This window comes from Vipera berus (genome assembly GCF_964194415.1).
Source record: "Vipera berus genome assembly, chromosome: 13".
In the NCBI taxonomy this organism is placed as follows: Eukaryota; Metazoa; Chordata; class Lepidosauria; order Squamata; family Viperidae; genus Vipera; species Vipera berus.
The window spans coordinates 2,073,737-2,145,825 of NC_138216.1; the positions used below are offsets into that span (position 1 = coordinate 2,073,737).

Below are 72,089 nucleotides of genomic sequence, written 5' to 3' on the forward strand. Positions count from 1 at the left end.
TTCTTCGAACACCAGATGCAAAGCAAGGGGTGTCTTGAAAGTATAACTCTACATCTGGACTAGTGATATTTATTATTTATTAAACCGGTTTATATAGCCAACCATCTCACCAACAAGCGTCTCAAGGCAGTGTACGACAGATCTAAAAACAGTTAATCTAGAATAGTTTTCAAAGTCTTGCCAACAAAACTGCCCTGGAGGCAACTGGTTCATCATTTCATAATGATCTGTTGACTTATTTAAAGTCTTTTAGGGCACCTTGAAGTTCAACTAAAAGTCAGACATATACATGCAAGGGGAAAAACCAGAATAATAAAACCACCAAATGAATTAAAAGAACCAAGCTGCAATTGAAATTCTGGATTAGTTTCTAAAATTGGGCACATTCATCATGAAAGCCAGAAGAGAACAACAAAATCAGATGGAGGGAATATGGGAGAATAGGTGCAATTCGTTGGCTAGAGCTTTTCCAGAGGTTTTACTATTAGTGTACAAGGGCCTGGTTGACCTTGAAGGGCCTAGAGTTATATCGTTTGACCTTCATGGATCCTTTGACAGTGAGCTAGTTTTTCCATCTGGATTCCTGTCATTCACTCATGGTTTTATTTCATTTTTCAACAACTGGAGACAGAATTTCCAGGGAGCTGTAACATACCTGGAGAACTCAAGATATGGTAAATGTTCTGCTAATAGAATAGATTTCACCAACACATAGTCTACAACAGGCTACAACTTCCTTAACATGCAGAGGAAAGAGGAGTTAAAAAATGTTTTTCCAAAAGTGTGATTTCAAGTTACAATGTTGGTGATTTTAAAGGTGGGATTGCAAACATTTATCTGTTGATAAATGATTGGAAGCCAGAAAGCCTGACCTACTGTGGTTCATCTAGAGTTCTTCAGCAGATTCTCATCTTGCTTGCTCATGATCTTCAACACATGGGCAACAAGGATAATTTCTGGGGAGCTTAGAAAGGAACAAGGGCAAGATCTAATCTAGCTTCCCAGAGTGCGCAACGCTCCATAAGATATTCATCTGGCAGTCACAACTGCCCAAATATTGGCAACCTGGTCATAAGACCTTCAAAAAGCCAACCTGGGTCATTCTTCAAGAGGTATTATGAACCACGCTGAGATGTAGAGCATCTCTACTTGATTGAAAATGAACAGGATCTGTATACTAGATGGGGGTTGAAGGTCTGAAGAGGCCAGCAACCAGTCTAGTCAATTTAATTGCAGAGAATTTAGGAAGGGAGTGAAGAGTGGAAAATTGCCTTCTCAATCCTCGCAGGCAATGAGTTTGTTTCTTGAAGAGCATTTCTCATGATTTTAAAGATGCAAGATAGCAAATGTGGTTAATGGTCATCCTTACCCTTTCCTTATTTAAATGCAGCTTCTGTCTATATCAAATTTACTTATTAGGTAGTGTTGGAAGACCAGACAAGGTTGGAGACTTCAAAGGTAAACGAAGCAAGTGGAGCCCGGGGGCCGAGAGACAGATGGATCGACACTGCAACCCAACCAGAGAGAAGGAAAACAAAGACCAAGAAAAAGTCAATTATTCCTTCAAGCAGAACTCTCAAAAGCGAAGCTTAGAGGCCTGGAACAATAACAAGTGTAACTACATTAATGGGCTCTCCTTGGGCAGCAGAACATCTGAACTTCTTCTGTAATGGAGAGACTCAGAAGACTTTGATTTAGTTCTTTTTCCTTTACCCAGAGACACCATCTTCCTTTTTCTTTCAAGTTAGAACGTTGGTCCTGTAAAACCCCATAGAGTCAAGCTATCATGATTACCTGCTGGGAGAGAAACTTGTCAGAAATGTCTTGGGGAAACTCACAAGTTATGTGTCCATCATGTCACTAGGGCTTCTCGCCGTCACGGTGGGGAGAGGTTGTGATGAGAAAGTATTCTTCTACATCTTTTTTTTTCCCTGAATCACCGGCGGGACCCATGTCACTTTGTTTCCTGGCAAGGTCAGATTAGCTTAGAGACAAGTTCTTTTATTCCAAGCTGACTGAGTTTGTTGGACATCTCCCCACTCTCATTGTTTGAGGAAAACGTGAAAAAGAGGTGCATGATCAGATACTCTAGATGAAGAGGGGGGAAAAAGAGAGCTCCACCACCATCTCCCTGGATTTCCTTTCCCTCTTTTGAGGATCCATTTGATCACGAATCCAACCTCTGGAAAGCCAATGGAAGGAAGGCCCTTTATCAAATTCTGAGACAACTTGTGCCCGTTCCTTCCCCTACGCCTCTGTTTTGCCAAGATAATAAACTATTAATTACTTCATCTCTCCTGGAAGATGGCAGTGAATTGTTGTTGTGGGTGGTTTGTTTTTTCTAACGCAGGCAGTTGTGGCTTTTTCCATTGGGCCAATTGAGGAACCCGGGACTGACGTCACAATTCATTTTCTCCATGACTGATGAAGGCGGCCCTCCACGCCAGCCGGTGCATACAAATCAGGACAGGCGATCCATCTTCAGGCCAAGCTCCTGAGCAGCAGAGAGAGAGAGAAAAGGGGGGGAGAGAGAGAAAAAAGAGAAAGAATGAGAGAAAGAAAGACAGGGAGAGTAAGAAAAAGAGAAAAAGAAAAAGAGAGGGAAAGAAAGAGAGAGGAAGCGGGAAAGAAAGAGCAAGGGAGAGAGGGAGAGGAAGAAAAAGCAAGAGAGAAAGAAATGAAAGAAAAAGAGACAGAGAAAGGAAGGAAGGAAGGAAGCAAGGAAGGAAGGAAGGAAGGAAGGAAGGAGGGAGGGAGGGAGGGAGGGAAGGAAGGAAGGAAGGAAGGAAGGAAGGAAGGAAGGAAGGAGGGAGGGAGGGAGGGAAGGAAGGAAGGAAGAGAAGGAGAGGGAGGGTGAGAAAGAGAGAGAAGGAGAGAGGGAGAAGGAAACTCGGCTCTTAGCAACTATTTCAAACCAACTGCGTTAATGGCTCAAGCCAAAGGTTGCCTCTGAGGGCCACTGTCGTTGTGTCACATTTTCACAAGAAGATGTTGAAACTCTTCTCTCTCTTCTTCCTCCAAAGAAAAAGAGGCCGCCCAAGTCCTGTTTCCAGGACGGTCCACTCAGAAAAACGTTTTCCCCTCAAGAGCCCAGCTGCCCACTGTATCTGCCGGTTCCCACACCGGAAACTGCCGCTACAGTTCAGGAATAAAAAGCGCACAGCACAGCAACACACAAATCAAATTTTATTTGCCAGATATACCTCGATCCATTCATACACAGGTTGCCGCTTCCAAGCTTAAAAGCGCTTCTTGCCTCGGCTTCCCCAAACGGAAGAAGGAACATTAAACAGAAGGAGGAGCAGATCAAACTGGCTTCACAGGCGAGGGGCTAGTTCCTCTCTCTCCATGGCTGCTCGGTTCTCCGGATGGCATGGCTGCCATCTGGGCAGATACGCAGAAAATGTCAGAATCATATAAAAAAAGGGGAGAAGAAACCTGGACAGGATAACATGCGAAAGATCAGAGAAATACGTGCATATATAATGCTTCCTTTTTGAACAGCTGTAGAGGAAGGAAGGAAGGAAGGAAGGAAGGAAGGAAGGAAGGAAGGAAGGAAGGATGGAAGGAAGGAAGGAAGGAAGGAGAGTAAATGGAGTGAGAAAAGAAAGTAGAGAGGGAGGGAGGGAGGAAGGAAGGAAGGAGAGTAAATGGAGTGAGAAAAGAAAGGAGAGAGGGAGGAAGGAAGGAAGGAAGGAAGGAAGGAGAGTAAATGGAGTGAGAAAAGAAGGGAGAGAGGAAGGAAGGAAGGAAGGAAGGAAGGAGAGGGATAGGAGGAAAGGAGGAAGGAAAGGATGGAAAGAAGGGTTAGAAAGGAGGGAGGGAGGAAGGAAAGAGGGATAGAAGAAAAGGAGGGAAAGAAGGGGTAGAAAGGAGGAAGGGAGGAAGAAAGAAAAGGAGGGAAGGAAGGAAGGAAGGAAGGAAGGAAGGAAGGAAGGAAGGAAGGAAGGAAGGAAGGAAGGAAGGTAGGTTTTTAGGTTACTTCTTCAGAAAATAGGAAAAACATTGAAGGATCGCTATGGGGCCCTGAAATATCCAGATAGTAAGTGAAGTAGAGAAAAGGTCCGGTTCATCTCAACGGATCGGTGCCTCAGCAGAGGCCCTGCGAGTCTTCTCCATCTGCAAGCCAGGAGCAGCTGATGCAAGGACTACATGGCCCATCCGACGCGGCTAAGCCACGGTCTGGCGACTGAAGAGTTCAAGGGTGACCGCGCTGAGGAATGCAGGGATGCTGTCCTGCTGCAGAAGGTGGAGGTCTATCAAGTCGTGGATGGTCTGTGAAAAATCGTTTTCCAGCAGCTGCATCTTCGCCCCCGAATTTCTGGAGGTCTACATGGGGGGGGGGGGGAAAACAAAAACGAAAAACAGAGAGAAGAAAGGAGAAAGGAAAGGAAAACCATTATTTACCTACTGAGGCCATTCTCTCCCCCCCCAAAAAAAACCATATTTATGTTGTGGCATGTTTGCTGTTGCTATCCGATTCCAATCAAGGTAATGTTATCTACTGCTGGGCAGGTGTTCAACACACAATTTAATTGGACCATTATTAAGCTTCTGCATCTCCACAGTCTCCAAACAATACCCTGCGCGCCAGCCTCAGATGAATAATGAATTACCCAGCGATGGAAGAAGGCGGAAAACATTTTGAAAACTAACTTGAAAGGAGCCATCGAGCAGAGTGTGGAGAACAGAGCGCAGCAGAAGGCAATCTATCAAGGATGCCGATTCCCCAGGGGTAAAGCAATATGCAAACATCTTTCCCCAGTCCCATAAAAGATTGATTGCCTTAACCTATCAATGGCCTCCTCCTCCTCTTCCTCGCCATACTTCTTCCTGGTTTGCCCTCATTTGGGAAGATCTGATAATCCAACTGGAGGGGTCTACGACAACTCGCCACCGGCAACTCACCATGGGATATTGTTATTGGTACTTTGTTTGTAGTTATGTTAAAGGGGAGTTAAAGCACATTATGAATTTGGTTAATTGTATATTATGCATAATTTTTATTTAGAATATGATTATTGTAACTATAATCCTGTATTTAGCTCTGGGAAGTGGGGGGGAAGTGGGTGGGTTTGGGGTGGGAGGGATTTGGGGATATATTGTAAAATTTTGTTTTTGTAAAACTCTTTAATAAAAAAAAAAGTGTCACACTAATATTGAACAGCGCAATAGACTCGTTAAAGAAAGGAGGCAAAGGAGGGACAAAATAAGACGGGAATGACAAAAATTAAAATGAAATTGAATTGTCCGACAGCAAGATGTCCTGCGGCGAGTTGGCCATGGCAAATGGGCCATGTGGCGAGCGGACTGCGGCCAGTTGCCCATTCCACAACCGGAGACCTCCCTTTCATTAGATTTCGAAACGACTCAGCTCCAATCCCAAGACATTCTTTTAATCAGGGAAGACATCTGTTCCAGAGGAGCCTCAGAGAGTCTTCCGACCTCGAAAGCTACGTGGCATCAGCCTGGGAAAATGGCGGGAAGTCTGTGTCAGGCTTCCGACAGACAGAGGCAAATAAAGCAGAACTCCGAGGCTTGCAATGCATGCCTCAAAGATCATGTTTGTGGATACAGAGTATTGGCACGTCAAAAGTGAAACCAAGACTGAAGAGATGCATTAAAAAAAAATCCCCAATGCAAAGTTAAGAAATCTCACCCACCCACCCCAAAACTATGCAAGCAACTACGTATCCCCACTCAGCTTGTTGGCGGGTTTTTCATGAAACGCCCAGCCCGCAGTCTCGGGAGCAGCTGATGACCCACGAGAGAAAGTTTTAGAGAGATAGTCTGTTTTGTTTAGCACAGGGGTAGGCAACCTTGGCTCTTTTATGACTCGTGGACTTCAACTCCCATGCTGGCTCAGGAATTCTGGGAGTTGAAGTCCATATTTGTGTAATGCAATTAGATAATTCGATTACAGCATCAAGCTATACTTCAATTAGAACTCAGTAATCAGCTTGAGTTATTTGTAAACAGCCATAAAGGCAGGATAGAAATCAAATCAATAGATAATAAATAAATAAATAAAAAACTTTTGCCCGGGCAGCAGAGTTTGTGATTGAATGGGCATTTCCCATAACTGGGTTTTGCTTGTGAATTAATTGGAATGAAAAAAAAATGCATTGAATGCAGGTGATAAGGCTTAATTAGTAGATATTTAAATTAAAAAGATGTGGAGGGTTTGAGGGAGGTGGTACATTCTTGGCTTGTAGACGTCCTACACACCTTCCAAGCTTGGTCCTTCTCAATCCAAAATTTGGCTAAAAATTCTGACCTGCCCAGAGTCATTGATTGAGATGGGTGGCTACAGAAATGGAATGAATCTAGAAATGAGAAATTTCCCGACAGTGAGAACAATTCCTCGATGGAACCGTTTCCCCTCCAGAGGTTGCGGAGTTTTTCAATGGAGGTTTTCAAGAAGAGACTGGACAACCAGTCTGGAATGATAATAGGAATTTCTTGAGCAGGGGGTTGGGCTAGAAGACCTCCAAGGTGCCACCCAACTCTCTTATTCTGTTATTGTGGGTGCTGGAGGTTTTCAAGAAGAGACTGGACAGCCATTTGTCTGGAATGGTATAGGACAGTGATGGCGAACCTTTTAGAGACCGAGGGCCCAAACTGCAACTCAAAACCCACTTATCTATTGTCGGGTGCCGGGTAGGCGTGGCCCATTGGGTGGGCGTGGCTGCGGTGGTAACGGCAGACTGGGTGGGACTAAAAAGTTCAATCAATTCCAACTTTGCGAGATCTTTTTTTCCTGAGAGAAGTTGAAATTGATTGATTGATTGAACCTTTTTTTTTTTGCACACGGCGGTGGAGGGCTAAAGCAAAAAGGTTTTATAAAACCCAGCTGAAGGCCTAGGACTGGGGCGACAGTGCGCGTGCTCACAGAGAGGGCTCTGCGTGCCACCTGTGGCACGCGTGCCATAGGTTCGCCACCAGAGATATAAGATCTCCTGCTTGAGCAGGGGGCTTGACTAGAAGACCTCCAAGGTCCCTTCCAACTCTGTTGAACGAACGAACGAACAAAAATGCTCAGAATAAAAACTTAAAAGCTTTTAGAGGCAATAGATTCTTTGCTGCTGATTTGCCTTCGTCCCCTCCAATGCAAAATCTATTTCTAATCCCGTCAGCACTTCTTGAGAGCATCTTTTCTAGTGCACCGGCCATGAATGCACAATTGGCTGGCTGCCTGCGACAAGGTGGGCTTCCGATTTTGCCGCGCCGACTCTTGGCATCCTTTGGAGCAGCCTTTAGCACAACTGCCTTCCTGCTTAAGACAAGACTCACCCTCCATGGGGAGAAGAGTGCCTCATCTATCTTCCTTTTAACACTAGAAACTGGTAAATTATTCAGGGCTTTCCATATAAAAGCCAGCTGGGGAATTCTGGGAGTTGAAGTCCACGTTATCTTAAAGTGGCTGAGGTCGAGGAACGCTGTCCGAGGTGAGACATAAATGCAAAGATGAATGTTTGAAAATGCACTTGCAACTCGGCTCAGATCCTAACCCTGGTTCAAGTTGTCGTCTTCAACCTGTTGGGTACTTGGCTTCTTGTACCGGCAGGCGTTTCAGGACCAGGCTAGGTAACACCATCAGGGCAGAGCTGTGCTGGTTATTCATTCTGTCGTTTGCGGTTCCTTCCTTGCAAGTTCACTTGTTTTTCTTCGCGCTGATCCGGTTGCCTCCCTGGAATGAAAGTGATGAGGCCTCTGAGCTGGTCATTCTGAGCTTGTCACTCTGGGCCAGCTTTTCACTGAAAAGGAGGCTGGTTGGTGGTGGACGGAGAGGACCTCCACGGCAATCATGTCACTTGCAAGATTCAATTCTATTCCTGTAACCGTGCCATCGAGATAGTCTTAGGACTCATGGCTGGTGCTTCTTCTCCGCCTTACCTTGAAGGGCTGGCATCCATCTTGCAAAGACCCTTCCCCCTCTCTACTTCTTCTTTTCAGGAAACCATTCCTTTTTCTTCTGTTGGCCTAGAAACCTTTTTCTTGACCATGATCCAGCCTGAAGCTCTTCCTCCTGACTAACGGAACAACAGAGTTGGAAGGGGCCTTGGAGGTCATCTAGTCCAACCCCTGCCCAGGCAGGAAGCCCTATATCATTTCAGACAAGTGGCTGTCCATTTTCTTCTTAAAAACCTCCCGTGATGGAGCACCCACAAACTTTTGGAGGTGGGTTGTTCCACTGGTCAATCGTTCTCACTGCCAGGAAATTTCTCCTCAGTTCTAGGTTGTTTCTCTCCTTGGTGAGTTTCCATCCGTTGCTTCTTGTTCCACCTTCAGGTGCTTTGGAGAAGAGGTGGACTCCCTCCCAAGATCATTACCCCCAGACCCCACGTCAAGCGGGTGAAACCATTTGGCACAACTCTAGTCAAAGGCACGATTTATTTTTATTTATTTATTTTTTAAATGCCAGGCTTTGAGACTCTTCCATTTCTGCCTTAAATACCCCTAAGCTGTTTTAATGGCTCTCATGAGTTTTCATGCAGTTGCCACAAAAGATGCATCGTGTCATCTGGGAGGACCTTCTCCAACACCTCCAGAAGGTCATGCCCAGAGGTCTCTTCCAGTTAGTGAAGTTGCTGGAGAATCCCACAGTGACATGAAAAGACCTCAAAAAAAAAAAAAAAAAGCAAGCTCTTTTTCTTACACCCGGCGAGCCAAATAGCATTGCCAGTTCAAATCAAAGCACGTAGACCTTCACTTCGCACAGACCCCGGGGCCAAATTCACAGGGTTAAATCATGTCTTGCTAATTTTTTAACACATCTGCTCTCCTTCTGGAAGGTCAATCTCTGGAAATTTCCTTCCATCCAATTCTCGTACGGCAACACTTTGCTCGCTGCTGTCCAGCTCCGTTTCCAAGTTTGGTCTCTTATTTACTAATCCCCGGCTTAGATCCTTGTTGCAGACCACAAAACCAATGTTAAAGCAATATTTTCTTTCTTTTCGTTTTACATCCCCCCCTTCCACCCTTGACCTTTTCGCTGGAAAATCCTTTTTTTTTTCTTTTCTTCCCCTCTTGCTTAAGATTCGGAGATTTTTCTAAATGTCAGCAAGCTCACTGTCCATGCACAGCAGTCGTCTCTGGAAACACAAGACTGCTTCCTCAGACAAGCCGCTGCTGGAATCTTGATGTACAAAACAAAAGGCTGGGGGAAAAGCAGGAAGGAAGGATATTTTGGGGTGGGGGAAGGAAGATGAACCGTTTCTCCTCTGGTCCTCTTCAAAAAACAGCCCTTTAAAACTGGTCAAATTAGAAGGCAAAGAAGAGGAAGAAGATTCTAAAGAGAGAGAGAAATCCAGATGTGGTCAAAGTAATTCCAGCTGCAGAAAGGACAAAGTAATCCCAGCTGCTTAGATCCTGATGGCCCCTTGCAGTCTCCACAAATTCTATTTTTCTTGTAGATGTTTCTTATTGTTTCTGTGCATTGATAGCTGGTTATGAGTTGGTCCCCTTTTTTTGATTGAACCTTGTCCAGCAGGTAAAGTGAGCAGGGCCTCCAAACATCATATTGACCACTGTTCCCTGCTGGTCATCTCAATTATTTGTGTCACTGTTGGTTGATTTGTTGATTTTTGACATTGTTTGGATACTGAGCTGCTTCTCAGTACTCAAGGCCGCCGCTGGCATGAAACCGGGACAGAAGAAGCAAGAATGAGTCCACAGCCGGTCAACCAGGGTACATTCCAAAGAGCAACCCGTCTCATCTAAGGGCTGAAATAGGCAGATATGTCAGAAACCTACAACTACCCAAGTTGCTTTTTTTTGTGAAACAGCTAGAAAAATGTCCCAGCTATAAGAACTCCTGAAACAGCCACGATGTTCATTGACCAACTTCCCAAGTGGCGAAGAACCAGGTCAGTAGAAGCGCACGAGAAGGCATCTGTCAGGACCCACCCCAAACCACGTCTTAGGAAAACAAAAACTCTTGGAGTCAGTTCTAGTCCAAAAGGAATCTTTACTAGGACATGCTTGGTTGTGGGAATACAAGACAGGACTTAGTATTGTTTTTACAAATTGAAATTTTATAAAGGGCACCCGGTTCAACCCCCCTTCCCTCAACCCCATTTGGTCAGCCCCCATCCTTCTACTTCGTGTCATCCCTTTCGTGGGAAAGAAAAAAGGAACTTCGAATCTTTATGGTTATTGTCTTCTTCCTCTCCAGAATTAAAAGAAGACACAACCCACATACCTTCTTCTCTAACCTTCCCTTTTGTTCCCCCCAGTTCAAAAGGTTCCCTTGGCCTTTGAAATAACCTAAGGCAGGCTGAATCCACATATGCTCCTCCTTCCTCGGGAGATGGCAGAATCCAGGTGGGGGGGGATAATGTTTTAAACATACACTTATGAATGTGATATAAATGGATTCCGACAGCATCACAAAAAGGAGTTGTAGAATCCTGCAGTTTCAAACAGGTGGGTTTTGAAGAGTTGTATGATTGCTCTAAACCTCTCACTCTGAAGGGGAGGGGGAGACACTGTGATCAGCCTCCCCCCCCCAATCTCAACTGTCTAATCAGCTTCCTCCAAATATCAGGTCCCCAGGAAAAAGTCAATCATTTCTAATTAAAGGCAAGTTGTTGTAAGAAAAATTGAAAGCAGGAAAGAAGACAAATTGGACCATGGGACATGGGGCTGGTGGCAGTTCTTTGAGATGGCTCAGCACATGGGAGGTGTATAAACCTTAGCAACTGGAAGGTCTTGATGTCTCAAGTGACATCATGCTACACACAGCTCCTCCCCCAGGACAATTCAACAATGCAACCCTAATCAGGATGCTTTGCTTTCTATCCATCAAAGAAAGGCGTGTTTCCTACATTAAGCCTCCCGCACCTTGTATGACTAGCTTCTTGTCTACAATATTTCTCAGCTAATATAAGGAAAAGGCTTTTTTTCTTCTTCCAGAGTTGGGATAGACGGGGGAAAAGAAATTGAATTTTAAAAAAAAAGTGGGGGGATCAGAAAAGAGTAACATGAACTTCTAAGCAACTTTCTTTCTGGCCAACCTAGGTTCTTCTCATGTCATCCTTTGAAAGCCAACATCCTCCTTTGGTCCTGAGGACTCTAAGGATGGGGATGGGAGACCTGCCTGAAAACCAGAAAAAGATGAACCAGGGTTAAGGCCCTGGTGGAAAGCCACACTCAATTTCTGTGGGACAGCACCATGAAAGCAAGTTCTTTGGGTCAAAGAATGAGATGAAAACAGAACCAAGCTTACATGACTCTTTGGACTGCTGTCAACCTGCAAGTGATCTCCAACCAAGTTGACTAGAGACACTGGAGTTATGGTGCAGCTTCATCTGAAGGACCACAGATTCCCCACCACTATTCTGAGAAAAGAGGTCCAGGGTCTCCCTCTGGTCATGGAATGAGATGTTTTTACGTCTCCAGGTTGATGGTTTAGAGCAGGGGTCTTCAAACTTGGCCCTTTTATGACTTGTGGACTTCAACTCCCAGAATTCCTCAGCCAGGCACACTGGCTGAGGAATTCTGGGAGTTGAAGTCCACAAGTCATAAAAAGGCCAGGTTTGAAGACCCCTGGTTTAGAGGATCAGAATGTTGCCCAGATGCTGAAATACTTCCTGTGAAGAAGACCAAGTGAGTAAGAAGCCACCAATAACACACCTGGTTATCTTCCCGCCAACATCAGCCTTCTTCTTGTCTTTTTCTGTACCTTGCATGCATACACAGACCCAGACAAAAGCATGTAAGGATGAAAAAACCTTGTTGAAGCTCTCAACTGAAATATTTGCTTCATGATTCACAATACAAGTGGGCTGGTGAAGACCTCGCATTCCACCGGCTGCCTGCTGGAAATCAAATCCCTTGTTTTTTCGTGACAGACACTCGTCTCTTTGAAAGAGACCGTGGGGGTGAAGATAAATCAGGGTTACAGGAGTCAGGAGGGGAACGCAAGAGAGGCTGGCATCTCAGGAAGGGTGACAACTGCATCACAATAGCACAGAAGATCAGCAGGGGATGATTAATCCATTGAGTTGAGTTCCCCCCACGTTCCTGTAAGAGGAAACGAGGGTGGCAGAAAAGCAATCTCCAGGAAGTGAAGTAGCTGGAGAAGAAAAGAAATGGGGTTCAATGGAACCAGATGTTTGCACCATCCCGATCAGGGTTAACCCTACAGACTAGCAACATCTCCATTCAGAAGGATGAGCACCGAGTCATCACTTGGATCAGGCTTGCGGCTCGTAAGGAAGGGATCTTCGCCCAGGGAAGGGAAGCCATTATGTTTTTATCCTCCTTCTCCAAAGCACCACCTTTTTGAAGATGCCCTTGCTCGGGCTGGGTAGCAAATCTCCTCCGTGGTTCACACTAGGTTTAGTCATCTTTGCTGTTCTAAGTTTTGATTTCATCGCAGCTTCGTGCCCTTAGGCAGAACTTCGATATGAATTAGGAAACAAGAATAGCAATATGTGCTTTGGCACTTTCAGGCAAAGTCATCGACGCTGAGCGGAGGATGTGGGTCTACAAAGAAGGAGAGGGAAGAAGTCCCTGCTTTAACAGGATAACAGAGTTGGAAGGGACCTCGGAGGTCATCTAGTCCAACCCCCTGCACAAGCAGGAGACCTTTTACCATTTCAGTGGCTGTCTAGTCCCTTCTTAAAAGCCTCCAGTGATGGAGCACCCACAACTTCTGAAGGCAATTGGTTCCACTGATTAATTGTCCTCACCGTTAGGAAGTTTCTCCTAGATTGCGTCTTTCTTTGCTTAAGTTTCCATCTGCTGTTTCTTGTCCTGCTTTCTGGTGCTTGGGAGAATAGGTTGGCCCCCTCCCCTTCTTTGTGGTAGCCCCTCAAATATTGGAAGGTTGCTATCATGTCATCCCTAAATCCTTCTTTTCACTAGACTAGACAAACCCAATTCTTGCAATCATTCTTCATAGGTTTTCAGTCTCCATTTCCAAATAGAGGGGCAAAAGAAATCTAAAAGTGTCAAGGAAGTCCACCCTAATTGCCCCTTTGAGAGTTCCAAGTAATTAAGCACAAGGCCGTTGGGGTGTCGTGTCCTAAATCTGGCTTCCCAGGAGTTTTTCTTCTGCAATAACCTCTTTCTGCACCACCAGTGTTCTGGGCCTTTAGAAAACCAAGCGGACCTGACCAAGGATAGGCAAGTCAAAGCTGTCCAGATAACTGCAGGACTTTAATTTCCCATCTCTCCAGAGCCAAAGGAAAGGGATGCTGAGATAAGATATTTTAAGAACTCCTGGAAGATCACAAAGAAATTAGTGTTCTCCAGATTACAATGACAGCCCTGAGAAGAGCCAGTTGACCCCTGGAGTATTATCTGATGATGCTCCCAAGTCTCTGAGGCACACCGGAAATTCTATATCTCTTGCGCCAGCCAGTTCATCAGCCTGAGAAGATTGTTTTAAGTGGGGAGGCCATTTTTTCTCCAACCTCCTTTAGTACTTCTCAACGATAGGTTATGTGAACTGTCAAGCATATTGGAGATGAAACACCCACCCGCCCACCCACGCACCTGTCTGTCTGTCTGTCTGTCTGTCTGTCTGTCTGTCTGTCTGTCTGTCTATCTATCTATCTATCTATCTATCTATCTATCTATCTATCTATCTATCTATCTATCTATCTATCTCTATCCATCCTGACCCATGGCCTCAGAAGCAATCAAACAGCTAGCACAACAGCCCCTTAGGCTGAATCAACTTGAAAGGTCTCCTTTGATTTTCTGATTTCAACAGCTATCACTGGCTTCAATTTCTCCTCCAGGATAGCAGGTTGACTTGGGAAACGATTCAACAGATCAGCCAGCCATGCCTGGCAGAAAACAGAAGAGGAGATGCTGAGAGGATCAATTAATTTGACAGCCTTCAATGATATTTTTCTCTCCAAGTGAGGACTGAAATTCATTATTGTGCTAATACCTAGAAGCTGGGAGTCATATGGAGATGAACTTAAATCTTTCCTCGCTCCAGTGACCTGCTGTTTTCTCCAGACTGCGCGGTGAAGAAAACCAAAGTTAGTCCCAGCTTTTAGAGCTCTAAGCCCTGTGGACTTCAACTCCCAGAATAAATTGCATTCAAGCAACACTCCTGTTGCCTTTGATCTAATGTCCTCTCCCCCACATCTTTCATGCAAGAGGTCTCAACGGTCCCATCCCTCTATTTGCAATTTGGCTGGGATACTTTCCAAAGATTCAGAAGTGAAACGTCTCCTCAAATCCAGGCGCGAGAGAGCAAACCAAGATTTCATGTCTGCTGAAAGTTGGGAGCATGACGTGAAGGTTCATTTCTGCAATTATGAATGTAGAAGACGCCCAGACATCACCTCAAGCATTGTATTATTGCCAGTCGGTCCATATGCCTCCCAGATTGTGAAGCATCTGTCACACCTCGCTCTCCTCTGAGCATCATTCCTGCAACCAATATATTGAAGAAATCCCATCTTCTCTACCAATTCCTCACATCAATCATTCTTCCTTCTCTACGTGTGAGGAGATAAGGGATCGTATCGGAGGGCAAGTTTGCTGGCTGTTTCCAGAGCCCAGGGCTATATTTTTCTTGTTTTGATCCTTCTGGCAACACAGAGTTAATTAGTCACAACCCGAAGGGCACTAAATCACTCAGCAGCCCTTGAGCATCTTTAACATCTGGCCTTTCTCGCTGCATCAGTTCATCCAGCAATCGTCTCCGATGCTCAAGTAGACAACCTGTTACCTCTCGAAAAAGGGCTACGAAAGTGACAAGGTAATAGTATGAACATCAGCATGGTCTTTGGCCTTCCAGTGCCAGCGAAACAGGAAGAAGGATTGCAAATTTTCTCCAAGGGCCTTCTCTTAAGACATTTGTGTATCTTTGGTTGGGGCTTTGCTTATAACAAGTTCAATTATATATACAGGTAGTCCTTGACCTATGTCTGCCATAGGACCAGAGTTTCTATTGCTAGGCGAGGCAGATTTTAAGTGTGTTGTTCTGATTTTATGAGGGTTTTTGACATAGTTGTTAAAGAGAATCAGAATAACAGAGTCGGAAGGGACCTTGGAGGTCTTCTAGTCCAACCCCCTTCTCAAGCAGGAGACCCCATACCATTTCAGACAAATGGTGGTCCAATCTCTTCTTAAAAGCCTCCAGTGACGGACCACCCACAACTTCTGGTGGCAAGCTGTTCTTCTGGTTAATTGTCCTCACTGTCAAGAAGTTTCTCCTTAGTTCTAGGTTGCTTCTCTCCTTGATTAGTTTCCATCCGTTGCTTCTTGTCCTGCCTTCAGGTGCTTTAGAAAATAAGATGAGCCCCCCTTCTCTGGGGCAGCCCCTCAAATACTAGAATACTCCCATCCTGTCACCCCTATTTTCTCTGGACTAGCCATACCCAATTCCTGCAACCGTTCTTCTTTACCCTTCACTGCAATTGTTAAGTAAACCACACGGTCGTTAAATGAATCTGGTTGGCCCGGTTGACTCTGCTTGTCAGAAGGTTTGCAAGCGGCGATCACACACAAGGTCAGGAAACGGCAACTGGTGTGTGTAACGTTTAAGAGCCAGCTCAATCAGTGCCATGCAAAATATCAACTGGCAATCGTTCCCTGTGAAATTCTCTCCTGGGGTTTGACACCCTCCATCTTGAAGCTCATTAGATGCCAGCTGCCTCTGAAGTGGGTTTTATTGGGTTTCAGCTGTGCGAGCCTCAAGTGCCAGCATCCATCTCCTCTTTATCCTTGAGACGGGAGTTGCTTTCGGAGAAGGCAGCAAGGAAAGGAGTGGAAAACAAACAGGCAAACAAGCAGGAAAAGCCAATACAATAAAATGCCACCGACCCACCAGAATAACAGTTGCTTGTCAGTCAAAAGTTCATTTGCCTTTCGTATTTCATCGCAATGCCTGGGTCAGGCTTTTAACAGATTTGCTTGTGACACGTCGAGTCAAAAGAATAAAATAGGTAATCCTCAATTTACGACAACTGGGATCAGGAAATTCCATTGCCAAGCAAGGCGGTTGTTACAGTTACATTAGATTTTATGACATTTGTTGTTGTTGTTGCAGTTTTTTAAGCAAATCGTCTGGCCGTTAAGCAAATCGGCTTCCCTCATTGACTTTGCTTGTTGGAATCGCGATAGCTCTTTTATACCGCTTCACAGCGTTTTCCATCTCTTTCTAAGCGGTTTACAGAGTCGGCCTTCTGCAATTAAACCTCCAATTCTCTCTTCTCATCTCGTGGGGAGTATCAACCAGGGTACCAGCAGGCTACTCTCCTCACCAGCCTGGCAGAGACCAACCTCGGATGCTGGCTTGCCACAGAGAGCCCATAAGACCCCAGGCTGTGCTGAACTGATGGAAACAAGCATGGTGGCAAGATGGTCTTAGAAGGAATTAAAAAGAGATTACAGCAATTAATAGGCCAGGTTTATGAGGAACTGCAGAAAACAACCAGCTAGACCAGGGGTAGGCAACCTTGGCTCTTTTATTATTTATTTATTTGTTTATTATTTGGATTTATATACCGCCCCTCTCCCGAAGGACTCGGGGCGGTGTACAGGGCAATTAAAACACTATATACAACACATAATATACAAAAATTAAAATAAATTAACGATTCGTGACTCATGGACTTCAACTCCCAGAATTCCTGAGCCAGCCATGCTGAGGGGAAAAGGAGAGGTTTCCAAGCTGAGCCGTGCTGGCTCAGGAATTCTGGGAGTTGAAGTCCACGAGTCATAAAAGAGCCAAGGTTGCCTACCCTTGAGCTAGACCAGGGGTCTTCAAACTTGGCCCTTTTATAACTCATACACTTCAACTCCCAGAATTCCTCAGCCAGCATGCCTGGCTGAGGAATTCTGGAAGTTGAAGTCCATGAGTCATAAAAGGGCTGAGTTTGAAGACCCCTGAGCTAGACTGTCAAAAGCCACCTGCCTAGGAAAAATACCCAGGAGCATCCTCTTTTTTCTGCAACCAAAACTCCTAACACAAACAGGTTGTTGCTCGCCGATTCCCTTGATTTTCTGCCTGTTTAAAATCTACATGGTTTCCCACCACCCCTTTGGAAGAAGCGATGCCTTGTGACGCACGACACACCAGGTTTTGAGCAATAAGGCTGACCGCCCAATGTGGCAGGGTGCACATTTACCCAGCTTGTAAGTCTTCTCTTAAGCCCCCTGCGTGAAGCTCTCTCTGCTCCCTTAAATTGGTGGCCACGTTGCTTCTAATACCTTATCTGGCTCGCTTCTCTTTTGCAGAAACTCCCAGCCTTTGAAGAAAAAAAAATAAAAAAAAAATCTTAATCTCTCTATCTGCGGCAATTGTGTTTTGATTCTTGCGGATTGCCCATGAAGAATACTGTCTTATATGCTGGATGAGAGAGATGATATCTGAGGAACTGTTTAATCCTTTAAATAACAGGGAATCCATTTCCCCCCTCTGGTATCATCATATGATCTGACTCATTCCTGATCTGAATCTGGCAGCTTTTCCTTCTTTCCAATGGGACATTTCGGATCTGCTAACTCACAGATGAGATCCAGCTCATTTAATTCTTTAATTTTTTTTAACCTTCGCCTAAGGAACGGGTCTACATATCTGCAGTAATAATTGACAAAACTGAGAAAAAGAGTCTCTCTCTCTCTCTCTCTCTCTCTCTCTCTCTCTCTCTCTCTCTCTCTCTGCATCTGCAATACATTGTTGGTTATGAAATGAAAGAGAACGTTGAGCACATTTTAGGTATTTTAAGGACTAGGAGCAAGAGAACGGGTGGTTTTCAAGCACGTCTTTATGAAATTTGTTTTTAGGGGTGACTCTTTCTGTGGCGAGGGACGCGGTGGCTCAGTGGGTTAGGACGCTGAGCTTGTCGATCAGAAGGTCGGCAGTTTGGCGGGTCGAATCCCGAGTGCCGCGTAGCAGAGCGAGCGCCTGTTACTCGTCCCAGCTTCTGCCAACCTAGCAGTTCGAAAGCACATAAAAATGCAAGGAGAAAAATAGGGACCGCTCCGGTGGGAAGGTAACAGCGTTCCGTGCGCCTTTGGCGTCTAGTCATGCCGGCCACATGACCACGGAGACGTCCTCGGACAAGCGCTGGCTCTTCGGCTTTGAAACGGAGATGAGCACCGGCCCCTAGAGTCGAAAACGACTAGCACGCATGTGCGGGGGAACCTTTACCTTTACCTTTACTTTCTGTGGCTTATAAAGTAAAATATAGAAAAACCCAATTCACTTGATCAGAAAGTTGATAGCGCATTTCTTCCAAAGTCCAGCTCAGTCTGTTGTATCTTAAACTAGGAAAATTTGGCTGAAGTTTGGAAATAACTCTTCAAAAAAAAAAATCTATAGATATATTGTTAAGAGTTATAATAAAAAAAAAAAATCCAGGATCAAAGAGCCAAAGCCAGAAGGAGTAGCAGAAACTGGGGGTGGAGATAAAAGAGGCATCAGCCTAGAATCCCTACATAGTCACCAGTGAATCAAGTCCAATCTCCCTTGAGTGCCGTTGACCATTCTTTAACGCCAAGATGGTGCTAATTCTCAGCTGAAAAGATTCCTGTGCACAGACAGGAGTAGCAATAAATCAGTTTAATTGGACCTGACCTTTTGCACCTGGCAACTACCTACTGTATCTATGTGCTTCTTGTCTCAAAAGGGAGCAAAACTAGATTGCCACGTTTGGGTATTTTAGTCCGAAGTGGCTCCGGGGACTGCAAAAAAACGACAGAACCAAACCAAGGGGCCAATTCATCAAAGCTGAAGGGTCTCCACTTCTGAATGACCTTGACTTCTTTAGACCCCCTCCCTTTTCTTCCTCCCAAATGGTGGGAGAGGGAGTAGAACCCTGTGACCAGGCTTCTGGTCACAGGGCTGCATGTTTTTGCATTTCAGAGTTTGATTACTTGAGCTTAATGCTTCATTAATGCTAGCTCTTGCCTGGAATTGAATATATGCACTCCCACCCAGCAGCTCAGCCTTGGCACCAAAGCTCGGATCTGCGGTGACCTCTAATTGGAAAGAACCGGTGAGGCCAGGAACGTCTCCCATCATGGCGAGAGTCTTCCCAGTGGAAACTTCCCAGGAATTAAGGCAAAAAACAAAAACAAATCCGGAGCAAAAGCCCACAGAGCTGCATTGCTCTGCACCAAGCGGGTGAAGAAAACCATCTCGTCCATCCTCTTCTGACGGCGTCGGCGTCTCTTCCCTCAATTACGAGGATCCCTTCCCGGTAATAAGGAGAGGCCGACCTCTACTTGCGAGTAGCAATCTGTATGTTATTCACAGCCAGAGGATTCGAGATAGCCTCTGGAGAGGAACAGAATGAGAGAGGGAGAGATTGCCGGGGGGGGGGACCTGTCTACACATTATATTTTAATTCACACGCAGACGTAGCTTCCTCACTGCATGCCTGATGCTTGGTTCATGCCAGGATTTCCATTCTGTCCATCGCCTTTTTTTGTGGTTTGTTTTGCAATGCTTCCCATCTCTTCCCCCCCCCCCCCACACACACGCACATTATTTTTTTTGCTATTTCCTCGGCTTGCTGTAGAGAGATGCCATTAGCTGCAGGAAAAGAGAAGAGGGAGATGGAGGAAAGGGGGCAGTTTTGGCCATTTCGTCTTCCTCCTCCTCCTCTTCCTCCTCCTCTTCCCCTCCTTTTTTCCTCCTCCTCCTCCTCCTCCTCCTCCTTCTCCTCTTCCCCTTCTCCTCTTTCCCTCCCTCCTCCTCCTCCCTCCTCTTTCAGCAGGGAGGGTCATGTTCTCCATGCAAGCCACCTGCTAAACACACCAGGACTTAGAAGATGTAGTAGTCAATGCAGCCTTAACGGTGACGCAAGGAGGATCGATGGCATACTGGGATCAAACGGAATGCAAAGTTTTCCCCCCCAGCTTGCAATTAAAGTGACCAAGGGCCATCTCCTATGAAACAAGGGAGCGAGTAGGAGATGTGGGCTCTCTGAAAAGAAAGAAATGGGGCTGCCGAGAGCAAAGCTGATTACATTTCCGTAATTTCATTCATTTAGTGACTGTTCAACGTTACAGCGGCCCTGAAAAGGGGACTTATGACCATTTTCGCCCCACATTTATGGCCGTTGCAGCATCCCCACGGTCGCGTGATCCAAATTCAGACGCTTCACAACTGACTCAGGATTTACGACGGTTTCAGTCACCCGGAGTCCCGTGATCCCCTTTTGCGACCTTCTGGCTAGATTCGCTTCACAACCCTGTTGCTGACTTAACCATTGCAGTGATTTACTTAACGACTGTGGCAAGGAAAGTCGTCCAACGGTGCAAAGCTCACTTAAGAAATGTCTCACTTAGCCCCATAAATTCTGGGCTCAAATTCAAGGACTACCTGTGCAGCAATTTATGAAGGAACCATCAAAGGCAGACATGTCAAACACAAGGCCCGGGGGCCGGATCTGGCCCGCGAAGTGGTTTCATGCGGCCCACGAAGCCATCCTGGAAACAGTGAGGGAACGGCCTCCACTGCCTTGGCCCTGGCCCAGAGACCCTCCTTCTGCCAGAGACCCCCAGATCTGTCCCACTCCTGCCCAGGCCCCCATAGGCACCCTCGATGCGAACGATGTAGAGCTGGCCACGCCCACCCAGTAGGCCATACGCACTCTAGCCACGCCCACCCAGTAGGCCACACCCACCCTGGCCACACCCACCCGGCCCCCTGAGGGCAACCGCCATGCTGATGCGGCCCTCCATGAAATTGAGTTTGACACCCCTGATCAAAGGTGATCAAAAGGAAGGGCCTGAAAATTAAAAATTAAGGCTTCCGTCTCCGCGGCGAGAAAGTCATAACAAAGAAACGCATTGATCAAGGCTTCCCCATCGCGCAAGCCCTTTAACAACGAGAAAAACATCGTGAGAATAAGAAGGGAACTGGTGTCATTTTAAGTCATTTCGAGTCCTGGATTGATGCTCCAGATCTGAGCACTGGCAGCATCTTTTTATAACAAGCTTCTCTCTAAATGTTGCTCCGTTCCCAACTGGTTCACTTCCCATCCATCACCATACTTATCCTGACAGAACATCATCCAACCCATTTCAAATGCATTTGTTGGGTTTTAGAGATGCTTGGGCAATTGTCAGCCAAAACCAAGGCTTCAAAGACAAATTTCAAAGGACATCTCCACCCTCGTTGTGCACAACCGATTATATATATATATGTGTGCGTGTGTGTATTTGTATATGTATATTTGGGAACTCGCAGCAATGGAATGGGGAGATGGCCAGCAGAGTAATTTGATGAAATTGGACAGATTTATGAAAGCAGACTGCAACGGTTAGTCAGAAACAGCTGCATCCGATGACTGCATCTATCAGTTTTCCTTTATTTCACAAATGTAGGCTTAAATGATTTTAAAACAGAAATGGTTATAGTACGTGTGAACAGAGGGAGGGAGGAAGAGGGAAATTGCGGTTTGTAATTCCCAGCAGAGGAGCTAGTCAAAGGAGCTCTGAAGTCCACTTTCTGGGTGCTTCTGAGAACTGATCTCCAGGGCTGCAAGAAGGAAGGGAGATGGCAGGACAATATCTGCTCAGCAAGGAGATAGATGTTGGTGTTTTTCACATTCCATTAAAAAAAAACTACCAATAGAAGAGAATATTTGTAGCTCAGGGTTGAACTGGGGGGCTCCTGCCTTGAAGAGGACAGTGTGGGGCAACATAAGAAGACCCTACATCCTGCAGTGGTAGCTTGAACAGCATCCAACGTCCACATCTGCCTAGCCCAGGTCCTTGGAAAGGACTTGATAGGTGGACACAAATGCCAAATCCAATGTAAACATCTGGCTGACGACTGACTGACTGACTTAGGTTGGGTTCTACCTCTGCAATCTGTACCCCCACTGACTCTCAGCCCTTGGACATTCTCCACTGCAGCACAGCCTCCAGCAACTGACGCCAAGTCAGGTTCAATAACTAAGCCTAGTAGAGAAAGTTAAAAACAGACTGGAAGATAAGCTGATGCAGAAGAAGGCGGCCAACCCACTTAAATCCAGATGAGGAAGTTCCTACCCAACTTAATTAGCGTGGCCCTCTCTGCACCCGTACCCCTTTGAGGGCCATCTTCCAGCCCCGGTTTTAAGAAAAACTATGGGGCACATGATTTGGCTACCACTGAAAGAAGATGGAGAGGATGGAGAAAGTGGAGATGGAGAAGGTGGAGAAGATGAAAAAGATGGAGAAAGTGGAGAAGATTGCGAAAGGGAAGAAGATGGAGAAGGTGGGTGGAAAAGATAGAGATGGAGAAGATGGAGAAGATATATTTCATTTTCCCCCCTCCCTTCAAATTCGACCACATGGTGGTCCACCTTTGATGGGTTCCTAAATCTTCCAGATCCAGTTTGCATCCTTTTGCGCAGCAACAAAACAAAATATTTCAAAATTGCATCATTTTTAATCTTTTTTGCTACCCTGAAAAACCTGATGAGGGAAGAGATGCATTCCCCTCCCCCCCTTCTTTTTAATTAGTACTTGGTAATATTACCAAGCTGTGAGTTTATGGCTTTGTAGATCTTACATTTTTGACACTAATTACTCACAAAGGCTTTTAAAGAAACATTTCAACCTAGCAACTGTAATTAAGTCAAAAGCAGCAAATTCTGCATTTTTCAAAAAATCCTCTTTGCTCCGTTCCCCTTTGCGCTCAACCCCCAATATCATGTTCAGTAAGACACAGAGGCTCAACACAGGATATGTATGATGCTCAATGGGTTCACAGCCCCCCCCCAAAAAAAAACCCCACACCTCCCATCTCATCGCTCTCTTCAATGCTCAAAATCCACAGGGATTTGCCGTTTGCATATCGGCAGTCTGAGCAGCTCAGTTAATTTTAGATAGCAACTTCAACTCCGGGAGAGCATATTTCCCCTGTATTCATATGCTCCAGCCTCAAAAGCTCAGCCTGGAAGAGCACTCAGGACAAGCTTGCTTTGTTTTACTTCCTTTTCCTTTGTCTGTCTGCTCACCCACCCACCCACTCATCTATTCTCTCTCCCTCTTTTCATGGTCTCTTGGTGGGACCGTTGCCTGAGCAATGAAGCGTGCAAAGTGATCCTCCGGAAAAATCCCAGAAATGGTGTCATGCCACCGAGGAAAACAAAAGTGTATCGGTTTGTAGATTGGAAAGAGGTTGTTTATTTGCTTACACCTAATGGGTGGGGGCAGACCTAGTGATGAAGACCCTGGGCTCGTCAACCAGAAGGTTGGCAGTTCGAGACCCAAGCAGCACATGATTGGGCGAGCTCCCGTTCCTGCTCTGTTCGAAAGCATGCAGATGCAAGTAGATAAATAGGTACCACTTTTAGTGGGAAGGTAACAGTGCTCCGTGCAACTCTGGTGTTATAGCCATGCTGAACACATGACCACAGAAGTGTCTTCAGACAATGCTGGCTAGGAACTGGACATGAGCACCGGCCCCTAGAGTTGGACATGATTGGACAGGGGAAACCTTGACCTTTTCTTTAATGGACAGAATCTTGCCGGGCTAAAGTTATAAACTTCTAAGCTAATAGATATACCCTGGGAGAGTCTACCCTGAACCTCTTCCTCTCTCTCTTATCCGGTTCATGACCATGCTGTCTCTCGTCTTGGCCCCCTCTGTGGAACGTGCTGCCTCCTGCCTGGGAAACTGCAGTGCTGTCAAGATCTCGTCCCCAGTGTTCTTCTCCAGCTACACATTCCATCATAGAATCCTCCCAACAAAAACTGCACCACAGCCACAGTCTGGCTATTACCTCAAAACACATGTGTGCTCCAAGTGGGGACACCCGGTGAGTTAAAGAGGACTACACAGGACTGTTCTGCTCCAAAGCCCAAGAGAGGTATGTTGAGATTCTTCTAAGCAGTGCCCTTTATTGTTCCTCACTTAATAGACAGAAATCTTGCCAAACTAAAGCAGACAACTTCCACCATAAAACAACTACTCTGGGTAGGATGGTGGAGGAGCTGCACTGGGGGCAATAAACAAAGGGAGACAGGTTAAAACCCAACATTCCTTTTCAAGATCTAAGTGGAAATGTTGGCTGGTTTCCTAGGCAGGGACCAAACATAGGGCACCAATAAGGTGTTTAGTATAGATTTTTTTTTTTGCCAATACAATCACAGGTAAAACCATGATTTTCCCGGATTCTGAGAAAACTAGCTCTGATTTAAGTAAGATCCTACACAGCTTTTCCACAAAGGCTTTTATTAGCTCAATTCCCAAACCAGAAGTGCAACCACCTCCTCGTAGTTTTAGAATTACATTTACTGATGCGGTAAATGCTCCCTGTTGGAGGATGGATATGGAACAAATCCTCCTCCCAAGCTTAACTGGGTTTATTCCAAGCCCAATTTGCAAGTGAATTTGGATCCTACCACATCCACCATGAGGTTATTGGTATCTAATAAAGCAAATTTCTCCCAACGTTCCCTACTCAAGTTGAGCTTACATAACTGAAGGCAGGAGAAGAAGCAATGGATGGAAACTAGTCAAGGAGAGAAGCAACCTAGAACTAAAGAGAAATTTCCTGACAGTTAGAACAACTAACCAGTGGAACAACCTGCCTCCAGAGGTGGTGAATGCTCCAACACTGGAAGTTTTTAAGAAGAGACTGGACAGCCATTTGTCTGCAATGGTATAGGGTTTCCTGCCTGAGCAGGGGGTTGGACTAGATGACCTCCAAGGTCCCTTCCAACATCATCATCATCATCATCATCATCATCATTATTATTATTATTATTATTATTATTATTATTATTATTATTATTATTAACAACAACAACTCACCCACTTACTTGCTAACTCTGGCAAATATTTGCTTGTCTTTCTACTTGTCCTGATCGAGCTACCTAATCATGACTGTAACTTGGTGCATAGATTTGATGGGACTTCCTCTATTCTTAATATATTTGCAATTAGTTTATTGTAAATTGCTTTGAGGGTTTATTTTTAATAGAGCGGCCCATCACGTTGTAATTAAATTTGCTTTAATTAAGTATTTAAGGTAGGTGTCCTTGAATGAGGTCTACAAGCTTGGGTCTCTGTTCTCTGGAATCAAGGGTGTTCTAGAGAGCTTGAGAACTTTTAGTCTGTTGACCAGATTCCCCCACTTCTGTCTCTTGTAGCTCCTGTTAGGGACATCTCCCCACAAACATCTAAGATGTTCCTGGATCTTCAGGAGATGAAGTCAACTTCATCTTTGGAAAGCACCAAAAATCCCAGCAACAGTTCAGAACGCCTTTCCGTGTGCTTCTGATCTCCTTGCCCCATGAAATGGCACAATGTTTTTGTGGCAAATTTTAAGAAAATGCTGGATAGATTAGTGCTGTCCAAGAACGTTAAGTCCAGTAACCCCTGGATTGTACTACTTGCGATTCCCTACTGAAAGATAAATTCATCAGGATTTTCAAGAAAAATATAGCTACTCCCGGTCAGGTTCTGGATTTAAATTATTTTGGGGGCATTGAAGAAACTGCCCAACAATTATTTACTTCTTTTGCATTCACACAGAGAACAGGACAAATATGTAAGCAATTGGGGGCCCTTCCCATCACATCTACGCAAGGGGCAGCAAGCAGTTATGTTCACATCACATACTTAACCTAGTTATCAAATTAAGCGAGCTCCATCATGGATTGCCTCCAAGGTGGATCTGTGTGTTGACGTTGAGGGCAAAGAGTCCTGCATCACCCTGTATACATTTCTGCTCTACATATGGCTTTCTGTTGCCTTTATAGTATGTCAGATGATGGGAATGGATTGCCAAAGTCTCAGGAAGTTTTAGCTGCCTCTCTTTTGTTGTGACGGAGATTCTTCTTTGAAAATCACAATTTCTCAGAGCAGATTTAAATTCAGAGCCATTGCATTGTTTGGTGGGCTTCTGGCAATTTGTACTACCCGAAGATTACAGCGAGAAGTGGCAATTTTTTTTCACATCCCTGAGCAGAGGAATTCTTCAGAAAAGAATATGGCCATCTTTTGTTGAAAAGACAAGGCGAATCTTGTTGGTTTACAACTGACTATCCTTGACTTCTCCATCTGACAAAGACAGCCTGCAAATTGACTTATTGACAGCCTCTACATCAATTCAAAGCAACTTAAGAGTTTAGCCACCTTGTTAGCAAACAATAAATTGAATCAGGAAACTGAACTGGGCTATGTGGGGTTCCCCCCCCACTTTTACCCAGATATGTGAACCGACACTTTTCCCAAAATTGTTGCATGGAGCAACCTTTTAGCATGTTGGGGAAGACACTGGGGAAATAGCTCTTAGATTCACAATGAAGATAATGGATTATGAGAGGGGAGAAAATGAAAGAGAAGCTTTAATGAAAATGTAGACAGTCTGAGGAGTTAGATTCTGAAGACCACTGAGCTGCAAATCAGCCTATTATTTGGGTTGACACAATAAACCTCTCTTCACCAAAAATGATTGAGTTTAAAATGCTGTTCAAATGCTGGAACTCCTCTGAGCTGATTAGGTATTCTGTCTGTCCGTCCATCCATCCATCCATTACCTCTCTTTCTCTCTCATCTCATCTCCTGCCTTTATTATTTTTACAAATAATTCAAGGCAGTGAACACACCATCCTCTTCCTATTTTCCCCACAACAACTCTAAGAGGTGGGTTGGGCTGAGAGAGAGAGAGAGAGGGAGAGTGGCTGGCCCAAAGTCACCCAGCTGGCTTTCATGTCCTAAGGCAGGACTTGAACTCAAGATCTCCTGTTTTCTAACCTTAACCAGAAGACCAAGCTGGCTCTCTCGGCTATATTGTGTAGACACAACCTAATTGTGTCCAAGAAACTTTGCCTAAGATTCGAAATGGACTTCTGCACAGGTCTCCATAGGGAGCTCCAGAGATCAAGAATGCAGGTTTGTTAGAGAGGCACCAACACGATGGTCCATGGAGAAACTCTTCTTTGATTGCTACCCAGGACTTCAAAAGCCAAATGGCCTTTTGTAGCAAGTCACCATGGCCAAATCACGGTTAGAAAAATGTAGGAACTGGCTGGGAGTCCTCTGATCCTGCCGTCCTCCCAAGAGACAACATCTGGAAGAGATCAGCAGCCACTTGCATTTTGTCAAGCACTCTGAGCAGGGAATTTAAAGCCGCCCCAGTGACACTCTGATTTAAAAGTCAATTAACGGAGCACCGTAAGGTATAACAGCCTCAGGTGTTTATTTTCCACCTAGTATTTTTCTTTATTGCTTTGAAGGAAGAAAAGAAGTAGAACAACGGTTAAGGAGATGGAGGACAACATCTCAATAAACCTCCCGGTGAACTGTTGCATTACCAAATAAGAATGCTTTGCATCATTCTGGTTCTGGAGAACTTCTACTGATTTCACATCAGCTCCCATCTCTCATTTCAATTGTTTCTCTCTCCAAGGCTTTGTGGCTCTGAAGGACATCCAGGAGAAATGGTGCCACCTGGCAGAGAAGGCCAAGAAGGCAATGAGGCTTCTACAACAACAATCCTTTCTCCAAAAAAGCAGGTGACAAAAAGGGGAGGACAGAAGGATTGCTGTTCTCACCAAGGACAGTTGCATCTCACCAAGAACAAGGATGATGAGGTACCTGAGTATAAAGTCCTAGGACAGGGGTCTTCAAACTTGGCCCTTTTATGACTTGTGGACTTCAACTCCCAGAATTCCTCAGCCAGGCACAGTAGGGAAAAAATAATAATCACAAATCTGTATCTCACTTGGACATGTCATGTGGATAAATTCACCGGAGAAAGCAATTGTGTTGGGAAGAGTTAGCCGTAAAAGAGCACAATGGCAGGACACCATCAAAGCTGACCCAGCTAGAGCATAGAACAATTCAAAGAAGCAGTGCAAGATCAGAAAATGTGGAGAGACCCGGTCCATAGAATCACCAAGAGTAGGACACCACTGAATGGATAATGTCATCATCAACCTCATGAGGAACCATCTGAAGCCAATTGACCATGTTCCACCTCGTTCTTATGAGTGCAATCTGTTCCAGGAAGACAGATCACAGAGTTCTCCGCTTAGCCCTTATCTAGGATGGCGAGAGAGGGCTGGGATAACGTGTCTGCCGAAGGGCCTTAGGGACCCAGATGCTCATGATTAAGGACGCCTTTAGTGTCCTACAGAAAAGCCCACTTTTCCTATAATTCATCCGGTTAATAAATGGCTCCATCGCTCCCTGCAGCCTCTTGTCTAACCGATTCTCATGCAGTGGGCTGACATCTCCCTTCACTATTAATATCACTCATGGAGAAATGTAATTACTGGCTCTATCACAAAGTGCCAGGCACATTTATCCACTCCGTACCCTGGCAGACTCTAGACCGTATCAGTCACCGGCAAGCTGGTGTTGACAGTGTCGTCCGGCGAAAAAGCTGGTTCAAAATCACTCAAGCTCACCTAAAGCACTTCGTGAGACCTGGCTAGCACAAGGTGGAGGGTTGTGTGTTTTTTTGTGGTTTTTTTTTTTTTGAGCAGGTGAGCAAATGGAAGAAGGCAGGTGAAGCGAGCAACCGAAGATCACACTGGCAAGGTGATATGGTGGAACGTGACATCCGAGAAAAGGGGAGAAGAAGTAGCTGGACCACTGGGATGGGAGAGGGCAGAAAAAAACGTCATTATGAGAGGGTAGTTCTCCAGAGCCTGCTGAACTGCAACGTCCGCTCGATCACGCTGGCAAAGGCACCGGGAGATGTTGGGAGCATCAGTTCAACAGCAGTCAAAAGGCTTTAAGTTCCCTGCTTCTGAATTAATAGAGAGGGGAATAAAATCTTCCTGTATTTATACTTTCATTCTTTTTACCTTTCATATAAAGAGCAAGGGAAAGCCAGCACTTTTAATTTGCCTATATTTTCACTTCTCAAAATAGCATGGTTAATGAATGAATTTAATAGGATCATTTGCAAATGACTAAGGTGATCTTCAGGTGAAGGGATCTGTCTGTCTGTTTGCCTGCTTGCCTACCTATATCATCCATCCATCCATCCATCCATCCATCCATCCATCCATCCATCCATCTATCTATCTATCTATCTATCTATCTATCTATCTATCTATCTATCTATCTATCTATCTATCTATCGATCTATCGATCTATCTATCTATCATTTTTAGCTATCCTAGCTATCTAGCATTTTTTTCAACTGGGGAATTCTGGGAGTTGAAGTCCACACACATTAAAGTGTGGGGGTGTGTGTGTCTAGCATCTCCTTCCGGATGTTAATCAAATATCTTCCTCATGTTCAGTGATACAGTTCCTACAAAAAGCTATGAATGAGCGGTAAGGAGGTGTTACTAATGGTGACATTACAAACAACTGACCCAAGTAAAGTTGAAAGAAACGGTGTCTCGGCCAGCAATTCTGGGGGCCACCATCAACAAAGATTCACATCTATTCTTCGGCTGGTCTTTCCATTCATTCAATAAACCATTTGCAGTTCCAAACTGAGGTCATTTTAAGCAGCATGGTCAGGACTCCACCCAGGCCTAACGATGGGAGAGGTGGACATGACAGCCCTCACCCGCAGGTCAAATGGCAGACTTTTGAAAAATCGCCAAGAATCAATGCAGCATCCCATCAATTTCACTTTTTAAACCATGTGTCAATTCAACTGTTATTTGAATATATATTATGGATGCTGTAAATAGAGCTACGATGAGGAGCTGAAGATACATTATTAATCTCCCCACATTATTGATGACCTTGTAGGTTCATGAAAAATGGAGACACGGCAGTGGCTAGGGAAGAGCCGGTGAAATCAAGTTGCAATAAATAATGCAGATTCTGAGCCACTGTACCGCACACGATGGCAGTAGAACCTCATATTTATTTAAATTGCTTCTGTGTTGTGGGCTTGTCACCTTTGGCAGAATCACAACAGTTGTGTTGGAGAGGAAAAGGGGTCTATTTTTCTTTGGTGATGGATCATATTGGACAGTTGCTACCTGGAAAGTCCATATATAAAGGTTTCTATCCATCACTGATGCCATAATACAGTGGTAGCTTGGTACTCATTGTTAATTGGTTCTGGGAGGCACAATGAGTACCAAAAACAATGCGTACCAAGCACATTTTTTCCCATAAGGAATAATGTAGTGAGTCACAAGGCCGGCAACAACGACAAATTCTAGCTTGTATGTTGAGTACCAAACAAACGATGAGTACCGGGACAAAATCTTCACCTCAAAATGTGTTGAGTACCAAATTCGATGAGTTTCAAAGCAGTTGAGTATACGAAGGTACCACTGTATTTCCCACCAATGGTTGACGGCCGTGTCTTCTTCCTTTTTCATTTTGCCAGACCCGCATCTGGAACCCCAAGGTAGTTGAGACTCCGAACAAGTGACTTGCCCACAAATGTAAACCAGGCATGAAGAACCTAGGAGAGCTCTTCAAGATGTCACTCTTCCAAAAAAATATTACACAGTGGCCGGAGAGGAAGGAACAACCTAGTTTGTGCTCTAAACAAATCTGAGCTTTGGTTCCATCTGTTGGGGCTAATTTGTTAATTATTCAATAGATAATTTATCATCTCTGCCTGCTTGATCTGTGCTTATTACCTGCTGTCTCCAGCAAAGAGAGCACGGTGTGAATAAAGATAGGATTAATTAATAAAGAAATGTTCTGGAGGATGCTAACTGGGAGCAACTGCTCGAAGTCTAAGATTGGAGCTGAACTAAACAAACAACCTAGAAAGGTGGAACGTTCTTACTCATCCGTTTGACAATCAGCGCTGCATTCACCTCTTAGTTACACTACAACCAGGCTACTTCCTCAAGTTAACTTAAGGGTGGGTGGATGAGGGGATAACATCATTTTTCCTGCTACAATAGGCCATTTTTCCAGTGATGTTGTAATTCTGAACAGGGTCACTAGAAGAACTGAGGACTTGTATTGATATTTTAAATTCTCTTAGCCACCCAACGTCCCACTTGCAGGATGGGGTGTCCATGCAAACCAAACGGAAGAAGCGTTTCTTCCAATTTGCTCTGACCCCTGAGTCTCCCCCTGCCCCCGTTCTCAGGGGTCCACGAAATAAAATTTCCCAGCTATTGAAGATATTTTCCGAAAGTGAAACAATGCTACTCTTCTCGTTGTTCTTTTTTTAATTTGTTAAAAACAAATATATTTTTTTCCATGAAACTTCTTTTATTGATGTTAGGATCTAATGAGTTTTAACTGCTGTTTTTACCCAGTTCAATAAATCAATATGTCAGTGTTATTTTTTTTAATTAATTTTTTTTTAAAGTGGGGAGGGGTCCCTGGAGCAAAAGGTTTAAGAAACACTGTGCTAGAAGATAAGTCAGCGTAAAATAAATCAGCAGATCTCATCCAAAGCCATGTAGCTATACATGGCTAAGGCAAGGAGACGCTGATGGATAGATGGAGGAAAAATTGTGTATTTGTTCAGATGTTGCAGATCTTACACAAGGCTGCAGACGTTTATTGGTTTTGAAGCTGAATTTCTGCTTCTCCGGGTGTTTAAGCGCCTCTGACTTCTCAGCGGCTCATGATCAATTTATCAACCGTTTTGCACAAACAAAAAGTTTCCTGGCTGAATTAATTATGGAAGAGTTAAAAAGAAAAAAAAAGAAAACAGCAAAAAGAGAGAGAACATTTCTGTTTGGATTGCTCTTTTTAATTGATTGTGTTAACATCTGATATTTGATTTAATTTAAAAAAAAAAAGATTTCCCTGCCCCAAGGGCCGGATTGAAGTCGTTACTGAAATTTTGCTGTCAAGCTGGCGTTGTCCTCAAGCAGCGCTTAATTCTTCTCCTTCTGTTTATTTATTTATTACATCCATTTCTACCCTACCCGTCCCAACGCCCACGACTAAGGGGAATTAAAACACAGACAAATGACCAGAAGATAAAAAAAAAGTCATAGCCACCAGCGTCCTCCATCAAAAATAAAACATTGACCTGATCAGCCTAAAATCATGTAGGAGCATTCACAATCAAGATCCAACAACTTGTAGAAACAAGTTTGTCTTAACAACTACCTGAAAGATGAGGAGGAAGGATGCCAGGGTACCCCAAAAGAAGGATTGTGTCTTTGACCCAATATCCCCTTATTTTCTCACAGTATGGATGCCACTCTAGCAATGGACACTTGGCCTGCCTTTAGAGGACCAAATCAATTTCAGTAAGACTGAGAAACCTACTGGTGACCAGAGAATTTATGTTCTACTGTCCCTACGGATGTTCTGCTTCAGCGGTGGGGAGTTATGGTCCTTTTATGATCTGTGGACTTCAACTCCCAGAATTCTTGAGCCAGGAAGAGGATTTTTTTTCCCCCAGCAACATAAACATCGAACCATCAGCTCTAGTAACTTTTCCTGGGAAACAAATACTTCAACATCTAAACCCTGGCCAACAATTAAGAGCTGACCCCCCCCCCCGCCCGAGCTAAGCATGGGCCTTCTCCACAAAACCACTCATGAAATGTGGCTGCCAGGTACCTGCACCAACACTAACTTTAATTACATTTTCGACACCAGCCCCTGGTTACCCTCTCCAGCTTAATCAAAGTTCACACCAGCGGCTTTAAAGCACACACCACGTAGGCTGTTTCAGAATCCTGGAGAATATGCTTTCATCCCTGCCAGGATGCAGAGCACAGATCAAAATATTCCACCCTGAACACGGAGGATTGCTAAATGGAAAGCGGCATCTCCCCAAATAGCCTTTTACGCAAAAATTGTGGAAGGGGAGCGAATCAGCATTTAAAGCCGGTTCCTTTTAGTAAAACTCAACACTCTGAACATAAATTCTCTTCTATTAATGACCCTCTCAGGTCCCCATCGCTTGCTATTCCATCACAGTGGATTTTCCAGCGGCCCCAGATGGAGTTTTAATCTCTGTAAAATGCAGGAGAGGAAATCTCTTCAAGCAACGGTGTCTTGCTACTTTCCGTCTATCACAGCCAGAGGGACAGACAGTATGGAGTGGGAATCAAAATGCCCTGCCAAGTTCAGAGGTGCCCGTTAGGATGGCGCAAAAGCAGATCATCTTATTTGAAGATGGCTAAAGGTTCTGCTGGGCAGAAGGAGCTGTAATTATTTATCAAATTTATACGGCTGCCAATCTCACCAGAAGTGACCCTTGGGCGGTGTGCAGGGGAAACAAATAACAAAAACAAAAACAATTAAATGTGCCAAAGGGAGCCAAATTAAAAAAAGCTAAAAAAAAAAGCATAGAATGCACAAGATTGCCAAATGCCGAGCTCCAAAAACCCAAGAAAGACACGCTGAGGTTCTTCTAAGCTGTTTCTTTTGTTGTTCCTCACCTATAAACAGAAATTTTTGACAAGCTAAAGCAAACAACTTTTTTTTTAAATTTGTATACCGCCCTTCTCCCGAAGGACTCAGGGCGGTGAACAGGGCACATATAAAAATACAGAGTACAAAAATTAAAAAAGAATTAAATAGGAGCCCGAGCTAAAACAATAGATAGTAATATAAAAATCCACAATAAAAACCCCAACACATCCCCCATCAGGCCAGGCCGGCTTGCTCAAATAGGTAGGTCTTCAGACCGCGTCGGAAGGAGCGAAGGTCAGGTGCCGTCCGGAGCTCAACCGGCAGCTGATTCCATAAAGCCGGGGCACCCACAGAGAAGGCCCTCCCCCTGGGGGCCACCAGCCAACATTCTCTGACCGGTGGCACCCTGAGGAGGCCCTCTCTGTGGGAACGCACAGGGCGGAGGGAAGTTGACGCCGGCAGCAGGTGATCCCCGAGGTACTCCGGACCCATGCCATGTAGGGCCTTGAAAACCATTACCAAAACCTTGTGCCATAAAACATAGACTCTGGAAACCATTGAGAATGAGCTGTCGTCCCCTGCTCCTTCTTCCTCTTTGCAAAGCCCTCTCCTTTATGATGTTCCCTAGTTGGGTCATGAAACTTCTGCAAGAAAACAACCCAGCTCAGAGAACACCAAGGACCTCACAGTCCTCCTCCTCCTCCTCCTTCTCCTCCTCCTCTCCACAAACCCCACTCCCTTCTAGCATTGATGATGTTACCTAGTTGGGTCACGAAACCTCTGCAAGAAAATAACCAAGCTCAGAGAGCACCAAGCAATTCAGTTCAATCACAATTCAATCCTGAGCTGCAGAGATTCTCTTCTACTGAGAGGAGATAAGTTTATGAACTTCCAGAAGTCCACCAGACCTTCTGGCTCCACTCAGCTAGCATAATCCTACAATTAGCCGAAACCCTAGGGCAAGAATTAGGAATATCTTTTGTAGTTCTTCCTCTTGACTCACTGGGTGTGACTCATCCTTCTCTCATACTCTTAGCTACACAGATGGAAATTGCGCTAAAGGCCAGGGGAGCAGAAGGAGAGGCGGGAGAGAAGAAGAAATTTTGCCCTCTTCTCCCTGTTGACCAATGTAGAGGCCACAGCTCGGTGACATCTCAGTTGTCCAAGCACCAAGAAACATCTCGACACCAAGAGCCATTTAACACTTTGGGCTGCATTGCTCATTATTTATCACGACAATCCTCTCCTCTGTGGTGTGTGATGCACACTTCTGTGGTGAAAAGCATGAACTAAATATAGTAAGATGTGCTTCAGAGCAGACACACAGAGACTGGGCCATTACAAGCTGAGTCAGTCTGTAAGTAGTTCGCCTCTTCTTAAATCCCTTTACATAATGGAAGAACCAGGTCTTGCTTTTTGAGCAGAAGACACGAGGGAAACACAGGGAGTCCTTGGACTTACAAGCGTTAAGTAATCACTGGTCTCTGGTTAATACACACACACATACATACATGCGTACATATGTCTGTGTGTATAGAATGCATGTGTATATTTATGCACATTGTGTGTGTGTATACACATGCACATGCACAGTGTATATGTATCTCTCTCTCTCTCTCTCTCTAAACTAATCAAAGAGAGAAGCAACCTAGAACTAAGGAGGAATTTCCTGACAGTGAGAACAATCAATCAATCAATCAATCCATCAATTAATTAATCAATCAATCAATCAATTAATCAGAAGTGGTGAATGCTCCAACAATGGAAGTTTTTAAGAAGAGACTGGACAGCCATTTGTCTGAAATGGTATAGGGTTTCCTGCCTGAGGAGGGGGTTGGACTAAAAGACCTCCAAGGTCCCTTCCAAATTATATTATTATTATTATTATTATTATTATTATTATTATTATTATTATTATTATTATTATTATTATTATTATTATCATCATCATCATCATCATCATCCATATGGTATATATAGTATTTATCTGACCACTTGTGACCTTCTGACCAGTCAATGGGGAAAGTTGGATTTGCTTAACAACTGCAGTGATTTGCTTAACAAAGCTGGCAAAAAAGAGGTCGTAAAATGAAGCATGACTTGCTTAATAGCCACCATGCTTAACAACAGAAATTCTGGTCCCCCATCGTAGTTGTAGATTGAGGACTACCTGGATTGCGATGTGTGAGAAATAATGGAGCTTCAAGAATGAAAATGGTGGTGACTTGGCAACCTGCCCTACACACACACACACACACACACAAACACACACAGAGGACCTCCTGGCTCCTGGCTCTAATTTTTCAGCCACACCGCCTCCTAATCATTGTGCGGGTTGTGCCGAAATAAATTTCTCGAGCCGTCTGAAGTGGCTCGGTGCCTGCACATGAATTTATGTGGCGCTGCAGGATTTTCATCAAGTGCCACTTATAAAATCAGCACCTCCAATTCTTCCAACGGCAACATCCATCCCTCTTCCAGGTACTCCAATATAAGAACCTGCTCAGTCAGCCATCAGGGGATAATAATACTAATACTAATAATAATAATAACAACAACAACAACAACAACAACATCATCAACAACAACAGCTTCCATCCTGCGACGATATCTATCACCCCATCCAACATCCACATCTGCCTATCCCAGGTGCTTGGTAAGGCCTCAATAGATAGAAAAAAATGCCAGATCCAGTCTGAACATCTGGCTGACTGTGTGATAGTCAATAATAATAATAACGCAATATTGCAGGCTAATTTTGCCCACTGCCAATAGTTCTATCCTGACCGGCTCAAGGTTGACTCAGCCTTCCATCCTTCTGAGGTCGGTAAAATGAGGACCCAGATTGTTGGGGGCAATGTCCCAACTCTGTAAACTGCTGAGAGCGAGCTGTAAAGCACTATGAAGCAGTATATAAGTCTAAGTGCTATCTCTATCTATCTATCTATCTATCTATCTATCTATCTATCTATCTATCTATCTATCTATCTATCTATCTATCTATCTGAATGAATCTAAATGAGGACCTAGATTGTTGGGGCCACATACTGACTCTGTAAACCACTTAGAGAGGGCTGTAAAGCACTATGAAGCGGTATATAAGTCTAGGTGCTCTTGCTCTTGCTACAGGAGCCCAAGAGCAGAGATTTGCACAGCCGATGCGATAATCCAGAGAAGGTGAAATCATCGCTCAGGGGTGTCCTACCTTGGCAACATGAAGACTTGTGGACTGCCACTCCCAGAATTCCCCAGCCAGCATGGGGGAGAGCAACACTTCCACAAATCTGAAAGTTGCCCAGGTGGGACAGATGTCGGTCGTAGCTTCTTCCTCGGAGACTGTCAGAAGAACCCGTCTTTTACATCTAGAGAACTTTCAAAGCTGGCATAGAAGCAGACAGAACAACTGCAAAACAAGCTTGGAGAACCAGAAAAGGAAGACATCTTACACATGGGTGCAGAAAGCATGTTAGACTGTCATCCAGTCTCTATTTTCCCTACAACATTTGAATATCACATGAGCCAGGCCACACAGGCAACCTTATGTTGCCCCCTCACCTTGTCATCTTCGTGGAGTTAAGAGGGGACACACTACCAGCATTCTAAGTAGACCTACTTCTCACTTTAACCCATATTTATCTTATCTACGGTTGGTGACATCAGGCAGTTTTAGCATTAAGCGCTTCCTCTCCCCAACACTTCTGACCTGGGATGGCTGTAATTACAGTTAACCCTGCGGTTGGATCGGAGCCAATCACGGTAGCGCTCCAGTGTGACCACCGTTCCCACAACCCAGCACCTGGGCATCCCAGCCCATTAATTTGAAGGGGTTTGTTGTCACTAAGGGAGAGTTGTGTGTTCCTTCGTCTTGTCAAACTGCAATCAGGTAGGTCACAGGTGAAGAATAAATTCTTCCAGAACAAGACCAATTACGCCATTTACATTTCATTAGCTAACTTGTTAAAAAATCCAGAGGTGGGTTTCCCACATTTTTCTGTCTAATAAACAACACAACGGTGGAATTAATAAGGCTGGTGACACATGCTTAATGGCCCTTTCCCGGGAATTTGCAAGAGAGATTGCTGAAAGTTGCGGTTCTGCCGTTTTCAAAATTAAGAGGAAAATGTTTCTCAAGAACGCTGAAAGGTCAGTGAGGAGGAAAGTTAATACTCCACGAGCAATTCCATCAACAGACACGTCAACGGACACGTCAACCTACAGCCAGCCAACGAACCCCTCAGGATTCAACCGCACAGCAATGGCACCAACCCTCAACCAAAGCCACGCAACGCCCCCACCCCAACCAGCCCTTCACCTCCCAATGATCCTCACCTGACGTGACCTCCCCATCACAAGACCCATCACCTGACCCTAACCCATCACAAGACCCTCACTTGATGGGACCCACACCTGACCCATCACAAGACCCGTGTCTGACATGACAGGAGAGGGCAAAAAAAAAAAAGATTGTGCAGATGCTCTAAAAACAGTCAGGTAGTCCTCACTGTGGGTGCTCCATTGCTGGAGGTTTTGAAGAAGAGTCTAGACAGCCATTGTCTGGAATGGTATGGGATCTCCTCCTCGAGCAAAGGGATGGAAGACCTCCAAGGGGCCTTCCAACTCTGTTATTGGGTTATTACAGGGCAAAAGAATATGAAAGGCCGTTGATCTGATTTCAAGAGTCCTATTTTGTGCTAGAGAAGGAGAAAGCAGAAAGCAGAACAGGAAGGAAAGCAGAACAGGAAGGGGGGGGGAAACACGGAAGCATATAAATAGCTTTAGAAAGGAGCCCCCCCCAGACCCCAGCCCCTTCTCCTAGGCAAGGCAATCGTACACCAGGTCAGTCAGTGCCATCATGCTGACCTGAGAGAGGGACGGAAAAAGGAACGCAAGACGTGACCGCATCCTGCGGTAGCTTTGGACTTGAGCTCCCTAGGCCCGAGCAACTGGCTGGTTGCTAGTCTTTGCAGATCTACTCAAAGGGGAAGAGAGGAGTTCCTCATCCATCGACACAAGAAGTTGATCTCACCCAATACCTTCCTGCCCTCACTGGATCCATTAACGGTGACAAAGAAGCCATCATCACTTCATATCTATTTTTCCTGGGTCTACTCATCTCAAGGGGGGGGGGGAGAGGAACAATTCCAGCTGGTGCAGAAGATTCCGTCCTTGGCCTGCATTCAGCAAATAAATCTGCTTTCGATGACACATAACAGAGCTGGACTGTTCAGATCTTTGGCTGATTAATGAATCTCAATCAACCATAGAGACCAGACTAATGAGCTGTGCATCGCTGGGAGCCAGCGTGCCTCAGCAATGCTTGAAGGGATGGAGATTCAAAGAGGGGCATGGAACATCGTTCTTTGGGCAGCAAGGTTCTGTCTCCACGCAGACCACCTACAAGTTGTCTGCTTGGATCTACAGCAGACAGGCGGCGGATCTATCAAGGGAAGAGAGTATTTATAGTTCAGGGTTGCAGAGCTTTGTGCTCTCTGAGCTGGGTTGCTTTCTTGCAGATGTTTCAAGACCCATTTAGGTAACAGCATTGGTGCTAGAAGAGAGTTGGGTTTGCGAGGAGGAGGAGGAGGAGGAGGAGGAGGAGGAGGAGGAGGAGGTGGAGGAGGAGAACAGGGCTGTTGGGGTCCTTGGTGCTCTCTGAGCTGGGTTGCTTTCTTGCAGATGTTTCAAAACCCAATTAGGTTAACAGCATTGGTGCTAGAAGAGAGTTGAGTTTGCGAGGAGGAGGAGGAGGAGGAGGAGGAGGAGAACAGGGCTTTGGGGTCCTTGGTGCTCTTTGAGCTGGGTTGCTTTCTTGCAGATGTTTCATGACCCAACTAGGTAATCTCATTGGTGCTATCAGTGCTATAATCATCAGGTAGCATTGATGATGTTACCTGGTTGGGTCATGAAACATCTGCAAGAAAACAACCAACCTCAGGAGACTCCAAGGGCCCCACAGTCCTCCTCCTCCTCCCTGCAAATCCCACTCTCTTCTAGCACTGATGGAAGTTGCTTAACTGGGTTATGAAAGGTCTGCAAGGAAACAATCCAGGGAGCATCAACGGCCCTCCCAGGCCATCCTAAACCACTTGGCTCTTGCATGGAGAACAGCCTACAGCAGTGGTTCTCAACATTGGCAACTTGAAGAGGCGTGGACTTTAATTCCCAGAATTCCCTAGCCGGCATGGGTTGTGTGAAGGCCACATCTCTTCTAGCTGCCAAGATTGAGAAGCACCGGCTTCTAGTGCGCAAGCAGTGGCTTTGTATTTTCACCTCCTCCTTTGCAATCTCCACAAATACGAACAGGGAAGAGGGTGGCACAAAGGCCGTTGCCCCGTGCCAACGTCAGGAAGAATTGTTAAGTTCTGCCCATCTGCTCCTTGGCGTGAAGAGAACTCTGGCAATGGAAGATCCGTTCCTCAGGAACACTGTCAATCAACCATTTTGACTGAAGAAGAGCAGAGAATTCTCAGAGTAGCTGAAAGGCGTTAACAGAGGCAGGAGAGGCTAAATGAAATCTCCTTAGGCTATCATTAAAAAAGAAGAGAAGATACATTTAATATCCAGTCAGATGCTGGAGTAACGAGGTTCTTGTGTGTGTGTGTGTGTGGGGGGGCAAAACGGAGAAGAAGGCCTCATCTTCAGGTTTTGCCTCTAAAAAGCTCCTGGTGATGAATAGAAGAAGCAGGTTTTGGAACACAGTTCTTTCAACTAGATCCAGCCCCACTGCCTCTCCTCTTGGTAAGCTTCCTTAAATGTCTCTGGAGCTTCTCAGTCATCCAGCTCTGGTTGTCCCAAAGGGGCTTTTTCTCAGGTGGCCACTAGATTTTCTTGTGTTTCTTTTGAAGACGTTTTGCTTCCCATCCAAGAAGCTTCTACCATCTGGCTTCCATCTAGTCAGAGCTGAAGAAGCTTCTTGGATGAGAAGTGAAACGTCTTCAAAAGGAACACAAGAAAGCCCAGTGGCGTCCTGAGAAAAAAAAAAGCACTTTGGGAACCCCTTCTTAAAATTCTGATGCCAACATAGGAAGTCCACGAGACAACCCCGTGCCACTGTTACCAATTGTCAAAAGCTTCTGCATGATCTACTCCCGTAAGTGCCCTCTGGAAAAATAGTCTTCCGTTTTGGTGGAGCGCTGTTGTTCCTATGCAATGAGCTTTTTTTTTTTTTGGAGGTCAAGCCACGGGCCAGCAGCAATCCATCTACAGGGTGGCCAGCCAGCTGTTGACTCTGACAGCCCACAAAACATTTTTGTTCTCCCAACGCTTGACATAATCTACTTTAATTGAAAAGAAGGACTAGGGACGACATGATAGCAGTGTTCCAATATCTCAGGGGCTGCCACAAAGAAGAGGGGGGTCCACCCATTCTCCAAAGCTCCTGAAGGTAGGACAAGAAGCAACGGATGGAAATTGATCAAGGAGAGAAGCAACCTGGAACTAAGGAGATTCTAACTTCCTAACCGTGAGTGGTATTAATCAGTGGAACGGTTTGCCACCAGAAGTTGTGAGTGCTCCAACACTGGAGATTTTTCAGAAGAGATTGGACAGCCACTTGTCTGAAATGGTCTAGAGGATCAGACTAGAAGACCTCGGACTAGAGGTCCCTTCCAACTCTTTTATTTTGTTAATTAGGATATTTACGTGATAGAGAGGTAGGACGTAATTCTTGGAAGGAGTAGCAATGGCTAGTCTTATCTTCTATGAATTTGCCTAACCCCTTTTTTCTGGTGCCACTGGGAAAAAGACTGAGTATACCTATTTAGTAGGGACGCGGTGGCTCAGTGGGTTAGGATGCTGAGCTTGTCGATCAGAAGGTTGGCAGTTCGGCGGGTCGAATCCCGAGTGCCGCGTAACAGAGTGAGCGCCTGTTACTCGTCCCAGCTTCTGCCAACCTAGCAGTTCGAAAGCACGTAAAAAGGCAAGTAGAAAAATAGGGACCACTATGGTGGGAAGGCAACAGCGTTTTGTGCGCCTTTGGTGTCTAGTCATGCCAGCCACATGACCACGGAGACATCCTCGGACAAGCACTGGCTCTTTGGCTTTGAAACGGAGATGAGCACCGGCACCTAGAGTCGGAAACGACTAGCACGCATGTGCGGGGGAACCTTTACCTTTACCTTATACCTATTCAACGGGCTTTGGCACCATGCTCTTTCTTGTCCTTCATGACCCCTTTCCTAATAACTGAAAAATCTGACAAGCCTAAATTTAATCATGCCCTCACCTAGATGATGAACATTAATCTCACAGCTACTGATGGGTAATTTAATTAGGGCGCATTTGGAATGAATTACAACCACCAATTAGCACCATCACGTCGGAGTCTGCAATGAACAGAGGGGAGTTAGTAAACTACCATTCTCTGCCGCCTTAATTACAAACATACTCTCAAGTGTTAAATCTCTCTTCTCCTGCCTTCCTCCACCAATGTTTGCATCCAAGCATTTTTCATGACAAGAGTTTATGGAGGCCAGACATAAATACACCAAGGCCTCTCACTATTTCAGAATTGGAATAGAGCTGGAAGGGACCCTGGAGGTCTTCTAGTCCAGCCCACCCCCTGCTCAAACAGGAGGGCTCTATACCATTTCAGACCAGTGGCTGTCCAGTCTCCTCTTAAAACTCTCACTGCACCTGAGCAAAGCATGACTGTATCCTGGCTTCTGTCATATTGTACATTATGCTCATTTCACTGGACGTTTCCCCCAATCTCCAAGCAGGGCAGATATTCCAGAATATCGTGAGGTACTTCAACGAGAGGAAGGGGAGGAAAACGCTTGAGTAAGGGGACATGAAAATTAGAAGCGTCAACCTCAAAGTGAAACAGAAGACCACACCTCAATCAGGGAGGGCCCCCCAGAAAGGAGAGACATGCAGAAAGCACGAAGACACACTCTGTGAAAGCACAAAGACAGTCTTCTACTCCAACCCTGGCCTAGACCATTTCAGACAAAGGGCTGTCCGATCTCTACTTAAAAACCTCCAGTGATGAAGCACCTACAACTTCTGGAGGCAAGCTGTTCCACTGGTTAATTGTCTTCACTTAATTCCAGGTTGCTTCTCTCCTTGATGAGTTTCTTGTCCTGCGGTAACCCTTCTGTAAAGGCCGGCTGAAAATATGTCTTACAACCTGCCAGCCATGGAGAAATATCAGAACTTTATTATTATTATTTTTGCAGCAGAAGCGCGTGTCAGGTTGAAAAGGGAGCCTTTTCGTGCAGGCTTCAAATCTTCACCGATTTCTATTGGAAGGAAAAACCAAAGACCCCAAGGATGAGTTTCAACCGGTCCTTGATCCTAGCAAAACCTTTTCAACTCATTCAGTCGAATATAATCCTCTTGGAGGAAAGATAAGAGAGACGAAGGGCTGTGTAAAATCAAAACACTTTTGAAATGTGGGTTGTTGGCTTAGCAGGGGTTGCCCAAGGTAACTGCCTTCTGATGTGAGAAATCAGGGTTCAACCCCAACTGTAAAAAAATATATGGCAATGTCCATTTTGCTCTCTGAGTTCATGGTGACCTAACCCTAACCCTAAGTGGAATTTTCCTCCTATAGGATTTTTCCATGTATTTTACCAGGAAACATAGATAGGGTGGCCTAGAAAGGGACGTTCCCTCCTAACCATCCACAAGCACTCCGAGTTTGTTGGTGAAGTCCATTTTCCTGTATGAGTTCATGGTGACCTAACCCTAAGTGGAATTTTCCTCCTATGGGATTTTCCCATATATTTTACCAGGAAACATAGATAGGGCAGCCTAGAAAAGTAAGTGCCCTCCTAACCATACCCAAGCATTCCAAGTTTGTTGGCAATCTCCATTGTCCTCTGTGAGTTCATGGTGACCTAACCCTAATCCTAAATGGAATTTTCCTCCAATGGGATTTTCCCATGTATTTTACCAGGAAACATCCATAACCCTAAGTCCATGGTGGCGAACCTATGGGACGTGTGCCACAGGTGGCACGCAGAGCCTTCTCTGTGGGCACATGCACCGTCGCCCCAGTCCTAGGCCTTCAGCTGGCTTTTATAAAACCTTTTCACTTTAGGCCTCTGCCCTTGTGTGCAAAAAAAAAAAAAGGTTCAATCAATCAATTTCAACTTCTCGTAAGAAAGAAAAAGATCTCGCAAAGTTAGAATTAATTGATTGAACTTTTTAGTCCCACCCAGTCTGCTGTTACCACCACCCAGTGTGCCACGCACACCCAACGGGCCACACCCACCCAACGGGCCATGCCCAACTGCCACCCGACGATACATAAGTGGGTTTTGGGTTGCAGTTTGGGCACTCGGTCTCTAAAAGGTTCGCCATCATTGTCCTATAGAGCCAGTTCCTATTCGATGACTCAACAGATGGCCATTTCTGCTCCTCTCTTTGGATGGAATTTAACCACCTTCATAATGTAGGACTGGTCAGCCAATCTTTTGCTTTGTGCACGAGTCACTGTGTGGGAGCTAGGGCAGCTAAATAAATTTGACAAACAAATAAATGTCGCCTACTGAAGGAGACTCCCCAACTTCATGTACTGGAATTCCTCAATGTTTCCTTATCAGATGATGGAACTCCAGAAGCATGGATTGATGTCCAGTAGGAAGAGATAATTGAAGGGAGAATGGAAAAGAGACAAATATGACCATAACAGCAGAAAAACTGAAAAGGAGGAGGTCCCTAGTATATATATATGGGGTCCATTATTGCCCTGAATTAGATTTAATTCCCTCACACATGATTGATTAATAGAGCTCTTATACCTCTTCCGCAACAAAAACACGAGGGTGTGCGTTTTAATATTTCGGTGCCTCACGCATGTCTTTTCTCATTTTCCCTTGATCCCAAGAACATCACAAACGAGAAAATCAGACAAATTTGCAGCTCAGAATGACATAATTTGATTGCAATAGCTCAGAGGTATGGTGGCGGGGGGAGACCCGAATTCTGACTACATTACTCTCTGGAAGAAAAAAAAAGTTACTTGGAGCAATGAATTCATTTGCACATTTTCCCTACAACATTATGCTAATTTGAAACAGAATTTTAATGTTCGGGAGCAGGAATTTTTCACAGCCAGCACGCTCGGCTGGAAATGGAAGGAGAGCGGTTGGGGGAAGAAGAAGAAAAAGAAGAGAGCCAGAGTCAGCAAATTAGGCATTATTAAGCAGCAGGTTGGGTCCATCCTAACTGAATTTTCAGAAAGGTAGAGCGGGTTTGGCCCGCTGCCTAGCTTTCAAAATGACGGGAAAATAGCTGACTCTTGAACCTGGCATCCAAGGAGTCCTTAATAGCTTGAATAGATTTTGGGCTGGAAAATTGGATTCCGAACAGCCGAGTCGGGAAGTGAGGAGAACCTGTATGCAACAGTAAATTCTATTAATCCGTTAGCTGTGCAATTAAAAGAGGAAGTGGCGAGCCCGGGGAGCTAATGCTGCAAGCTAAGACCCACAGGCCCTTTGCTTCTGGATCAACTGCATGCTGATTAGGCTCAACAGAAGGAAGCCGACATGTCACGCCAAGAAAGCCTCTGGAGCTGGAAAGAAAGTTGGGAGACGTTGGAAGGCCTGCAAAGGCTGAAGAAAGCGAGCTGGATCCGCCCAAAGCATCATAGTCCTGGCTCCATTGCAGGAAGCCTGCCGGGCTGGTTCTCTCAACATCTCAGAGGGTTGAGGAGAACTTTTCCAAAGCCACCATCTCGAGGAGCAACTGTAAAGAACCCGAGAACCACATCATGGTGCCAAAACAGAAGGCTTGGGTCTCAAAGTGGAGGTCTATTGGCCTTTTCTTTTATATTTTGGGTGCGGCGTAATGTTAATAGAAAGAGTCAGTTTGGTCCAGGGGTTAAAGCAATGGGTTAGGACCGGGAAGACCTCCGGTCTTCAACATGGAAGCCACCTTGGACCAGGCACACTTGCTCAGTCCCAGAAGATGGTAGCAGCAAAGCCGCTTCTGAAAAATGTTGCCAAGAAAACCACATGCATTTACCTGGGTGTGGGGTTTTTGTTTGCGATCCGAGCTTGCTTGTTTTCTTGGAGATGCTTTATGACCCAACGAGGTAACACCATCAGTGCTAGAGGGGAATGGTAGAAGCAAACCTTACTCTTTTCTACCACCGAAGATACTACATGGTTGGGTCATGAAACATCTGCAAGAAAACCACCAAGCTCAGAGAGCAGCAAGGACCCCTCAATTCTTCTTCTTCTCCTCCCCCTCCTCCACTTTACAAACCCTACTTCCCTCTGGCACTGATGATGTTCCCTAGTTGGGTCATGAAACATCTGCAAGAAAACCACCAAGCTTAGAGAGCAGTAAGGACTCCTCAATCCTCCTCCTCCTCCTCCTCCTCCTCCTCCTCCTCCACTTTACAAACCCCATTTCCTTCTAGCACTAGTTCCCTAGTTGGGTCATGAAACATCTGCAAGAAAATAACCAAACTCAGAGAGCATCCAGGACTCCACAATTCAACCCTGATCTACAAATATTCTCTTCCATTTATCTGCCAAGAGTCAAGATTGACTTAAAGGCACACAGACACAGACACACACACAAACCTCAGCACACTTGAACAACTATGCAAAGAACTATCATTTCTAAGGAAGGGCTGCCGATGGATTCTTGACTAAGAGGACAAAAAGCTAACATTTTTTCGTGCTTCCGCTAGCTCTTCTAATTTGATGTTTTCCTTGGCTCAGGCCAAGGAGAAGCAATGGAAGGCGAGGGCTTGAAATATTAAAAAGTTTCTTCCACAGCCCTCTCAACTTCCCTAGCTGCTTTCCCACTGTTTAGAGCTATAAATCTCGCCTTGGTGCAAGATGACTACCGAGAAACTTATTACTTTTATTAGCCCAGCTGCTACGAATCAGGTTGTATTAACGATCCATCAGAAAGAACAGCAACATCAATCCAGTGAACCACAAGCAAGCTGTTGCATAAGCTCAAACTCGCTATTGTGCATGTTGGGTGGGAAATATCAGCTCGCTACACAACTTTTTTTTTCCCCCAGGTAAGAAAATTTTAGTAGAACGGTATGGTTTTCCTTTCTTCAGCTTTAGGTACTCTACTCTTTCTATTTTACGGTAGCTTAGTTTTTCAGGCTTGCACCAGCCATGGCCTTCTGATGATACTTCATTCAAAAATGGCTTTTAAAAAATTGGATCCATGATATTTCAAGGCCACCATATACTAGATGACCTCCAAGGTCCCTTCCAACTTTATTATTATTATTATTATTATTATTATTATTATTATTATTATTATTATTATTATTATTATTATTATTATTATTATTATTATTATTATTATTATTTAGGTCCCTTCACCTTTGGGAATTTTGCAGTATACTGTCGTTCTGTTGTAGACAGCATTTTGTGAGGATTTTTGCATTTTGCACCTGGAAAAGACCTCAGTTAGTTGGATTCTCAACTGACCCAAATCTCTTCTTAGAGGCACATGAAAACTCTTTCGTTGGGCATTTAAATCGATTGGAGTAGATTCAGAAAGAGCGAACTGTGCGTTCGTAGTGGGATTTCACAATGTCTTGTCACTGCAGTTGGCCAATTCCCGTCAAGTTTCAGAAGTCGTGTGAAAACGATGCTAGCTTTGTCAATTTGGGGGCCTCTGGAAATTTTGGGTTACAATGCCATTAATTCTAGCCAGCCCAGACATCTGTTAAGACTATGGCGTGGTACCAGTCTCAAACATCTGGATGGTAGCACATTGGTTACTCCTGAAATAGCGTTAACAAGCTGAACCAATCAATCCTCTTCATTTACAGTACATAGTTCCCTCCGAAACACATCCAAGGTATAATTCCAATCTCTTCTTGAATTCAACCTTTTCAACTTAGAAAACCACATTTGTAGAACAGGACCTGGATCGTCATATAGTGCAGGGGTCTTCAAACCTGGCCCTTTTATGACTTGTGGACTTCAACTCCCAGAATTCCACAAATCATAAAAGGGCCAACTTTGAAGAACCCTTGTGTAGTGCAATTCAAACTGATTGTTGTGTGACTCACAACAATGAATTAAGATGGCTTGATTCACAAAGACTATTTTTATGTTCTGAAGGTCTATGAGAAGCTACCTTACAGTCTACATACATCCACTGATTTCTTTCTGGATCAGTAGATTTAAGATTCCTAGATGGACTTGGGTGGTCATAATTCTTTCTTTTTTTTTCTTTCTTTTTTTAAATCGTCTATGGAGATTCTCAGTCATCCAAGCCAGGGTTGTCCCAATGGTGCTTTTTTTCCAAAAGGCAACTGAACTTTTGTTATTTCTTTGAAGATGTTTTGCTTCTCACCCAAGAAGCTTCTTTTCAGTTTTATTTACAATCGTATTTTTAAAATTAAAACTGGGTTTCAGAAGTAAACTTCCACAAGCAGATGAAATGAAGTTAAAAAAAAAAGATCTGAGGTCCCTGTCTCAAAAGAAATTGCCACCACCCTCTTAATAAATACTCTGGTAATTCTTAGTCACTTGGTTTTGGATGTTTTCCAACAATTTCAAAGAAGGTCTTCAGTGGCACCAAACTCCAGATCCACTGATGTGTGAGCTCACCTGCTGTAGCCTTTTTATGACTGTCGGACCTGTAACATCCGACGTTCAAAGCCATCTGACCCGATTCATTCAAACTCTCGGGTGCAAATCTGTTCCGAAACGACTAGTTTTAGACATCACCACTCCTGAAGCTCAATGGTCTTATTTATTTTTATGCTCAGGCTCGATGCTGTGCAATTTTGAATCTGCATACATTTAAATTAATTAACATATGCAATTAAGCCCTGGCATTTCCTTGCTCGGAGTTGGCAACAAATAATTACAAAATCTCCAGTTGTTTCCAGCTGTGTTTATGCAGAGGCGGCTTCAGCTAAAAATCTGAGGAACCTGCAGCCCAGAGATTGTATATGGAGAGACTTGCAGGGACTTGCTCATGCGCAGAGCCCGTGCTCTTCAGGAAGGGGCATCTTTTGAAGGCCTGAACCAATTCCCTGGGTTTCTAATCCTTCCTAATAGGACATTTTTCCCCCCATAGCTTTCCCAGATATTTGGTTTTGCGTCATGAGTAAATTACACTGATGTTGGAGAATAACAATTTTTTTTGAAACTATGAGATTTCTCACGCTTCTACCCTATACAGGTTGTTTTTTGTGACTTGGGAGGGAGTTTTAGTTCTTCGTAGGTGTTTGTTTTAGGATTTGGGGGTCTTCTACAAAGTGTTGGTCATCCATGAGACCTCTTTATCAAAAAAAAAAAAAAGCAAAAAAAAGCAAAGAGTATCCTCAAGAATGAGACGGACCTAATGGGTATCTTCAGAGTTCCTTCACAGTCTAAATGCCAACTATCTAATTTTATTTATTTTACATTTTCCAGGGAGAAATATCTTCATCCCTTGGCTTAAGAATTTATTTTGTTTTGGAAGTTGCAACCTGGGAGGAGAATAATTCTCACACAACTACAAAAGTGTCAAGGCACACAGTTTTATGCATTTCCTCCGCTAATTAAAAACAGCTGTTCCCCAGACAAAAGGCCAATCTTTACCGAGTGGCAAATACTCTTAATTGACACCCAAACTTTCCTGAAAAAATGAACGGAATCCTGACTTAAAAAGAGAAAACGCCACTCTTTCCTTAACTCTTTCTATCTCTTTCACTTGAGACTCTCCTTTTGCACGGATACCAGACGACTGATAATTCTGTCTTTTTATCAACCAGACTTAAATCAATAGAAGATAATATTTGTAGCTCAGGGTTGAACCGTGGGATCCTCGGTGCTCTCTGAGCTTGGGGATTTTCTTGCAGACGTTTTATTAGCCAACTAGGTAACACCATCAGTGCTAGAAAGGAGTAGGGTTTGCAGAGAGGAGGAGGAGGAGGAAGAGGAAGAAGAGGTGGAGGAGGAGGGCTGCAGAGCCCTTGCAGCTCTCTAAGCATGGTTGCTTTCTTGCAGATATTTCATGACCCAACTAGGGAACATCATCAATGCTAGAAGGGAATGGGGTTTGCAGAGAGCAGGAGGAGGAGGAGGGGGCCTGTGGGGTCCTTGGTGCTCTCTGAGCTTGGCTATTTTCTTGCAGACATTTCATGACCCAACTAGGGAACATCATCAGTGCTAGAAGAGAGCAGAATTTGCACAGATGAAATTACCTAGTTGGGTAATGAAACATCTGCAAGAAACAACCAAGCTCAGAAATCACCAAGGACCTCAACTCGACGATGCTGCTGAACCGATTCTCCTGCCCGTAAAACCACCAAGCTACTATTTTTCTCCTGGCTATTTTTAAAGCTAGCCTTTCAACAAATGCCTGGAATTGGGGAACACGTGTTCCTTGTGATCTTCTCCATAAAACTCTGTTCCATCACCCCTCATTATATGGAGAGCACGTGCCAGCAAGAGCGTGGCAATCAAAATATAGAAGAGATCATTTATATTTGAAAAGTTTCATTGTTTCTCCTTCGCCCGATGCTCCCTTGAGAGGCTGTCAAGATGCTGGGGCTGCTTCTACCTAGCTCATAAAATGCAGCTTCTTTTTCATGGCGGCGTTTAGTGTAAGCTTCCACCCTGTCCTTGCCGAAGAGAGGAGACAGGAGAGCAATAGGCGAAGGGATAGAATTTTAACAGGTGAAAGACACTCCCGGCTACTTCTGCTGGAATTCAACAGCCACCCTTGTTTGTCAGCAGAGCAGGGGGGAATCCAATGATTTCTGGAATCAAGATCATCTTTCTGGAGCCCCCGAAGAATTCCCACTTGCAGCATAAATCAAAGTGTTTCACTCCTGAATGGCAGCTACGGAAAATTAGAAGGCCCGTCCATCAACAGGAAATGATGAGAAATTGGGAATTGTGTCCCGGGATGCTTTGGGCAGGTTTATCATGTCATTCCTTAGATCGAAGGCCATTAACCAACCTCAGAAGGAGGGGAGGGATTCGTTCTGGATCTCCAAGTAAATCCACTTTGAGATAGGGGGATGTTGGTATTGATCGCTCACAGGATGGGTGATATAGAGCCTTGGTGGAGCAGTGGGCTAATGCCTCCTTAAGTAACACCAGCTGCCTGCCATTAGTGCAGGTTCGAGTCCCACCAGGCTCAAGGTTGACTCAGCCTTCCATCCTTCCGAGGTAGGTAAAATGAGGACCCAGATTGTTGGGGGCAATTAAGCTGACTTTGTAATAATGCCGCTTGGGGTGTGTGTGAAAGCCCTAATAAGCAGGCATATACATAGAATGAAGGCTACTGCTAAGCTTGTAAGCCGCCCTGAGTCTTCGGAGAAGGGCGGGATATAAATGGAATAAAAATAAAAATAAATAAAATAAATAAATCTCGGGTCTCATGGAAAACAGACGAGATAAGGATGCAAAATTATATAGTATCATGGCTGAGCCACAGAAAAAGAGAGAGAGAGAGAGGGGGGGGGGAGGAGAAATGATAATGATACAAATCCCAATGTGAGTAAAGAAAAAGAAAGAAAGAAAAAGAGAGAAAGAGAAAGTCAGAGACAGCAATGCTCAACTCATAAAAACAATTCTAGCAGCTTACTATAGGTAAAAACAACACAAAATGCAACGTGGCTAACCCTCTTTTTAAAGAGATTCCTTCTGTCCTCAACATCTCAGCCATCACAGGCAGGAGTCTGACCAGTCTGAAAAGATTTTGAGATGACAAGGAGCAACTAAAAGACAAGCAACGACTAAGAGCCTAAGAAACTCAAACCACCCCTTTAAGACGGAGAGAGCTGGAAAGACCGACTTTCAATTGTATATATATCTTCTATAGCTTCTTTTCCACTAAGAATATGAAGAGGTAAATTGAACCACCAATTGTCTTGATTAATCACAGTGATAATATCTCCGTATAGGTTGACGGATGAATTTTCACTCCTGGTACTTTTTGCATCCAAAATGGAGAGATCATTTGTCGAGGGCGCTTTAAGTTACCGAACCTCTTCAGTTCTTACCTTGAAGATAATTGCCCTACTGTGAGACACATCCAATTACAGAACTGTTTCCTGCACTACATAAAAACTACAGGGGAAATCACCTTGCAATTATGCTCTCCAGGGTTGAAAAGTTTACCATTCAGCACTTTTGACATATGGAACCAAGTTCTTGGCATCAGCTAAAACGACTGAGTGGATTCCAGTTGATGGGACTAGGACTGGGGTAGGCAACCTTGGCAACTGTTCTTTATATGTCTCAGCCTCCAGTCCCTTGATCATCTTTGTGGCTCTCCTCTGCACTCTTTAATATGTAATGGCCATTATGAATGACACAAAGCATTTCTCTCGATGGAAAAAGAAGTGGTTGCTTCAGGAAAGAAACTTGAAGACCAGCTTGGAAATTCAACTGATCTAAGGCCTGAATGAATCCAAGGAAAATAGCTGATTAGCACAGGATGAGTGATTATTTTCTCCCCCCCCCCCCCGTAGAAACTCAGCTTTCCAAGATTGTAAAGAAGGAAGGAATATTCATGTCCTTTCTTGATTGCAAAAATCAAGCCGCTCGGATGCCTCTTAACAATATAAATTACCAAGTTAATCAAGACTAAGACAATGTAATGGGGCCTCATGGTATGATGGGCAGTTAATATTAAAATAAAAGAAGACATATGGAAAAGTAGGACACAACAAATTCAGGGCATGGTTTTCCTTCTATTGTTTAATAAAGAAACACATGAACAATAAGTAAATAAGGACCAAAACCTTGAAGGGAATCCATTGTGGAATGGTAACGTCTGTTCACTATAAAGGTAAAGGTAAAGGTTCCCCCGCGCATGCGTGCTAGTTGTTTCCGACTTTAGGGGCCGGTGCTCACCTCTGTTTCAAAGCCGAAGAGCCAGCACTTGTCTGAGGATGTCTCCGTGGTCATGTCGCCGGCATGACTAGACGCCAAAGGCGCACGGAACGCTGTTACCTTCCCACCGGAGTGGTCCCTATTTTTCTACTTGCATTTTTTACGTGCTTTCGAACTGCTAGGTTGGCAGAAGCTGGGACGAGTAACAGGCGCTCACTCCTGTTTGAGCAGGGGGTGGGCTGGACTAGAAGACCTCCAGGGTCCCTTCCAGCTCTATTCCAATTCTGAAATAGTGAGAGCCCTTGGTGTATTTATGTCCGGCCTCCATAAACTCTTGTCATGAAAAATGCTTGGATGCAAACATTGGTGGAGGAAGGCAGGAGAAGAGAGATTTAACACTTGAGAGTATGTTTGTAATTAAGGCGGCAGAGAATGGTAGTTTACTAACTCCCCTCTGTTCATTGCAGACTCCGACGTGATGGTGCTAATTGGTGGTTGTAATTCATTCCAAATGCGCCCTAATTAAATTACCCATCAGTAGCTGTGAGATTAATGTTCATCATCTAGGTGAGGGCATGATTAAATTTAGGCTTGTCAGATTTTTCAGTTATTAGGAAAGGGGTCATGAAGGACAAGAAAGAGCATGGTGCCAAAGCCCGTTGAATAGGTATAAGGTAAAGGTAAAGGTTCCCCCGCACATGCGTGCTAGTCGTTTCCGACTCTAGGGGCCGGTGCTCATCTCCGTTTCAAAGCCGAAGAGCCGGCGCTTGTCCGAGGACGTCTCCGTGGTCCTGTGGCCAGCATGACTAGACACCAAAGGCGCACAAAACGCTGTTGCCTTCCCACCATAGTGGTCCCTATTTTTCTACTTGCCTTTTTACGTGCTTTCGAACTGCTAGGTTGGCAGAAGCTGGGACGAGTAACAGGCACTCACTCTGTTACGTGGCACTCGGGATTCGACCCGCCGAACTGCCAACCTTCTGATCGACAAGCTCAGCGTCCTAACCCACTGAGCCACCGCGTCCCTCCTGTTCACTATGGAGTCCTGTAATTTTTGGGACGGTTTGGGAAATGGAAGGAAGAGTTTGAATTTATTAGGAGTTCAAAGTTAAAGCCCCAAAGGGCTTCGGTTGACATGGTTTATATCTTTTCACATTTAATTTCATAGAAATTAAAATGGGGAGATTTTAAAACATCTATTGATTTGACTTTGTGGACCCCAGAAAGGATCTCAGTGACCCCAGGGATCTCCATACCATACTTGGAGAACCACGGCCCACACCAATGAATGAAGTCCTAGTATTTCTTAGTATGCCAAGCAGGTCTGATGACACGTGGGGCCAGGAGGACGTGGGGGAACTGCTGTCTTATTCCATGATTGTTGGTTATAAACAAGTGGGGAGGCGTCGAAAAACAGCATTAAGCGTGACGCTCACCAGGAGTTAAGCAGAAGGGCTTAAAAATTACAGACTGAAAGTCAAGGCGAGCAGAGACATAAGGAGAATTAATTACGGAAGTGAGGTATCACTAATTAAGGCTGCTTCTAAATTTGCATGTAAAGCAAATATGGAAGCACTTTGATATGTGTGAAAAAAGGCAATTTAACCTGCGGGTGACAACATTTAGTATTTAAATAGGATGTTTCATCTTCAGTTCCCTTTATAATTACGGAGGCCTATCACTTACCTGTCAACAAAAGTGCGTATAGTCAAGGCTATGGTCTTCCCAGTTGCAACGTATGGCAGTGAAAGTTGGACCATAAGAAAGGCTGAGCGCCAAAGAATTGAGGCCTTTGAACTATGGTGCTGAAGAAGACTCCTGCGAGTCCCTTGGACTGCAAGGCGATCCAACCGGTCAGTCCTAGAGGAAATCAACCCTGACTGCTCTTTAGAAGGCCAGATCCTGAAGTTGAAAGTCAAATACTTTGGCCACCTAATGAGAAGGAAGGACTCACTGGAGAAGAGCCTCATGCTGGGAAAGGTTGAGGGCAAGAGAAGAAAGGGACGACAGAGAATGAGGTGGGTGGATGGAGTCACTGAAGCAGTAGGTGTGAGCTTAAATGGACTCCAGAAGATGGTAGAGGCCAGGAAGGCCTGGAGGAACATTGTCCATAGGGACGTGATGGGTCGGATACAACTTCGCAGCTAACAACAACAATCACTTACCTGTGAGGTCAGGAAGACGGACCCCTGACAGTGGTAGGGAAGAGTTAAAGGCAAGATGGGGCAGATTTTTAGCAATGGTGGGAGAGGTAACTGAGTTCTCCTATGCTCCGTTCCTTCCTCAACTTCATCTTTGGACTTCGGTGTGACGCATTTATAATGCCATGAAGGCAAAGTTGAAGAAGAAAATTAAGACAACGGTGGTGACCTAGAGCAGGGAACATTCCAGCTCACCTGGAGGAAAACCTGGATTAACCATGTCTGGTCTAGTGAAAAGAAGGACTAGAGATGACGTGATAGCAGTCTTCCAATGTTTGTGAGGCTGCCACAAATAAGAGCGGGTCAACCTATTCCCCAAAGCTCCTGAAGTCAGGACGAGAAGCAACTGTCTCCTGGTGATTATAGTCTCTAGTTTCCCACCTGGCTTTCATGTCTAAGCTGGGACTAGAACTCACTATCTCCTAATGATTGGCTCAAAGTCATCCAGTCGGCATTCATACCTAAGGCAGAACTAGAACTGTCTGTCTCCTGGTGATTGGTTCAAGGTCACCATGTGGCTTTCATACCTAAGGCGGCACTAGAACTCACAGTCCCCTCTTCTAGCCCGGTGCCTTAACCACTACTAGACCACACTGATTCTGTCCTCAAATGCAAGGCTGCCAGGGCGATGGGGGGAGATAGGACCATGGACTCTAAGCTGAAGTTGGCCACACCCAACCCTGACCTCCTGGCGCCTCGGGCCTCACGTGTGTGTCTGACTCAGACACACGCATGAGGCACAAACGTAAGAACCAGCCTCTAGTTAACCATCAGAGTAGGGAACAGATGCAAAACTCCATCCTCCATCCATGGGGTTAGCCAACCACTTGAAGAATACTGATGAAGCAATTTTCCAAGAACCGAGCTGGGGTCACCTCTTGCCATCGCCAGCCCTCAAACGGTGACTTCTCCCTTTTCCATCCTATCTCCAAGTATCACGATGCAATTTGACCGAAGATGAGAGAGAGGCAGAAAATGGAACGCTCCCACACTCGAATTCTAGTCCCTTGGCATCCCAGTTTGACCGCTACAAAGCCAGAGGGGGGGAGGGCATGGAGGATCAAGTGGTCGAGCCGTTGAGTTTCCAAACATAAATTGCTTTCCATCTTCAACCTCACATCTCCTTCTTCACAGCAGTGAAGGTTTCCCGTGCCTATTTTTTTTCAGGGGGGGGGGGAGAATCTAGTTCAGTTCCTGAATGTTTTGAGAAGCTGCCATGGTTAACCTTTGTCCCCCCCCCCATTCAATTTATACGCTGTCTTTTCACTCCAAAGGCTCTTGGGACACCTTCATGAATATTCTTTCCACCCAAAGAAAGGACACAGCAGTGATTTTTTTTAAAAAAAAATTCTTACAGTCATAAGTACACTAAGGCCTTTCACATTTTCAGAATCAGAATAGAGCTGGACGGGACCCTGGAGGTCTTCTAGTCCAGCCCCCTGCTCAAACAGGAGGGCCCTATACCATTTCAGACCATTGGCTGTCCGGTCTCTTCTTAAAACTCTCACTGCACCTAAGCAAAGCATGACTGTATCCTGGCTTCTGCCATACTGTACATTATGCTCGTTTCACTGGATGTCTCCCTGTAGCCCAATCTCCAAGCATGGCAGATGTTCCAGAACAGGGGTCCTCAACCTTGGCAACTTTAAGACTTGTGGACCTCAACTCCCAGAATTCCTCAGCCAGCAAAGCTTTGCTTAGGTGCCGTGAAAGCTGGCTGAGGAATTCTGGGAGTTGAAGTCCACAAGTCTTAAAGTTGCCAAGGTTGAGGACCCCTGTTCCGGAATATCGTGAGGTACTTCAACGAGAGGAAGGGGAGGAAAACGCTTGAGCAAGGGGACATGAAAATTAGAAGCAGCAACCTCAAGGTGAAACAGAAGACCACACCTCAATCGGGGAGGGCCCCCCAGAAAGGAGAGACATGCCGAAAGCACGAAGACACAATCTTTGAAAGCACAAAGTCACAGTCTTTAAATCAAGTCCTCAAGTGCTAGTTCAGAAAATAATCTCCCAGGCTTTTAAATAGCTGCCAGGAACCACGTTATCTCCCTTCATCACTCTTGTGGTAAAGTCAGTCAACAGCAATCTTGAAGGCAAAGAACAAAGAAGGTGTCGGATTTCTGGGCACCAGAGCTAGTCTTCCAAGAAGGGGAATTCTTCAAAGTTTTAATGACAGCTCTTCATTATCATACAGAATTTCAGAAAGCCCAATCGGTCAGCATGAGACAGTTACTGGCTGAATAAACATTTCTTAATTAAGCTGGTAAAGGAAAATGGACGATGGCAGTCGAAGAGATGCCTTCGTAAACCTCAAGACAAGGTAGACATACTCACTTTTCATGTGGAGGAGCATCTGGGGGCCACGGAAGTAATTTCCTTGGCTCCTCAAACACATGGAAACCAGAAGTTTCTATGTGGATCTACGTGGAGCTGGCAAACAGACAAAAAAAAATCCTGGACCTTGAGAATAACTGCAATCCTCATGTCTATAAGATCTCACTTGCCACATAGATAACAACCAGGATGGTAACTCGGCTGCCGTGAATTGCCCAGGGATTCAACCCAGACGTGAGTGGCCTAATTCAGCTACTATTTCAGGCTTGGTTTTTACCTAGGACTTACTTGGATTCAGACAGACCCCTTTGTCCTGAAGTCTCTGATTGGCTGCTACTTCTTAGAACCTCATCTTCTACAGAACGTTAGCTAGACACCTGACTCTGGGTTGTTTTTTTTTTTGCAGCTTCCAACCATGATTTTGGAAGAGCAAATGGCTTCCATCTCTGGCCAGTCTTGCTACATGTATGGATGATGCCAAGCAGCTCTGCAGCTCCAAAGAACCAGCCCCAAAAGACCATTTCAGCAATAATAGGACCCTCGCCCTCAGGACTCATCATACCCTCAACATGCAAGTAAGCAAAGGAGCAAGAAGGATTTTTTTTGGGGGGGAATATATCCCCCCCATCCCTTTCCCTCTGCAGACACATGGATCGTCCTGTCAGCTCAGGCCACCACGCCTGAGAAAATATAATGTGACTGAAAAGCACTTCTGGAGAAGAAGAAGAAGAAAAAAGACAAGACTTCAGTTGTTGTGCTTCAACTTGAACACAGACTCATCTCTCCTGACACTCACGTCAGTGGCCAGAGAGACGCTCCTGAGATGTTTATTCCTTCGGTTCCAGCGGATGAGTTTTGGACAGGGCGAGGCGAGGCTGAATAGGGTGGTAAACAAGAAGAGCCATGCATTTCCCCTTCACTGGCGTTCTCTGGAGACCTCTTCTCAGCCTTCTTCCCGCTTCATCTGCTAGGAACGCAAGTGTCATGGTTCCGATAAATGAGACAGTTCAAACAAAATGCAGGCACTGTTTATCTAAAAAGTCTTAATAATGAAACGAAACATCGGCATTCCTGGAGGGATGCCAGACTCTGAAATCTCCTCCCAGCAAACCCAGCGTAACATACACGATTCCCCCGCCCTTATCTACACACCATAAATCACATTATCCAATTAGTTTTACATATGAAGTTTCACTTCCCATTCTGTACGTGGCTATTCTTATCTTCTCAAAATAGCCGTTTGACATTTCCCTCCCTTCTGTGATTCAAAGCGAAGCAGTTTAAACAAAAGGCTGCCTCTTATATTGTCAGTGCAAAAACATGTCAATGTTTGCAGTGTTGACAGCAAGAACTGCAGCCACCCTTCAAAACCCTGAAGGTCTCCAAACTTTCAACCCGCCTGGGTCGATGCCACTGCCAACGAAGCTCTCTGTGGTATAGGGCACTGTTGCCATTCCAGTTCTGGAGCTTCCTACCGCAGCACAGTCATCTGCAGCGATCCACACCTGCTTCCGTTTGATATTTCGGCCACCACAAACACACACCAGCTAGAAAGATGTGGACGTCTCTCTCTGCATCTGAGATTTAAAAGGCCGGGCCCATCTGTGAGGGTCCATTTGCTCCATACTGGGGGAGCCCACGGACAGCTGAAGCTGGGAAGGAAGCATCGCCCGTCCTTTTCTGGAGAGCTTTTTCAGAGAACCACAGAGGGAATGTGGCACATGAGATCCAGATGGGTTAATTATGCACCGGCCTGGTGATGGGACTGCTCCCGTTGACATCTGCGGGTGGACGAACATGCCTCTTTGCTTTCCAGAAAAAAAGGGAGGGGTAGGAAAGGAGGGACTCTTGAAAAATGTGGCAACCTGCACAGGCAGCTTCTCTCTGCAAAAAAAAATGTGTGGATAGATCCATAATTTATGAGAGTGCTGTCCACAGGCAAATTGCCTGCAATCTGTTAAAAGGGAGAAAGTCTCGTTCTTCCCTGGCTCCATTTATTATGCAGATTGGAGGAGAGCTTTAATTTCTAATTGATTTGCCAATATATAATCCTTTTAGTTTGCTTTCTTTTCTTTTTTCTTGGCTGAGGAATTCTGGGAGTTGAAGTCCAACAAGTCATAAAAGGGCCAAGTTTGAAGAGCCCTGATATAGATGTTCTAATACCTGCAGGACTCACCAATCCCGAAAGAAAAAAAATGGCAGAAACACCGGCGGTTTTGTTTTTTTTGAGGAGGATGTTTTGTAAATCAGATGGAAGCGTCGACTCCTAACTACATCTTCATTCTGGTCATTTTCAGTGGGACCTTTGGGCTGGCTAGCAATTAACCTCCCCTTGGGAAGATCTGCTTCATCCACTCATCGAATTCCATCTGAATCCTTGCTGGCTTTCTTAGGGCCGTGCGTGTGCTAATGGGGACCGAGTGAAAACCAGCATCCTGGTCAGGTCCAATCTAAGATCCATCAAGCCCAACATTTTACTTCCAGTGAGGAGCTTTCAGAAGTCTTAACAAGGAGACACTGATGAATTAGCACTCCCTTGAACTGGAATCCAGACATAGGCTGATGAAGCTGAAGATTAACTGTCCCTCTTATGACAGACCTGTCCTCCATGAAGCCAAGAAGCTCCCAAGAATGCAATTTATGCCAGTGGTGGCCGTCATACCTTCTGACAGTTCATTGTAAGCATCGCATACATCCTGCCAAGGAGCCTTTGAGCCATTATCTTCCACTTCCTGCTGATCAAACACCTTACACCTGGCAGGTTGTATACCCAACCTGTGCTATTTCAGGTATATCTTACAACTGCTCCGGGCAAAGTTTGATTCCAACATGGAACCATCTGCAAAGCTTGCCTAGACCACGTTTCCTCCATTTTTAACTCAAGAGACAGCTGGTGAGGCATATGTGTCTACTCAAGCTTATGAAGTACACACCACATGGGGCTGTCGAGGAGCTACTGATGCCACAGAAATCCATGTCTTAAGGCTGTCTAGGAACCGGAAGGGGATAGGATGTTAACTGCGTGCATGCGCGCGCACACACACACACACACACACACACACACACACCCTTCCAGTTTGTCACCCAAGCAAAAGCTCTCCAGAGTTTTGATCAGAAAACAAAGCTTTGAACTGGAAATCTATTTCAACGGAGTACAGCTCAGGAGCGCAGTTGTAGATCTTTCTGTGATCACGGTGGATTACGAAGGAATACATAAATAACGATGAACCCTAAAATTGGATGTTTCTCAACCTTTGCATTGCATTTTGCTAAAGGGGGACTCTTAGCTCCTAATTTTGCTTTGCGTCTTCTTCCCCAAACCACATCAATGACAAGACTAGATGACCTCCAAGGTCCCTTCCAACTACTTCTTCTTCTTCTTCTTCTTCTTCTTCTTATTATTATTATTATTATTATTATTATTATTATTATTATTATTATTATTATTATTGATCATCGCACAGTCAACAAGATGTTCAGACTGGATTTGGCATTTTTGTCTAGCTATCGAGTCCTTACCAAGGACCTGGGATAGGCAGATGTGGATGTTTGACAAGACTAGATGTCCTCCAAGGTCTCCTCCTCCTCCTCCTCCTCCTCCTCCTCCTCCTCCTCTTCTTCTTCTTCTTCTTCTTCTTCTTCTTCTTCTTCTTATTATTATTATTATTATTATTATTATTATTATTATTATTATTATTATTATTATTATTATTATCATCATCATCATCATCCCCAGAAGTCACCTAGTCCTTGAATCTGGACCTCCAGCGAGGAATGGCCAATTCCTCTGAGAAGGAGCCCAACGGTTAAAAAAATATCTCATTTAGCCACAGAAATGTGTTTCTGTAGCCCAAACAGGATTTCCAAAGAAAATGAAATCTATGTATGGTCTCCTAGTCAACGGTGACGTTACGAGGTCCTCCATACTCAATTCCAAGCGACCGCTGGAATACGGGAAAAGCCTTGCAGCAACGAGGACTCGTTGGGCAATTGATTTGCAACCCAAGAACGCGGAATAAAATAACAAGTCTATTCACTCAAGATTGTCCAGCTTTGATCAGATAGCAAGCCTGGGTCTCGGGGGATTTAATGCACATCACAATCAGCCGGCGTGATCTCGCTGCCTCGCTCCTTTGCTTCCCAGAATAAAACCTGCTTTCTCTCCAAACTCTGCCAAGAAAAGAAGGCTTTTAAAGAGAGCGCAGCAAGGTCACGAGACACCTGAAAATCTTCTAATCACTATTTTTGCCCAAAGAAAGACCAATAAAACATCTCTCTCTCTCTTTTTCTCCCCCCTCTCCATCCCCCCCTCCTCTCTCTACAGACCTCCTTACAAGCCAACAATGTCATCTTCAGAAAAACTGTTGTTATATAAAACTGTCCCTTAGCCGCGTGGTGTTTTTGTGTGTTTGTATTTCTTTCTTTAAAGCCTTAGTTTCTCTTGCCTGGTTTTTTTTGTTGTTGTTTTTCTCTATTCCTGGTGGGGCTGCCTTCCTTTTGCTGGAATGTTCCACCTGCACGATGTGTTAATGCTCTTTGATAGCTAAATACGAGCGAGGCTGCGGTTAAAAAAAAAAAAGAAACAACCCACTGGGGCGTAAAATCTTTATTAGAGTGTGCGAAGGTCTTGGTAAAGGATTTCTGTTTGGCTGGCTGTGAGGCACTGATAGGCCTTCTCATCCAAGATGGAAAAGATGCTGCGGGAACATAGCCTATTACACGGGGTGGCAGGACTAAACTCTTCACGCACTTGAGAAAGGAATGGAGCATGGACGCGTGGGATGAAAGCAGACACACAGACACACACAGACACACCCTGAGCAGCTCTCTGAAGATTTTCTGGCATCTTTGCAAAGGCCACGGATGAAATCAAGAGAAGAGCAACAGAGATTATTAGGAGACTGGAGGCTAAAACATAGGAAGAACAGTTGCAGGAATTGGGTATGTCTAGTTTGAGGATGCGGTGGCTCAGTGGGTTAGGACGCTGAGCTTGTCGATCAGAAGGTCAGCAGTTTGGCGGGTCGAATCCCGAGTGCCGCGTAACAGAGTGAGCGCCTGTTTCTCGTCCCAGCTTCTGCCAACCTAGCAGTTCGAAAGCACGCAAAAAATGCAAGTAGAAAAATAGGGACCACTACGGTGGGAAGGTAACAGCGTTCCGTGCGCCTTTGGCGTCTAGTCATGCTGGCCACATGACCACGGAGACGTCCTCGGACAAGCGCTGGCTCTTCGGCTTTGAAATGGAGATGAGAACCGGCCCCTAGAGTCGGAAATGACTAGCACGCATGTGCGGGGGAACCTTTACCTTTAGTTTGAGGACAAGAAGGACGAGGGGTGACAGGATAGCAGTGTTCCAATATTTGTGGGGCTGCCACAAGGAAGGGGTGGGTGGGTGTCAACCTATTCTCCAAAGCACCTGTGGGGGGAGGACAAGAAGCAACGGATGGAAACTAATGAAGGAGAGAAGCAATCTACAACTAGAGAGAAGTTTTCTAACGGTGAGAACAATTAAACGAGTTGCCTCCAGAAGTTGTGGGTGCTCCGTCACTGGAGGTTTTCGAGAAGAGGTTGAGACCATTTGTCTGAAATGGTGTAGGGTCTCCTGCTTGAGCTGGGGTTGGACTAGAAGACCTCCAAGATCTCTGCCATTATTCTGTTACTCAAGAGAACCAAGAAAAGCAGCATTTAAGAGCATGGATAGAAAAGCAAGGAACACAGATGCAGTTGAGTTGCAGGCAAAATAGATTGCATGCTGAAGACATGCGCTGGCGGAGTGCATGTCATGCATTGTTTTTCAATCTCAGCCACTTGAAGAGGACTTCAACATCTCCTGGCATGGAGGCCAACCTCCCTTCCCTTGGTTCAGCTTCAGAGCCAGAGTGGCATCTTCAACTTTCTAGTCCAGTGTTTGTCAACCTTGGCAACTTTAAGAGGGCTGGACTTCAAATCCCAGAATTCCCCAGCCAGCATGAAATCAAGGCCTCTTTCCCCTCTGCCCAGGACTTGTGCATTTCAAGCAAGGGTTGTGTTGTGAACTGACTGTAGAGCAGGGTTTCTCCACCCTGGCAACCTTAAGATGCATGGACTTCAAATCTCAGAATGCTGGCTGGGGAATTCTGGGAGTTGAAGTCCACAAGTCTTAAAAGTTGTCAAGGTTGGAATACCAGAACATTAGACCATGCTGGGTCTTGATTGTATGTGTACATATTAAAAACTCCATAAAATTAGAGGATAACTTTGGGGAAAAAATCTAACAATTATTCTGTTTGAACTTCAAGGAACTAAGAGAAAAGGCGAGGTCACTCCTAGTGAGGTTCCCACCAGACAAATTATATATATAAAAACCTGCAACTCCTTGCTATCTACTAAAAACCTGAAATTTCCAAAGGGAACCAATCCACAACACAACCGAAGTCTTTGTTGGTTCTTAGTTCTTACTCCACTGGGATTATCTTTCTATTGGGTTTTCTTTTAGATTAAACTATTCTTTAGCAGATCAGACTAATTTAAAAAGGGAAAAAAACACTTAAGATTCCACCAGGAGGTAAAGAAATTGTTTAGCAAAATAGAACAAGGAAACGAACAATGTAAAACAGGCACTGGGAGACCAAGCTATCAAACAGACAATGAACGGAAGGGAATGAACGGGCTGGAATGATGGAGCAGAATGGGAAATGGAAGGAAGGGTGCTGAGAAGATCCATGCTTCTCCTGGTTGTGCAGCTGGCAAAGAAACAAAAACAACCACCACCACCCCCAAAAAAACAGCTCAACACAATCCTGGGCTGCATTAACAGAGGGATCGAATCAAGATCACGTGATGCGTTTGTTGTTGTTGTTGTTAGTTGCGAAGTCGTGTCCGACCCATCGCGACCCTATGGACAATGTTCCTCCAGGCCTTCCTGTCCTCTACCATCTTCTGGAGTCCATTTAAGCTCACGCCTCCTGCTTCAGTGACTCCATCCAGCCACCCCATTCTCTGTCGTCCCCTTCTTCTCTTGCCCTCAACCTTTCCCACCATTAGGCTCTTCTCCAGGGAGTCCTTCCTTCTCATTAGGTGGCCAAAGTATTTGAGTTTTAGCTTCAGGATCTGGCCTTCTAAAGAGCAGTCGGGGTTGATCTCCTCTAGGACTGACCGGTTTGATCGCCTTGCAGTCCAAGGGACTCGCAGGAGTCTTCTCCAGCACCATAGTTCAAAGGCCTCAATTCTTTGGCGCTCAGCCTTTCTTATGGTCCAGCTTTCACTGCCATACATTGATGCGTTAGTACCACTTTATAAGGCCTTGGTAAGACCACACTTGGAATACTGCCTCCCATTTTGGTCACCACAATATAAAAGAGATGTTGAGACTTTAGAAGGCACACAGAGAAGAGCAACAAAGATGATTAGGGGGCTGGAGGCTAAAACATATAAAGAACGGTTGCTGGAATTGGGTATGTCTAGTTTAATGAAGAGAAGGACGAGGGGTGACACGATAGCGGTCTTCCAATATTTGAGGGGCTGCCCCAAAGAAGGGTGGGGTCCACCTATTCTCCAAAGCACCTGAAGTGGGAGGACAAGAAGCAACGGATGGAAACTAATCAAGGAGAAGAGCAAACTGGAGCAAAGGAGAAATTTCCTGACAGTGCGGACAATTAATAAGCGGAATAAGTTGCTTCTAGAGGTTGCGGGAGCTTCATCGCTGGAGGTTTTTAAGAGAAGAGATTGACACCATTTTTCTGAAATGGTATAGGGTTTCCTGCTTGAGTGGGGGGTTGGACTGGAAGACCTCCAAGGTCCCTTCCAACTCTTGTTATTCACGATAACCAAGTCCTGTTTGCCGCAGAGGATTAAGGCAGGCAACCCACAAACACACACACATTTGCAGGGTTGACCTTTCCTAGAAAAACCTGATACTGCTCATTTGACAGAAAGACATGAAGCTGCTTCGTGAATGGCATTTGCTTCCGGAGCTGAGGCGAGCCCAAATCTTGGGGAAACCATGCAGGAAAATTGAAAACAAAATACAAAATAAATAAATAAAATAACAGGCAATTAACAAGAATGAGAACTTAATCGAGGCCCGCAATCCCTAATCAATCCCGCCACGGCTGGCCGCTTCCACCAATGAGCTCCGCCGTTATTTCTGATTGTGTGTGCAAGGGTGTGGGACGGCAGCCCCGGGAACGTGCTCAATCAAAAATGCGACGGGAAGCTGCGGTGCAGGGAGGGAGGGAGGGAGAAGCAAAAAGAGGCAGGACTGAAGTCTCTTCAGGAAGGTGGCACAGGCTTGCTCGCTCCCCCGACTAGAGCCAAATCACAAAGTTTGCAAAACAACAACAACACACACAGACCTGAGAAAGGCTGCAAGAGAAGAGAGCGGAAGTGTACTGGAGGTAGGTGAGGGATTCGGCTTGATCCAATCTGGGTTTTCCTCTTGCGTAATGTGAGAAATGGCCCAGGGCAACTTCCACCTGGCTTCCAGCTGGCGAACTTAAAAAGGGAGCTATTTTTCCTCCAGTCAAATAATCCCATTAGGTCCCTTCAGGCTGTTCTTAGCTTGGCACTCAAGAAGCCCTGGCGTTTCCTGAGCTGGCAGTTGAAATCTAGGTGATGAGTAGGATTCTAAACGTGACTTTGATTGCTTCTGAACGCTCAAGACCTTGGGCAGTTGTTAACAACCCAAGGACATCAAGAGTAACATCTAGAATAACAGTTGGAAGAGACCTTGGAGGTCGTCTAGTCCAACCCCCTGCTGAGGCAGGAAACCCTATACCAGGGGTAGGCAAACTTGGCTCTTTTATGACTTCTGGGAGTTGAAGTCCACGAGTCATAAGGGAGCCAAAGTTGCCTTCCCTTGCCTATACCATTTCAGACAAATGGTTGTCCAGTCTCTTCTTAAAAACATCCAGTGTTGGAGCACCCAAAAGTGAGATAATCTAGATATTTGCAAAAACAAATAAAGCTCAGGTTTCAATTTCTGAGGGAACGGAAGGCTGTCTTCTTCTAGAGCAGGCACGTCAAACTCACGACATCATGTGACGTCGCGCAACGTATCGGAGCTTTTTCCCCATTGCCGGCAATGGGGTGGGCGCGGTTTTGTCATGATGCGTCCGGCCCGGGGGCCGGCAGTTTGACACGCATGTTCTAGAGGTAGGATGCGGGGGACGTGAACGTCAAGAGGAACATTTCAAGCAGTGCTTCCTCATACGTCACAACGCCTAGACTTCTAAATCAGATCGAGCATCACACGTAGCATCCTAAGCCTTCATTGACCTTCCTCCAACAGAATCAAAAACCCAATTAAGCACTCGGAAGAATGCTGGGAGCATTACCAGCGTCTCTGCCTGGGGATCGGATCCATCTCCTTTATCAAAGACTGATTCCCGGTTACAAAAGCCAAAGAGAATTAAAGTGCAATCTATTTTCCAAATCATTTGAAATTTGCATTAGGGAAGAACTTTATTGATTTTGTAATTAAGGTGGGGATGAAATTCACTCTTGATGATGGATTAGAACAAGGGGGGGGGGAGAAATGCCCCGTCCTTAACTCTTTTAATTCCCTACCTTTTTATCATCCTAATTTAATTTAACTTCCTTCAAAGAATGAAAAGTAGATATGCAGACTAGGAATTCTAACAGCTGAGATTTTAACAAATCTGGAGAACACTGGCAGGTGAAATCTATCTATCTATCTATCTATCTATCTATCTATCTATCTATCTATCTATCTATCCATCCATCCATCTATCTCTGTATCTCTATCCATCCATCCATCCATCCATCCATCCATCCTTCTATCTCTGTATCTCTGTATCTCTGTATCTTTGTATCTATCTATCTATCTATCTATCTATCTATCTATCTATCTATCTATCTATCTATCTATCTATCTATCTATCATCTATCTATCTATCTATCTATCTATCTATCTATCTATCTATCTATCTATCTATCTATCTATCTTACCAATTTCATTTTGACTTGTGACGGTTTACGGTAATTAAAATATGCTTATTTTCCTGATACAAAGCTACTCTTTTAATCCACAAACCCAGCCTCTGGCTCTCCTGGGCTTGACAGCTACTAAATCTTGTTTTCTGCATGCATCTAAACTTTAACAGCACAGCCACAGCAGTATGTTTTTCATTTCAGCCTCCATGGATGTGTTTTTTTATAGATGTACCTAGATATACTTGTCAATAGGAGATAAAACTTCATGCACAATAGATTCAGATTACTGTACTTCATGAAAGAGCCAGAATACATGAATTAATATCACAAACACTATTTCATTTTATATTTCTAAATTCACAAACACATTAGACCTCAGTGGTTTGAACTGCTGCTCTGTTTTGATATGTACTCCCACAAATTGGATTCTTTCTACTTAGGGAACATATTAACAAATACAGATTAATAACCAGAGAACCATTAGGATACAGATTAGTCATTCAGACTATGTAGGGTGATCAACTTGCCATCATAAAACCTACAGCAGTTTAATAACCTGCTCCTTATAGTGACAAGGTACACCAAATAATTCTTTAATAGGTAATGTTTTATTAGATTGTTAGTCATTGCTCTAATGGAAAAGTACTGAAGGACTTCAGCGTCTCAGCAGGAGAAAAGAATTGCATTTGGCAAGGAGGGCAACATAATAGATAGATAGATAGATAGATAGATAGATAGATAGATAGATAGATAGATAGATAGATAGATAGATAATTGATAGATAGGCAGGCATTTCTCAATCTTGTCAACTTTAAGATGGGTGGACTACAACTCCCAGAATTCCCCAGACAGCTGTGCCTATCCCAGATTCAAGTTTTGATCTTGGCTTCCTTCTCTCTGCATCCATGAACACTAACTAGCAGTAAGAAGATATGGCGAAAATTCCTTAACTGCGCAACACATGGATAGACGCAACCATACTTTCAACCGGGAGATGGTAAGCATCCTAGACCAAGCCAAGTTCAAAACAAATACAAAAACACTAGAGAACTCCTGGAAGCCTGGCACTCAGACAAACTGGCCAATCAACAGGCAAATAGAGACAAACAACCTCTACATACCACTCAAGAGAGGCAGTTAAAAAGCTGAAAGACCTCAACACCTCCTGACCAGCAATCGACACCTATATTAACACCAAGCAATAAACAATACCCCAATCAAGGAACTTTCAAGTGAGTAAACCACAGCCTACTCAAGGACCCATCAAGAATTCTCCCACCAACACTGACAGGGCAAGCCACTTGTATATAAACAGGAGGAAAATCCCCCTCCCTTTAGCACTGATGAGGTTCCCTAGTTGGGTCACGAAATGTCTGCAAGAAAACCACCCAGCTCAGAGAGCACCAAGGACCCCACAGTCCTTCTCCTCCTCCTCCCCCCACTCTCTTCTAGCACTGATGATGTTCCCTAGTTGGGTCATAGTTGGGTCATAAAATGTCAAGAAAACCACCCAGCTCAGAGAGCACCAAGGACCCTACATTTTTTGTCTCTCCCTCAAGGCCATTCCCTCATTCTCTACAACATGGTGCCCTCCAGAGTTTTTGGCAGTTCCCTTCCCTCCAGACCTAGCCGCCATGGCTTGTGGGAGTTGTAGTTACCCACCCCGCCTATAATCTGCCCTCTTGAGACGCTGCCCCGGGTTTAGTCGCGCTACGTGTCTGTGCAACCTCAGAAGCATAAGTGAAATTCCAAGCAGAGAAGGAAATGAGAAATGAAGGGCCAAACAATAAGCAAGCTTATTTTGTATGCCTCATCAGGAAATGTCAAATGAACTCTAGAAAGAAGAAAGAAAAATGAGTTGCTACCAACCATGGCTGTGCCTTCACAAGTGATCCCTTCAGGCCTGCATAATAAATTTGCAAGTTAACGCACATTATTAATGTGTGTCAATGTCTCGCAGATGTTTTCTTGGTCTGTTAATTCTGTCCTCTTTAAATAATGCTGTTTCACACGGAAGCTCCGAGCCCCGGTTAAGAAGCCAGGCACCGTGATCCAGATTTTTTTTAAAAAAAATAAATTCCAATTTTCTGTCTTCAGACTTCCCACCTTTCAAGTGGGCCCTTAAACAAATGCGAATCAAACACCGGGGTAGACTCCAGCTGTTAATTTAATGGGCTCCTACCCCCCAAAAAAAGATGCCTGTTGAGTTTATTATACTAGGAATGACTCAAGGTGGACACTGATAAAAGATTTCATTGTGTAAAAGGACTGTTAGACTTGTTGTGAGAAAGGTTCCTGCCTTCCACACACAACCCTTCCTATTCTAAAAATACCTCCATTTCCTGACTGTTTGGAAAGACTTGTTTGTCAGTGAATCACCACTGGATCAAAAATCAGGTAACCGCATTGGCTTGTGAAGAAGACAAGAAGTTCGTTGGGTGAATCCTTACTTTACAACAAGTCCCCCTCTCTGTGTGCAAAGGTGCCAATGACAACTTCATGGAGACATCTAAACAAGCGTTCAAGGATGGTTGCAACACCCGCATGTCTTAAAGCTCTCCAGCATGCTGCAAATTCTGGGAATTGAAGTCCACACACCACCAGGTCTAATGTGGGGTCCATGGGGCTCAGTGCAAGAAGGGATTTGCAGAGCAGAGGAGGAAGAGGAGGACTGGGGAGTCCTCGGAGCTCTCTGAGCTTTGACAGTTTCCTTGCAGACATTTCATGACCCAACTAAGTAACCTTATCAGGACCAGAAGGGAGTGGAATTTGTGAGTGGAAGAGAAGAAGGAGGAGGAGGATTATGGGGTCCTTGGAGCTTGTGGTTTTCTTGCGGAGTTTTCATGACCCAACTAGGTAAACATAATCAGTGCTAGATGTTTGCCCCCACCCCCATCTAGCTCTGATGATGTTACTTAGTTTGACTCATGAAACGTCTGCAAGGTAACAACCAAACACGCTTCATTTCAATCTTCAGCTACAAATATTCTCCTTAACAGCCTCTAGTGTGTTATTTATTGGTCAAACCATCCTGCTCAGCTCCATTTACCTTCCCCCCAAAAAAGAAGACTTATTTTGAGTTTTGATGGGACACAAACATTCTTCCAAATCCCAGAGCCTAACGCCACATTTTTCTTCAATAGCGGTATTTAGGAGACTGAGGTTATCCAACTTGGCTTAGGGGGAAATGAAACTCTTTGAATCTCAGCTAATAAGCAGAGCCACTGCATTGATCAATGAGCTGCTTCCATGTTACAGTCACTTACATAAATAAGAGAAATATCTATAACCAACTAAGACCTTTAATGAACCAGCAACAGTAATAGACTATATCTGCCAAAACCAAGGATAATTCTAATATATTACTTTGTGCAAAATTGTCTGCCTCTCACACCCTGCTGAAAATGTATTACATGAGCGCTTTTGTTTTTTTAAAGAAACCAAGGCAGAGAGGCATAGCAAAGAGTCAGATTCACACGGCTCATGTGTGCCAGAAGAAGCTCAAAATAGCCCCGCACGTCTTTCAACATGGATAACACCTGACCTCTGTCTACAAGAACCCTGTGGATTTTTCCTCTGGGCTTCTCCAAGGTTGAATTAACTGAGATCCCATATCCTGGTTCAAAAGAACAACACCCTTCATTGTGTTTCAAGAACACTGTCGGTTTCCAGCACTAAAAACTGGAGATGTAGCATCCATGTATGTTCTACCTCCCCATCTATCAATGTCACTTTGTTGGATGCAGCAGTTTGTGACTTCCTAGTGACAACATGAGTAAGGTTCTGAAAATCTGGCTGTTTCCCTGGGTATTTGGGCCAGATTAAGCACACTCTGGCTTGGATGTGGGGTTTGCAATTGTGAGGAGCTGTTCAACTTAAAATGTCACGGGTTATTCTTTGTTGCCTTTCTGGGTATAAATGTGGTTGGATTCGGCCCTCTGGAATTTGTGGATTGCATCTGAACTAACACAAGTTCTGCTTTCTGTGATTCTGATCCAGCTTAAAGATTGCACAATCTTGATTACTTCCCTTTGGTTAGAAGATCCCACGGACTTTCTGATAAAAACCAGATAGTTGGGGGAGATGGTGTCTGCTTTCTGTGATTTAATCTTTGATTAAATCTTGTCATGGATTATTGGAATGATAAACGGGACAGGCAAATGGTTTTTAATCAGTGTAGGACATGTTTTGGAAAGCAAAACAACGAAGGTCCAGTGTCTGTGGGTGTTTTGGTTTGGGAATCAGGCTGCGCTACTCCAGCGTTTCTAAATCTTGTCAACTTGAAGATTTGTGAACTTCATGCTGGTGGAGAATTCTGGGAGTTGAAATCCATTCATCTTCAAGTTGACACACTGGAGAAAGACTGTTCCATTCAACCAAAAAGAAAAAGGGAGAAAGGTCAAGTAGCCCAAAGAGTTTACTTGAAGAACATCTCATCATTAAGCCCCCTAAGGAGACACATGCCTAAGGTGTTTGTTGGTATCAGCTGAGTAAGTCCACCAAGAACATACTGTTGACGTTTACGCTTGTCCATCTTCTCAGATACGTTATGCCTATATGGGTAGGGGAACAGGAAATAAAATAAATAACTTGCCTTGAAGATCAAGCAGTCTTCTTTGCGCTCAGCATAGACAGAGGTGAGACGGTATTGGTTCTCAATCGTAATATCAATAAGGTAGCCGGTCAGTTTATAACACACTTTGCGAAATTCTTGAATCTTTGTTCCAAAGATCTCCCTTAAGCGCTGGTTTTTCAACTCCGCACTTTCCAGCTGCTTCTTTAATTCTGGAACAAAGCAGAAAGAGATTACAGTTTGTTTGTTTTCACAGTTTCCACAGAGTCTGTACGTCAGGGGTCTTCAAACCTGGCCCTTTTATGATTATTCTATTCTATTCTATTCTATTCTATTCTATTCTATTCTATTCTATTCTATTCTATTCTATTCTATTATTCTATTCTATTCTATTCTATTCTATTCTATTCTATTCTATTCTATTCTATTCTATTCTATTCTATTCTATTCTATTCCATTCTATTCCCATTTATTCTATTCTATTCTATTCTATTTATAATTCTATTCTATTCTATTCTATTCTATTCTATTCTATTCTATTCTATTCTATTCTATTCTATTCTATTCCCATTTATTCTATTCTATTCTATTCTATTCTATTCTATTCTATTCTATTCTATTCTATTCCCATTTATTCTATTCTATTCTATTCTATTCTATTCTATTCTATTCTATTCTATTCTATTCTATTCTATTCTATTCTATTCCATTCTATTCCCATTTATTCTATTCTATTCTATTCTATTCTATTCTATTCTATTCTATTCTATTCTATTCTATTCTATTCTATTCTATTCTATTCTATTCTATTCTATTCTATTCTATTCTATTCTATTCTATTCTATTCTATTCTATTTTCTATTCCGTGTTCTATTTTGCATTTTGCAAGAGAGGGTTCGATTCGATTCTATTTTCTATTCTGTGTTCTATTTTGCATTTTGCAAGGGGGGTGGGAATCTCTCCAAGCTATACAAAACAGCAAACTCTGTATCCGCGTGCCATTCCTCTCTCTCTGGCAGATTTTTGGCCAAGAAAAGGCAGCAGAGTTGGCTGCCACTCAAGAC

At 44.5% G+C, this 72,089-nt stretch overlaps 1 protein-coding gene and 1 long non-coding RNA gene across 4 annotated transcripts in view; both read right to left on the reverse strand.

Moving 5' to 3' along the window:
* Positions 1-3,169: 3,169 nt before the first annotated feature.
* On the reverse strand, positions 3,170-56,639 carry LOC308673817. Its single transcript, XR_014027748.1, has 2 exons — positions 56,523-56,639; positions 3,170-4,329 (listed from the first exon to the last, which is right to left on the reverse strand). It is a non-coding gene; the product is annotated as an uncharacterized lncRNA (long non-coding RNA).
* A 13,806-nt stretch (positions 56,640-70,445) lies between these two features.
* MAD1L1 (mitotic arrest deficient 1 like 1) overlaps positions 70,446-72,089 on the reverse strand; it is a 188,765-nt gene continuing 187,121 nt past the window's right edge. The window contains exons 17-18 of one of the 3 annotated variants that reach the window (XM_081337803.1): positions 71,047-71,237; positions 70,446-70,815 (exon numbers count right to left, since the gene is read on the reverse strand). In XM_081337803.1, coding sequence (XP_081193929.1) covers positions 70,792-70,815; positions 71,047-71,237 — 215 coding nt within the window. In that variant the 3' untranslated portion in view covers positions 70,446-70,791. Of the gene's footprint in view, positions 71,238-72,089 lie in introns of all 3 variants that reach the window. The other 2 variants (XM_081337802.1, XM_081337804.1) reach the window with 2 other exon arrangements.